General features: G+C 34.2%; 2 protein-coding genes and 1 long non-coding RNA gene across 6 annotated transcripts; 1 reads left to right on the forward strand and 2 right to left on the reverse strand.

Annotated features, from left to right (window-relative positions):
- Nucleotides 1–3037: 3037 nt before the first annotated feature.
- On the reverse strand, nt 3038–3403 carry LOC148783895 (uncharacterized). The gene is made up of 2 exons (XR_016057963.1): nt 3325–3403; nt 3038–3208 (listed from the first exon to the last, which is right to left on the reverse strand). It is a non-coding gene; the product is annotated as an uncharacterized LOC148783895 (long non-coding RNA).
- Nucleotides 3404–3739: 336 nt separating this feature from the next.
- Nucleotides 3740–25078, reverse strand: LOC18442381 (uncharacterized). The gene is made up of 16 exons (XM_088846244.1): nt 24523–25078; nt 21375–21505; nt 21169–21277; nt 20998–21077; nt 20708–20771; nt 20284–20398; nt 17622–17773; nt 16769–16871; nt 15036–15328; nt 11230–11320; nt 7766–7897; nt 6923–6957; nt 6774–6824; nt 5315–5482; nt 5103–5215; nt 3740–4094 (listed from the first exon to the last, which is right to left on the reverse strand). The coding sequence occupies exons 1-16, from the start codon at nt 24583–24585 to the stop codon at nt 3971–3973; spliced, it is 1824 nt and encodes a 607-aa protein (XP_088702370.1). The 5' UTR covers nt 24586–25078; the 3' UTR covers nt 3740–3970.
- Nucleotides 25079–35249: 10171 nt separating this feature from the next.
- Nucleotides 35250–57929, forward strand: SDG29 (SET domain group 29). 4 transcript variants are annotated; one of them, XR_016057965.1, is made up of 24 exons: nt 35250–37496; nt 38212–38267; nt 38565–38775; nt 40755–40883; nt 41024–41092; nt 41178–41246; nt 42320–42405; nt 42501–42581; nt 44138–44273; nt 46159–46267; nt 46370–46420; nt 46552–46651; nt 46833–46957; nt 47189–47334; nt 47645–47749; nt 53705–53769; nt 53849–54059; nt 54937–55023; nt 55166–55327; nt 55408–55497; nt 56687–56773; nt 57220–57294; nt 57394–57494; nt 57589–57929. XR_016057965.1 is itself a non-coding variant. In XM_020672223.2 (24 exons), the coding sequence occupies exons 1-24, from the start codon at nt 36021–36023 to the stop codon at nt 57677–57679; spliced, it is 3813 nt and encodes a 1270-aa protein (XP_020527882.2). In that variant the 5' UTR covers nt 35250–36020; the 3' UTR covers nt 57680–57929. The 4 variants fall into 4 exon arrangements, 2 of the variants coding, with proteins under 2 accessions (XP_020527882.2, XP_088726094.1); XM_020672223.2 differs by having other exon boundaries at nt 55271–55327; XM_088869968.1 differs by lacking the exon at nt 47645–47749 and having other exon boundaries at nt 55271–55327.
- Nucleotides 57930–72089: the final 14160 nt, after the last annotated feature.

Below are 72089 nucleotides of genomic sequence, written 5' to 3' on the forward strand. Positions count from 1 at the left end.
GTTCATTAGCTGGTCACCAAAGTCTGACTGATGACCCACAGTCCAAGCAGGAGTTCATTAGCTGGTTACCAAAGTCTGTGGATTTTAGGTCCTCACCTAAAGACAAGTTAAGGTCACCTAAAGACAAGTTAAGGTCACCAAGACCTTATGCGACCACAGTTCTATGCTGTATAGGAGTATCTCTCACACAAACATACGCTTCACCCTAAAAGGTGGATATCTGGCTTTCTCGAACAATCTATCGATATGCATGCCGTATGATGGATCATGGATGAGGTTTTAGCCTCTGTCTCTGTAGGCCCGCCATCATACACAAGGGTCACACAGTCCATTGGCTCATCTAGGCATAAGCTCCGACCTCATCAGAACCCTTCTCGGTTTGTTCTCTATGTCCAGATACCTTGGATTTTCCAATCGATTGGCCTAGATCATCAAACACAGTCTGGTATCAGCAAACATCAGTTACTTAGTATGGTCCATGGGCGACCACACTTCCATTGAGTTCATATTCCACTATATTATTTCATTTTACAATCACTCATAAGGTCTTTAAAGTCCACTTAAACCGAACAGCAAAGTATGCGCGCTTTGGATTGAGTAAAGGGCAAGCTTTCTAGGCTTCCCCTATAACATATACTTCCCCTTATCCAACCGTCTATTATGAATGGAGGGCTAAGAGTACCCTAATCACAATGTCACGTCTTTACACTATTTTATTTTTTATTTTATTTTCTAGAAACTATTTTAGCATCAAATTTTTTGCATCCAATCCTCTATTAAACTTGCACTAGCGAAAAATATAAATATAATATTTTCAATAATATAAAATGACCAAAATACCCTTGAAAGTTTCAAGAGTTATTTTGGTCATTGTATTTTATTGAAAAATTACTAATATTTTTATATTTGCGCCCCAACAAGAAGATATCACACATTAAATTAAATATTCATACAATTTGTATATAAAAAAACTAAAAATAAAATACTTTGAGACATCGGATCTAAGATCAAACAGTGAATGACTCTCTTGATCAAAATTGGACGGCTGGATGGTAGGGGAAACATAGATCTTCTATGTTGTAGGGAAAATATAGAAACCTTTCCCTTGAGTAAATTGTATTAGACTTCACGACTTGTGGGTTTACATTTTACACCTTTGTGACTTTATGACTTCACGTTAGGGTGGCAATGGATCGGGACCCACCTAGACCCAACCAGAAATGATGACGAATTGGGTCTGGGTCAAAATATTGGACCCGGACTAGAATAGTGTTGTTATTTAAATAATATTCAATATATAATATTTAATAATATTTTAATAAAGGTTGCAGTTTGCATACGGATGCATCCGTAGGTGTAGAGGTAAGGTGCACCTTCAAATTTTATCATGGTATATAATTTTGATGTAAAATGTTCTTAGGATCATCTCAAAATCTATTTTTATATCTAATTATAAAATTTTTAATTTTAAAATTGGTTAAAAATCAAGTAGATCTGTAAACATATGAAATCTTGAAAATGAACGGTATAGATAATATGTTGTAAAATGCACTATTTCTAAGACTTAAAATCTTTTTATTTTTCATGGTCATACATCTCGATGTCGAGATGATCAATCAAATGATTTTTCAACGTTAAAACTACCATTTCCAATGGATTTTTTAGGGGCATCGGTAGTTCTACATTATAAAGTAGCATCCTTATATAAACTTTTTCCTTTAATAAATATCCTATATATATTTTCAGTTATAATATCTAAATAATTCATTTGTGTTTGACGTAATATTTAAACATATTAAATATATGCTTTTTTATTTTTGGATCGGGTCCATTCAGGTCCGGTTGGGTCCGGGTATAGTCTAGTCCGGGTCTGGGTCCGATAACTTTCAGTCCAGTCGGGTCCAGGTCTCATAATATTTTTCGGGTCCGACCTGTTGTTACCCGTACTTCCCGTGGTTCCATCCCTGGCGTACATGGTCGTACATGGCGCTTCTGCAGGTGTGCGTACTATATGCTTGCTCCCCTGGGTAAAACATCCGACTGAGCGCACTATATGCTTGCTCCCCTGGGTAAAACATCGGACTTTTGACATTATATTTTGGGAATTACCTTAAAATCACATGACGAAAAAAACACAATTACTCTTTTTTAATTTTAAGGTGTGATGGTCCAGAAATCACATTGTATTCAATCCCAAGGTCTGAATTCATTTTCATTTGAAATTTTTGTTTTTCTAATTTTGGTGCCCATGTTTAGTAGGTTATGGCTCCAAAATCAACAATTCTAAAAGAACTCTAAGTAGGAACTTTGCCTTAGGCAGCAAAATTAATCTACTGAAACATATAATCTCATTTAACTCCCTCAAAGTTAAAAGATGAAAGCAGTTTAGAAGTACTGTGCACGAATTACTATTAACAAGGGCATTTCTGACAATTTTAATATAACTTAAGGCGGTGCGGAGTTCTTGAGAATCGTTTGGAATTTATTAATGAAAAAAGTTTACATAGAATGCAACTTTATCCTATAGGAAAAAGGCACTCATCAATAATCCATTGAAAAAGGTCGTTCTGATGTTTAATAATCCTCTGAAGTGATGATGATCTCGACCTGGTGTTTTGTGGCTCATGTCATTGTTTTTTTTCAAACTGGGCTAGAAGCCACCCTTAAAAAAAAAAAAAAAGAACAAAAAATTGACAATCTGCAAAAGAATCCGCCACAAATACAATCCAAATTCAATTTCACTCATTCATTGATCTTGAATAGACGAAAAAAAGAAAAAATAAATAAATAAACAATAACTAAAACAAACCTTTATTTGGAGACTTTCCTATTTTATCTCTCCTCTCTATTTTTTCTCTTAGCCTCACCTACCAAAGACATTCCAAAATAAACTCATGCCCACCCAATTATCCTAGCTCACTCCCTATTCTTAAGAAAAACAAACAAAAGAATAAAAATAACAAAAAATTAAAATAATCCTAATTTTATTTGCATTAAAAATTACTCTCATTGCGAGGCAAAACAACACGAAATTGTGGAGATGCTCAAGTGTAACCAATGTTTAAAACCTATATAGGTCTGCTCAAGTGTAACCAATGCTTTAAAACCTATATAGGTCACCAACTTGACCCACCCAGAAAATAGTTGATTCCGCCTACCACCTTGACCCACCCAGATAGTTGATTCAGCCCAATGAGACAATTTCCCGCTGCAGGAATTGATCCAAAAAATAATTATTTGAAAAATTACAAAGCCATAGAAAACATACAAGGGGAAGGAACCAGACGATTCCACCCATCCAGATCACAGAGTTCCCTAAAATACTTGCAGGCTCTTTTAACAACATGGGTCAAGTGCGTCATGGGTAAGTGCCAGTAGATTGAACGATCAAGGAATAATGTCAGTCAGTTCCCATCAATTCCCGTTCTACATCAACAATTTCCAACCCGGATTAGCATTTCTCCAATCAGTGTGTGCAAGATTGGAACAACTAGAAAGGTCAATTGAAATCCATCAAATGCACTCAACCTACCCTCAGAATGAAAAGTAAAATGACGCTGCCTGCTCCATTAGATCGTTTCCCCTACTCAGGTCCATCTAGACCATCTACTCCTAAGAATGAATCCTTCGGTTCTGAACTTATCCAGAAATGAAAAGAGGAAAAACATAAAGAGGTGGAACCAATGCACCATTCAATGAATTTACCACATCATAGATTTGCACGACCTCTAGGAAATCATTTTTATTAAGCCCATAGCATTATCTTCCATCAGAAACGATAAAATGGTTCTCAGTGAGGTACAAGAGATTGATGTTTACATCTCATAAAAAATGATTATTCATTGAAAAGCCTTTCCAATATGGGTGGCTCTTGAATTAAATATATATATATATCTATTAGAAGCAAGTAAAAAGTAACTCAGGTCATTAGGAAGAAAAAACCTGAGGTTTTATTGTATCATTATAATAATCAGTTGACACCATAGACCCATTTCTCGGCATTGCTGGTGTAATTGACAAGCTCCTCTGGTTTAAACCACAGGTTTATCTCATCCACAGCTGTCTCTGGCCCATCACTTCCGTGGATAATGTTCCTACAAGTCCAAATTCATAAACATGACATTCTTCACAAAAACAAACACCCCCCCTGAGAGAGAGAGAGATTTGTTATAAGTTGTAAGAGAAGCCGTCTTTGTATTAGATAGAGAGATCAAGGATGGTTTATTTGTTATAAGAGCAGCTGTCTTTGTATTTTCTTAGTGATGCTGTCGTTATTCTTCTAACATACACTTTACTGAGTATGAGAAATTCAGAAAAAATAAAAGCGTTGTTTCTTATATTTCCAAAAATACTGAGCATTTCTGATCTGTGTTTATTAGCACAGCATGATACATAATTTAAGTGGTTATTTATAAAGTGGATCATGTCTTTAGCCGTGCCACTCACCTTGTAATTAGTAAGTGTCCTGCAACCAAAATGAGTGGCATATTAAAGGAAATCACAATTTGCATCAACAACAGCTCGAACTACTTTTTCACAAATTGTAATTTCAATTGCTGATTTCTCCAATTATAATTGGAAATGGTGGTGTCACCAAACAATCTTAACGATGATAATATTGCTATTTCTACTCAGCCATCACTTATCCAAAACCATTGTTGTTTGCTTTGGGTAGTTCCCTGGTGGTATTCGAAATTGGGCATAGCATCACAAACTGTGCAATTATCGCATCCAATAAAAGCCCAATCCCGAAGTGTTGTTTTACTGGTTCCCCAAAACAACAAACGACAGTGAAATAGCTGATTTCCTGCAAACCAAATAACTAAAGGGCTAATCCAAATGCAGGCCCAACATGCATCACACTGTAGAGGCAACTATTTTGGTGACAGCCAGAATGGGCATCATGGCACATTTGGATGCCAAATTTTACCCCCGTTTAGGTGCACACATGCACCTAAGCACCTAAAGCACTGCTGCTTTGCGAGGGGCAGTAAATTCAGAAAAACCAAAAATTTATCCAAACCACAAAAGTGGTGCTTTAAGCTCAAAATTGAAAAACAAGTGATTAATAAATGAAAGCATTCAAATTCACACATCCATACCTCCCAACAACAACTGCAAGGTCGCCTCTGATTGTTCCTGGCTCAGATTTCTGCGGATCCGTAGCTCCAATAAGCTTCCTCCCATACTTTATGACTCCTTCACCTTCCCAGACCTAAAAAACAAAACCTAGTTTGATTATGACAAAGAAATCTTAGATATACACGGAAGATAAAGATAAAACTATAGCCAGGATATATATAATTTTTCTCACCATAGCAAGGACTGGACCAGAGCTAAGGAAATCACATAGGCCGTTAAAGAAGGGTCTCTCACTGAGATCATGGTAATGTTTCTGTGCAAATTCCTTTGATGGAACCACCAGTTTAATGGCCACAAGCTTGTATCCTTTTTGTTCAAACCGTGAGATGATCTCTGCAATCTGAAACACATGCAATTTCATGATTATAACATAAAAGAGCACAAAGTTTTGAAAACAAATTAAAAGCCACGAATATCCATTGGAGAGGAATCAGAAGCAAACTTACAAAGAGCTTATAGTAACTGACAACAATAGACCCTAGTCCCAACTAGTGGATCTGCGCGGTAAAACACACTCTGAAAATACACACACAGAGATTGTGTTTTGACAGGATCATTGGAACATTTTACATTTGTATCCTTGAGGAATAATTAAAATACCTCCCTATATGGGGAGGTGAAATACAGTCGGTTCAAACAGGAACTCATAAATTTAAGCCATCAGTGATACTTAACATTTTAACAGCAGAAGAAGATTTCCAGAGAAAATACCTACAGTCATAATAACCATGTTAAGCATACATCCTTGTCATTGTGGGGTGGATGGGGGATTGGATATGCCTAAATCCTATTTAAATTCCACATTAGATACCTCATATATCATTTGCCACTTCCCCATCCTATTCACCTCCATATTTGAGCAAAGCACATCTAAAGTCGTAACAAGTAATCTCTGTCTAAACATGAGTTTTAGACAAATATCTAATGATGTCAGGGTATCTGTTGACCCACAATTTCCCCAAATCTGTGTTAGGAACAGCCAACATTATACTTGAAACAGGTAAAAACACCTCAAGTTCCTAGTACAAGTATTATATCTATCATACAGATCAACAACAAACTATTTTGTTCCCACCATTATTTTATTGGGTGATTAGAGCCTACCTTCAAATAGTGTCGAGAAATGTGGTTTCAATATTGGAAATCTTTGTGATAGCCTTAAAATATATTTTCATATTTATTTATAAAGTTTAAATCTTCAAAAACAGTGTAGATCAACAGATTTATGAAAATCTTGAAAATTGACGGTCCAAAAAATGATAACGTACACTATTTCCAAAACTTGAAATCCATTTTTTTCTCATGTCCATGCATCTTGATGTCGAGATGATCGATTTGAAGGTATTAGAGTATCAAAACCACCTCTTTTAGTTAAATTTTTGAGGTAGGCTCAAATTTGATCGTTTAGAGCCTTGGCTCTATACAAACTTTTCCCTATTTTATTTACTTGAAAATGCATATTGTTTCTTTACCCGGATTTTATTCTAAGAAGCATGATGTAGAACTTTTCCCTTTATAGGTTCTCTTCGATAACTTCCATCTTTGTGAACGTGTCTCAACATGCATAATAAGCAAGCCAACTAATCATCCATATCTCAAAAAATGGGAGTTATTGAAGGAAGGTTTTTTACCAGGCCTCTTTGTACTCCATCTGGCTTAATAGCAATAAAAGTACGTTCCAGCTGCAAAAAAAAAAAAATATGACAATTCTTGCATTAGACATTAAGAAAAAGGCACAAAAAGGCAATCTGCATAGTGTGAGTACAGATAAGGAAAATACCTCGGCAGCTTGGGTTTGGTCGTGCAGCATGTAAACTAATCAGTCAGAACAAAGAGATTAGAAATAAACATCAGTTTTGAAAATTAAACAATTAAAGCTGAAATAAGGGTAAGAAGAATAGTGATAGTTATCAAAAGTAATAAGGGAAATGGGACCGATATTTAAATCGTATTCTACATTGTATTTTCTTCTTCTTTCACTGGGTAATTGCCTAGGTAAATTTAGAAACCAATACTATAAACAGCATATTAGCAGAGCTCGCACAGACCAAAGCCCTGACATGCAACAAACATAAGACAATGCACACCAACCATCATAATTTTCTGAGCACTACTTCATCATATTCTTCATCAGAATAGCTCAGTGATCCTTAAAAAAAGAGTATAATGACAGTCCAATGGCACCCCAAAATAATGCCACATGGAGTCCCCAAGCATAATACTGAGATTTACAAAAGAAAGGATCAGAAAACGAGGTGATCATCGCAAGAATACTGAGAGACCATAAAAGGATGCCACAAGTGGGAAACAGCTGTCGGGCGAAGTCTAGGCTAGCATTCATAGCTATAGAAGCAGCCCACGCCTTTTATTTCAACCCATTGTCATGTGTAAGCATCACAATTTGCTGTAGAAGAGCTTGCGAGTGCCACAATACAAAAACTAGAGCAAGGGCAGGGGCACTCTTCCTTTTATCCCACTACATCCGATCATGTCCCCCTGTAATTTTCAAGCTCAGACCTTTTACTACAAGTCATCATGTCCTTTCTTTCTTAAAGATAGACTAATCCAAGACACAGCCAACAGAGATATACATAAAAAAAAGAACTCAAAAATTATGCCGTACCAGCCATTGGAAGACACAGGGCCCCAGAAATGCATCCCCTCAAAGCATTATTAGAATATGCTTGCTCATTATGGAAAGCAAGAGAAGAAAGGCCCCTTCCCCTTATAATGGTTGTTGCTGCTGTGGCCCGTCCTATCCACCAGAAGGAACAAGAAGCCAAGAGATGGTCAGACCATCAAACTAATCAAATAAGACATTCAATCTCTCTCTCTGACACACCCATACACACAACCTCACCCACCCACCCACCCAAACACAAAGATGACAGAGAGAGGCATCATATGCCACGTATAAATGAATGTGTAGGAGAAACCCCATGAAAGGAAGAAGAATACCTAAATTGCATATTTTGACACAAGTGATTCATCATATAAAGCTTATATAAGCCAAGACACTTCAAATAGAACCAAAAAGGCCCGTAGAATAACTCAATAAAATCAGTCCAAGGAACCTAATGCAAACTTAACATATTTATGGGTTTTCATTTGAGAGTGACCATGTAAATCTAAGGCAAATTCCATCTGAATGCTGAATCAAACAAATTATCAACCACAAAAACACGGAAATGAAAAAGGAAAGCATAAATACAATAACTAGCATAGAATTCCATAAGTATAACACAAAGAACAAAATTAAGGGAAACAAACTTAAGAAAAAAGTCACAAAACGTAAATATTATTGAAGTCATTGAGAAATTGCAACACATATGCAAAGAAACCAATAACAATTTGAGAAAGCAGTTAACAAAAACCCAAGAGAAATAATTAGACAAAATGAAAGGTAACTTCGTCACAGTGAATGGAAGAAAAATGATAGTTAAACAAAATAAACTCAAATAAAGTTGAAAACGATCTTATCAGGATGAATTTGACATGTCCCTTTGAGATAGAGTGAAGGATCAGCCATGCATTAGAAAGAAAAAGGTAAGAACTGCATTCATCAAACTGCACCCTACTTCTAGGATTACATGACAAGTAACACATCTTTTGTTTAACCAGATAAGACATTCATGAGAATATGAGCAAATACATAAATGATAAAATGGGAAAGCATACCAAAACAAAGTTATGGCTTATCATACACCATAGGCCAGGGGCATCCACCATGCATTGCCTACCACGGGTTGCAGCAGATATTAATCATGCCAATGATGAGCAATTCACCCAGTATGGTTGATCTCAACTATTCATCATAGGGAACGGAAGGTGATGCCCCCATGGTGTATCAGATATCATACACCAGTGATATGTGGTATGATTCTCAGTAACCAAAAAAAACCCAGATAAAGCAAACAGAAAGATTAAACAAGGATTTCAGGTTAAAGAAGCTAAGGTGTTTAATGCTTTTTATTTATGGATGATTAATACTCTCAATGCTTAAAGCAAGCATACAAGGCAAATTAAGAATAAATGCATAGTTACCAAACCAGAAGCAGGTTAAGGAAAGACTAATTATGCGACAAATTTAAGTTAGGACTCCTTGATTATACCGAAAGAAACCAAATATCCCAGAGAATATTAGAAATCAAGCAACATGCAGTGAATTGTCCATAGAAGCATCAAAACCTATGATACAAAGACATGGATGTGTGTGTCAGCATCTTTCCCGGATTCAATTGTATTAAAAACTCAAAATTGTCCTTTTAGACATAACATACCCGTATACCATTAAACGAAGGGGGAAAGGTGAAATTTTTGGCAACATTAAGTACTTTTATAGAGAGATTTCAAGAAAAAGGTTAAGAAAAACTGTCTAGGCAAACACACGTGGTGTCCCTTGCTGTGTCAATATGTTCAGAGAACCATCAGCACGCATGTCCATGTCATATAGATCAAGCTTGACGAAATAAAACTGCACTATTATTTCATCCAATATATCTAAATGACTTTGCAAAGGCACGCATCATAATATGGGCAATTCCAGAACTGATCGCATCAAGAGAGCTCGCTCCCATCACTATCGCGATGAGAAGATATAATCTAAAAAGTAACTCCATTGGATCAAACCAAACTGTATAATCCAATACCAAACAATGTAATGTGTAGGCCCATCAGTAATCCCTCTAAAATGTGAGAGGAAATCAACAAGTTACCAAACAAGAACTTCCCACAACTGATCGATGATTCTTGAAAGGACCAGGTTTCTATGCAGCCAAGCCCGCATATGTAGAAATGCGGGCCTCTCAATAAATCTATTTTTAAGATGGATTTTAAGACTTGATCTTTAAGGACATGTAATCTATAACATGGAGATCATGAATATGAAAAAATATACAAGTTTTAAAAACTAGAAATAATAATTCTAGTAAGAAAACATTTGGATCGTTAGTTTCCATTGTTTTTAGATGGAACACCTAACCGCTTTTGTAGAAATGCAGTCCAGCATGCATGAAACAATTTTCCTTCTTGAAAAGCAAGAGCTCCAAAATATATATATATATTAGAACAATAAGAAAACAATTCTGAAGATAAATCTAAAGCCAGAAAGACCCGACAGCCAACATTTCCCCCAGCCCCAAAAAAAAAAACACAGGATCCAATATCCAACACTACCATGATCTCTTCACAAATGAATATGAACAAATTCCACCAATATGATGCAAGGGGATATGACATCAAAACTTGTTTCATCAGGTAAACACATGAAGATTTCATAGAAAAATAGGGATTAATATACAGGAAAACGCAATGAATTATACAAGATAAACCCCAAATGCAGGTGAGCAATCAGTGGAACAAAATAAAGGGCCTGAGAAACGCACAAGTTATGATTTTATATTTGCGAACATAAGGCAATGGTAACTCTAGCAGGCAGACAATACCATTTTATAATAGTATTAAAAGCTTTACAGAATAAACAAATGGCATAAGTACCGTACCGATTGACGTAAATCATAGAAATGGAGGAGGAAGGAGAGCATGAGGAAAACGTAATATGCAAGCCAAAGGAACACCAAAAAGAATCACAAATCTAGGGTTTTCACAACTAAGAACGGTGAAACGACTGGACCACTTCATAATAGGGAAAAAATAAACTGGAATATTCTGCAAAGTAAACAATCTCTCAGAAAGTTCCTTATTCAAAACAAAAACAAAAAAACAATCCCTCAGAAAGTTCCAAAGAACCCATGAGAGTTACACGTATAAATACAGGGGTTATGCAAATACCAAATAAATTCAATAACTTAAAATAAAAGCAAGTTCTCATAAATCAAGCCTTTTTTTTGCAATAAAGTAAACTACAAAGTAAGTTTCAGCACAAATGAAGGCCTTAAAATAAAATAAGAAGTATAAAAGTTGAAAACAGTAAAATGTAACTTTAAAGCAAACCATATCTAAAAGAAGTAACATGTTGTAAAAGCACAATGTAGCAGACAAGGCAGTCAAATGTAAACTTTAAAACCAAACCCTCGCCGAAAAGTAGCTAAAAGAGCACATTTTAATATAAGAAACGATCAAACTCACCAGATGAAACAAGTGAAGATCGAGACGCTGATACGACTGACTTGGCAGCCTTCGAAGCGGTTCTGAAGATCTGAGAGCTCATCTTCCAGCTCTAATGGAGAAAGTAGAACTAAGAATTAGGGTTTGATTCTCTTGCAGAGAAATCGCAGAATGAGGAGGATTTTTTTTAGGGTTTGCTATGTGGGAGTGAGGTTTGGTTTGTGCCTGAAATACGGATCTCAGCGTCTTATCGTTAGAGGATCGGTGGATCTGGCCCGCTGGTTTATTTGCACGTGCTATTCCTCTTGGACTTTTTAAGGGAATTAAAATTGGAAGAAAGGAGGCCCAACTCCCAAATTGTATTCAGATTCCAATGCACCTCCGTCCAAACAGGAGGAAAGTGAGAGAGAGAACGGGCGACTGCCTAACGAGAACATTTCGGAAAACGAATTTCCGGAGAACTTTTCTTTTTGAAAAAATTATAAGGTGAAAGTTTATATGAGGTTGCACCTATAAAATGCATCTAAAAAAATCCATTAGAAAATATTAATTTGATGTTGAAAAACTCTCTAATTGCACATCTTAACATCGAGATGCATGGAGATGAAAAAAAAAAACAAAAAAAAAATTGAATCCTAAAATTAGTGCATCTAGCATCACATTATTTGTGCCGTCCATTTTCAAGATTTTCATGTATGTACATATCTACTTGATTTAAAATATTTTTAGAGTTTGAAAATTGAGAAAATTACAAATAACCCAAGACTAGTACGAACCTTGTTTTTTCACACTTTTTTTCCCCAAAATACATTTTTCTAGCAAATACCCCTAAGTCAAAAAGTTTATTTTTTTATATGAAAATGCCATTTCCGTACACAATAAATCATTTTGGCTGGATTTTATGCGGACTGTCAAATCCGAGTAGCAATTGCTAGACTACACCATCAAATTGTCAAACCCGTGCATTTATGCCGGACCAAATTACCGGATCCCTTATTCTAGAAAAATGAGTGTAGGAACGCACTTTTCAATTGCTGAACCCCTTGTTGCAAACGCCAGAGCACATTTATGATTGTCGAACCCCTTTTTGTTCCATTGACTTATACTAGAGGACCGCCACTGTTATTTATCGGACCGACATTATACTGTCAGACCGTCCTAAGAATACGATGGAACGCCTTTTCGTGGGAAAGATGAGACAGAGTGTAGGTAAAAGTAAGGGAGGGTAGTTTAGATTTATTTTATTTCATTTTGGATTGGAGGGTATTTGCTGAAAAAATGTATTTTGGAGAAAAAAAGTGAGGAAAAAGGTTTTGGTTGGGGTTAACTTGTTTAGAAATTCTAGTATTGAGGGTTATTTATAAGTTTCCTTTGAAAATTATAACTAAAGATAAAAATAGATTCTAAGGCTATTTTTTTTACATCAAAATTACATCTTACAATAAAATTTGGAGGTGCACCTTATTTGTATTGCTTAAGATTGCAACACTATGCAAACTGCATCTAAATGAAACATTTATGTCTCAAACAATATCTAAAATTACATGACAATCTCTCTCTCTTTTTACTTTCTTAGTGGGAGTATGGTTATGTGTGGACCATATTAAGCAAATGATGTTTGTTGATATTGAATTGAGCTTGATGTGCTAGGCCAGCCAGTTAAAAAAAACTCATGTTATCTAGGAATAGGAATTAAAACTGATAGGGGTTATAACGAGTCATCTCTTTATGAGGTCGGAGTATGCTTAGAAGAGTGAGCCGAGGGATTGTGTGGCCCTTGTATGTGGCGGAGGCATTCAGAGATGGAGCCGGAACCTCATCTACGTACCATCACACAACATGCACATATGATAGACATTATCGGAAAAGCGAACCACCTTTCAGGGTGAAGCTTGTGCATATGAGAGAGATGACCCCTATACACCATAGAGTTGTGGATTGCATTAGATCTAGGTGACATTGATACGTCTCTAAGAGATAACCTGAAACCCATAGATCAGGATTACAATATATTCCCATTAATTAGACTTTTGTGGCCCACTAATGAGCTCCTGCATGGACTGTGGGTCATGAGCAACACTAGGTCGATTTGAGAAAGTAAGTGTGGACTGCAGTCTATAATAGAAGGTGGAGTGCCTCAGTATTTGTTTATTTATTCCTAGACCATATGGATCTTTTTCCTATTAAAATATTTAATCATGTTTGATTTAATGTTATATGATTTTTACAATTATTATTTGAATTTTTCTGTATCTCTAGGAAATTTATTTATGAAATTTGGATTTTTATAAATAACAAATATATTGATTTTATATTGATTTAATTATTCAAATTGGATTTTATGAATTTTTAAAAATCATAAATTATTTTAAATAATTTTAATATTGAATCGGAGGCCCAATTATGTATATGGGCCCACCATGACAATTTGGTGGGGCCCATGACCTAGGATGGCGCGTCCCACCTTATGAAACCTTTCATTTGTTGTATCCAGTTCATGTCTTGAGGGTAAAGAAAGCTTGTGTTTTAGAAAATGTGTGTTTGAAGGAAGCTTTGAAATTAAATAAGGAACGTGTGAGAAGGCTCGTGCGTGAAAATAAGAAAGCACAATATTTTTTTAGATATTTTTTATTTAAATTAATTGATGAAAAAATGGTTTGAAAAATAGGGGATAAAGGTTCTAACATGTTCCATATGATCTTGACGGTCTATCTATAGAATGAATTACTCATTTCTCTCACCCCACAAATCACCCAATATCAATGGTACGTATTCAATGTCACTAGAAGAGACAAACATATAAAACCCTAAAAAACACTAAATCCCTTCAAGTACTCTATAAATGTATGCCCTCTCCTATATCTCATACACCAAAATCTATTATCTCTCTCCCATAAGATTATAGAGGGGCACACCCCAGCATAGAAAATTTATCTCTCTCTCATCTCTGATCTCTCACATGACCTAAAGGGTTAAAGGTTTAGTAAAGATATTCTACCTCTTTCAACTAAATTATTAAGGGGTTAAGCTTTAGTTTGAGATCCAAGCTTTTTGAAAGGAGTTCTTGTTCAATTGGAGGGTTTGACTAAATTATTTTCTCATGTTTGAGATTGAAGGTTTACCATTGATCCCGCGTCATCAGAAAGTGATAACTCGATGTAGGGTGTAATAAATTCGGTTGAGGTAATATTCGACCCTCTCTTTCTTATTTCTTGTCATATTTACTTATTGTGTATTTTATTATTCCCTTACATAGTTTGTGTCTTTCTTTGGTTATTAAAAGAAAGGTCTATAGTGGCATCATTTATTTCTTTTGTTTTTTTTGAAGTTGATTTATTGTAAAATGATTACTTGTGAGCGATCTAAGTCGGCTTCTTTGCTTGCAATTGTGGTGGTTTGTGCACAATTGTGCACCCTACTATTTGTCCCACATTCTCCCAAACACGTGCGCAAGAAGTGCCACCAAATTGCCCTCCGTACAAAGTTTAGTGCACATGTGCACCACGTATACTCAACTCAACGTATGCGATTCACGAAAAAACCGTGCCGGTTTTTTGCGCGCAATTGTAGCGGCTTGTGCACCCTACTATTTGCCCCACATTCCCCCAAGCACGTGCACAAGAAGTGCCACCAAATTGCCATCCGTACGAAGTTTAGTGCACATGCACGCCGCGCGGGCTCAACTCGAAGCGTGTGATTCACACGAAAATCGTGCCAGTTTTTTGCGCACAATTATAGCAGCTTGTGAGTGATCCGAGCTGTGAAGAAAAAAAAAAAAAGGAAAAAAGTAATATATACTCGGGCTAGATCACATAAAGTCATTTCACCTTCTTCACTCCTTTGTCCGCCTTATCTTTGTTGCATTTTTCCCATAGACCAGTTGATGAATATATATTAGCCCGAAGTATATAATTATCTGAATTTTCAAGCTCAAGCTCAGAGAGATAATCAACTATTTTTTTGGGCAAGCTCAGGGTTTCATGGATTCTACAAGCCCCCAAAACAGATCCCCAAACTGCAGGATTGGGCTCCATAGGCATTCGAGATATGAATTCCATTGTCTCCTCAAATTGGTCTGAGCATGCTAAGAGATCAACCACGCAAGCATATGGCCCTACAGCTGGTTCAATGGTATAATCCAAGCTCATCATATAAAAAAACAGGCGACCTTCATCAATTAAACCTCCATTGTCTCCTCAAATTGGCCTGGCGTGCTAAGAGATCAACCATGCAAGCATATTGCCCTACAGCTAGTTCAATGCCATAATCCAATCTCATCATATCAAAAAACAGGTGACCTTCATCAATTAAATCGGCATCGGCATGCCAACAAGTTGAAAGCAAATTAGTGAATGTGCAGTGGTTTGGGCAAAGTCCCGACACACTAAAATGGTGAAAGAGGCTAAACATCATCCATGCCAAACTCATGCATGACATAACCAGCTATCATGGCATTCCAAGAAACCAAGAACCTTTAGGCAGAACATCGTTGATCCTCGTTGCTTTTTTTATTGACCCACATATTGAATACATATTTATAAGAGCATTCTAGTAAAAGCCAGAGTCTGTAAATCCATGCCTAACTATGTATTAGTGTCTTTCTCCCTTGTCTCAAAGCTGCCAGTCTTGAATAAGAGGGATAAGAGAGAGAGATATGGAAGGGAGGGAGGGAGGAAAAGAGAGAAAGGGGGGAGAGAGAGGAGAGAGAAGGTTTTGGGGACAAAAGTGAGCAAGAGAGGGTTTGGGGGAGAGAGGAAGAGAGAGAGGGCATGGGAGAGAGATGTTTGGAGTTGGAGAAACATAGGGACAATGTGAGGGGAAAAAAAGACCGAGGAAGAGAGAGAGCGCATGGGAGAGATGGTTGGAGTTAGAAAAATATAAGGACAATGAGAGAGAGGGGGGAAAGAAGAGCATAAAAGAGAAAGACTATCACTTCCTATTGGATATTGTTTAGGATATAAATATGTCATGAAATAGGTTCAAATGGATTTAGAGAGTTAGAAGTAAGTTATTTCAAAAAACAACGCTGCTAGATACATTTCTATTTTGTGAGTTTACTGGGAAATAGTACACCAAATTAAGGGCATAAGGAAATATTTCCCAAAAAAGAAATCATACAATGTATAACGAAATTATATAATGTATATAGAATTGTTATTTTATTCAAAATACTGCTTGTGTAAACATGTATTTGTTGGATTGGCCTTTACAATCAAGTACTAAACACCCAACACACTGTCAGTATCCATGTAAAATTAGATATAGAGAAATTCAAGCCAAATTGGTAAACTTTATTTCGTTCTCTCTTCTGCTCAAAATAATTTGCATTAATAAATATACACTGTAACGGAGATGAGTGCCTAAACAATACCGATAGTGTGATCTGCTTTATAAATAATAATAAAGATTATGTACATAGAAAATATGAGGGCTCCATGTACAGAGAGTATTACGCAACATTCCTTTTTGGATGAGTAGCGAAACAATTTTAATAGTTAACCCAGCAGCCCCACCTTTCTACAGCAACAGATTGATAATTTACAAAGCGCAGCACGATCTTAAACCAGGAGAAATTTCCAAGGTTTGGCTTTCTCTGTCTTCGGATCATTATGAAGCACACCAGAATTCATTTCATTTCTTATAGCAGTTGACCATGAATCCACCTGAAAAAGAAATGACAAATACAAAGTGAAAAACTAAACAACCAAAAAGAGATGCAATAGATTGGATCGCACATTTGAATTTGCTAGGAAATAATAAAAAGCAATCATTTATTCACAAAATTAGAGAAAGTATTATGGGCACAGTATGTACAGACACTCAATTAATGAAGAACCCAGTTCCCCCCGCCCATTTAGGAGCACAAGAGGCAAGTGTTTGATCAGCTCTGCTATTCATGGGCAACGGGCCATTCTCCCCACTTCCTAAAGAGCTCCCCCAACCATTTAAAGAGGAAAAAAAAAAAAACAGTATAACACTTTTTTTAGATAACCCTCTTTCTTAATAGAAAGAAATATGGGTGTCTAACCTCGACCACAGTCTATAACAGAATGCAAATGTTTGAAAGCTAAACCAGTATGCAATCAGTTTTAAAATATTTACATATATAGTGACGAATGCAAATCCTACTGCAAAACAAAAGGCCCTCTAATGAAGAAATCCCAAAAAAGCATAAGAACATATGGTACCAATCTCAAATTGCATGGGATGTTTACTTGTAGAAGCATTTAATGGGTTAAACATATTTAACCGCATGTTAACTCAATGGGAACAACACCTACATACTGCCTGGAATATTGAGTTCAAATAAAAGGATTCAAAGGCTGAAGAAATAAAAGGGTAGATGACAAGTCCAAAATAATAATGAGAAGAAATTAACTGTTTTTTTTTTTGGGGTGAAAAAAAGGTATTACCTGTGCTTTAGAATGAGTGGAAAACTCATAGCGTAGTCCATGACAAGTCAAGATATAAAATGAAAATCGTGTTGAGTCTTCTGAGATAAAATTTGGTAAGTCTCCAACTTCAACTATTTCTGTAACCAGGACAGAGTCTTGTGGACTCAAGTCTGCATAAATGTACTTGTTCAAATCACAAGTTAACAATCTATATCTAACAAAAAATATACAGTCCATGCTGCATAGATATTGCTCCAACTGTCCTAATCCATTCAAATGGAAAAAGAATTGATACTCCAACAACATCTGGCTATGGCATTAAAAAGGATTTGATGGTGGGTTGCTGGTATTCAATAGGCAGTTCAATATGGTGAATTCATAAACCATAGGAGTCACAACTGTCCAATGAAATAATGGATGTCAAGCAAGAGTGGAACCCTCCTGAATAGAATATAAGCCAAATGGTGATTCTCTCTCTCTCTCTACAACTGTCCAATGAAATAATGGATGTCGAGAAAGAGTGGAACCCTCCTGAATAGAATATAAGCCAAACGGTGATTCTCTCTCTCTCTCTTTCTCTCTCTCCCCAGGACTGTCCATATTAGTTAACAATGATGACCCTAACGGTCTAACGTTCTTCCATATTCCATAGAAAATAGTATACTTTCCCTTGGTATACAATGAAAGAGTCTAAAAAGGCTCATACTTTCTCTAGTGTAATAGAGTTCCCAATGATGCTGGCTCTTTATGTGTGTATTCTATTAGTAACATACAAACAATAACCCTCTGCACCCAAACTAAGCTTGAAACTTGACTGATTCCTTAATTTGTTAACCATTGAAACATTTGTGGATCCTTAATTTGGTAACTACCGCACCACGCTGAACCCATCAAGAAGACATCTTTATCATGTAAAATCACATGACAAAATTGTAATTACAATTTTTTTTGTTTACAATATCTATATTATCTTTGCTCAAAAAGAAAGACGGAAGAAAGAGCATTCATGCAAATAGCAAAGTCATCCTACATTCATTTATTTCCTGGTATTAGTTACCTTATCCCTCAACCAGTCATGGCCTCACAACACTTATTCTGTGATCCAATATATATATCTGATGAAAATTTATGATGGGATATAGACTCTATGGTTCATTAACCATTTGTTTGCCAGCAACCCATAGTTTGGAAACCATGTGATTTGACTTTCAAGAAAATGCATGGCTTTTGTGGTTGGGATAAAACAAAGTATATTTATGTCACTCACAAAGCAGCGGCAAAACACAGGTGCATGCACAAATAAATAGGCTAAAAAAATTGGTTTTGGCATCACCCAAAATGCCGTCCCCACCATGGCTGCAGTATCCAGAAAAGTTCTAAAGTACTGAACAAACATCTTTTCAATTCAACACAGAAATAAAATCCATAGTCATTTCTAATTGCCGAATATGAAATCGGAGATAAGTGCAATATATACATACATACATAAATAAATAAATTAATATACATATATATGGCAGTGATCTAATGCAACAGTTGTATCATAGTATAATGCAACTACACTTCAAGAAAACCATGTTTGTGGTATTTGTAAGACCCAAAATTTTGCACACACACTCTCTTCATTGCAATAATCAATCCCCAAAAAATAAAATTTCAATTTGGACCCTAGATATGGTCAAAATGAATCTCCTCCAACAACGAATCTGGACCATTAATTTGGTGAATTTCAAGATCTCAGCCTTTACACACTGAAAATCATTTTTTTTTTTTTTTAACATTGTTCATCTAATGATAATAAAGCCATCTAAAAAATTTGGAATAGAAAAAATCCTTCTAAGGCCTAGATCTAAGCATCTCACAAAAATGGACAGCCTATGTTAATTGGAATAAAAAATACTTTCTAAGCAGCGTTTTCGATTTTTTCTATTTTATGATCGTTCATTAGAATGACAAGAGTGTATATTTTAAAATTTGAATCAAAAAAATGGCTCTAACATAGTTTTTGAATATTGTTGCATTATATTACTTTACAACCATTGTATGAAATCACTGCCCATATATATATATATATATATATATATGAAAGGTGCAGTTGGCATACGGATGCATCCGTAGCTGTAGAGGTAAGGTGCACCTTCAAATTTTATCATGGTATATAATTTTGATGTAAAATATTCTTTGGATTATCTCAAAATCTATTTTTATATCTAATTATAAAATTTTAAATTTAAAAAATGGTTAAAATCAAGTAGATCTATAAACATACGAAAATCTTGAAAATGGATGGCATAGATAATATGTTGTAAAATGCACTATTTCTGAGACTTAAAATCTTTTTATTTTTCATTGTCATACATCTCAATGTCAAGATGATCAATCAAAAGGTTTTTCCAACATTAAAACTACCTTTTCCAATGGATTTTTGAGGTGCATCCGTAGTTCTACATTATAAGGTTGCATCCTGACATAACTTTTTCCTATATATATATATATATATATATCAGAAGTGCTGAATATATTCTTACCAAGATATTAAAACTAATGCTTTCTACCAAAGAAGAACACCAATATTCATTCGAAATGTAGATAGAACCGATATATATAATCCTAATGCATTCTTTATATGGATCAAGACTTCCATTTAACATACACCATGCATGGGTCAAATACCGATTACCTATTGACTGAAGATAAAAGAAAACACATGAACCATGGAGGACAACAAAACGCTGAAGCCAATCATCTACATCTGTATCATCTATGGGTGGTTCTCCTGGTAAAGCTGTCCATCTCTATGCAGGTAAATACAAAAACATGAGTGAGATTACAGTGGATGTCAAAATGGGGAAGTGCACCATATTATGGATAACTGTATTTCATTAAGGTCATCACTACCCAGCGAAATGGGCAGTGACGGAGAGAGAGTAGAACACACTACTAGGGTCAAATCCCACCCTCCCTCCAGATTACAGTGGACAGCAATGAGCCCAATGAACTACGATAAAACATAGTCCCTTGGATTATAGTGCATTTTCTCTATGAAAAAAAAGAAACCATTATCATAAGCAACGAATGACTAAAGCGAAAATAACAGTAATTACAGTTCGTATATACAAATAGCCAGCAAGATTGGAAAACCTCAAACGTTCGTCCAGGTGTTCCAGCCTGAAAAAAGACAGAAGTATATAATTGAATAGTCCCAAAAGATTACCCAAATTTTTAGAATTCTACATACATTGTACATTTAAGACAAAGAATAAGTCACTACAACTTTCTCATAGGGACACACGAGATCATGGAGCAATTAAGCATAGATGGAGTCATCAACAGAGATGTTCATGAAAATATAATAATTGTGATAACTAAACAGAAAAGATCAAATGCATCTTGCCGGGCTTTAAGATGAGCCTCTCTCTCCTCAGCACTAGCAATTTCCAACCTAAGTGATTCAACTTGCTCTGCTTGATCAACCTGCAAGATAAAGATATTATACAATATCAATATCCAGATCAGCCTCCCATTCAGATCAATGGAAATACAAACAGGGATTGAGTCAACTTACCTTATTATCATCATTGGAGCTTGATCCCCATGGGACCCTTGGAAGAATAAAGCTCAGCATAGACATGCTCCTCTTTAATTTTCTCTGTGTCCACAATGTACTAGGAAACCTATATCACAAAGGAGATTCAAGTATAGAAGGAACATTTCTTAATGACTTATAAATAGTATAGGAGTTCATACCAAGACAAAAAAATGTCTTAAAACCTCAAATAACTGCTTGGCTGAGTGTCTGGATTTGCTGTTTGGGGGTCACAAGGAGTTGACGTTGGCACCTCAAAATGATCAGGAATAACCTTCACACTTGCCAAATCAACCATTACACACCTTTTTGCTTTCTGTAAACAATAACAAATGGTTCAGGAAGAGCACTTTCTACTTGAAAACATGTTAGATTAATTTAGAATTCCTGAAACTATACAATCGCACTCTGTAAAGTTACAAATCCCAAAAAATCTCAAGAGCAGTAGAAATTATTCATGTTCAAAGGATCATCATAATCTTAGAAAGAAGGTAAAAACTTGGGATCCACTACTTCAAACCTATATACTGTACATTGTTCAGTTCTAGTTTCTAGTTTCCTTTTGCTACATTATTCAGCTAACCTAAAGCTTCTTACGGGTTCTTTGAAAAGGTTATGCTTTCCAATAAATCTTGCTTTCAAAACAAAACCATCCGAGACCAACGCTCAAGGCCCAGCAGTGCATGCAAAAGCTCAATCAAGTTCTCAAGCCATGGAAATAACAAGGGTAGAAAAAGAATGCCCCACACAGCATGATGATGCATGCAAGACCAAATACATACTCTCAGCAGCACACCAACTTCTCTGCAAAATTTTGTTTAGTTAAGAAACCCCGTTAAAAGTGTCTGACTACCAGAACCATGTTGCTAAATAATAGATACCGACATACTCTGTTTTATGAATAAAAAGGCAGCTATAAACATGCCCATCACAAATAATTTCTTTCAAAGAATTAGTTATCACAAATTAGCCGTCATGATTATCTTTAGGCCTCAATAAGTGAAAGATATTATGGAGAGGTCAAGAACACAAAAAATGACTCAGGGATATGATATAGCACATCACAGAGGAATAACAGAATTCTTACAATATCACAAAACCACATAGACGTGCATGCATGTGCACACAGAATCAAATAGAGAAGCTAAATTTTGCATTGGAATCTTTCAAGCGGAACAGATGCCAATGCCATCTCACGGCTTTGGTGCGACATAATCTCCAAACCCATAGCCTCATTTTCTTTTATTGTTTTGGGTCACTTCTATTCTCATAATATGGGATCATTGCCATTGCACCCCCACCCCCAAAAAAAAAAAAAAATCACGATACATATTTATGTAATGAGTACGATCCTCCTTAAATGCCTATAAAGTAGTTAACTGGTACCAAGTCATTCATGTCAAAATGACATGAAAATAGAAATTTAACTCCCATAAGCTTGTGAGGAACACAGCATCAAAAACCAATACAAGTATCAAAAAACACCTGACACGTGTCTAATAAGTAGAGTATAGTCTATTAAGACAATGGGCATTAGTAGATAACAGCCATTAGACTAAAGTATCAAATGACTATGAATAGGCCACAGGACTTGCTTGATCTCAAAATTGGATTCACAAATTGAATTTCACTTGTGTAGGTTCTATTATGATCTGACAAAAAACGAAGAAACAAACTAATGAATCCACATTAATAGGCTGAGTGGAAAGTTATCTCAAACACATGTTCCATACATTGGTGCATGATTAAGGTGACGATTTAGTGCTTCTTACACCATGAATGGCAACCATAGGACTGTGATATATATTGCATCTGACCTCATGCACTTGCTGCACAAAACATATTAAATCTGATAGCTATTTTATCAAGAGGAAATAGACATGCCTCTTTCACTCGTCTATGAAACTGCTTCAGCTAGGCAATAACTTATGAAACAATCAGTCAAAGCCCAAAATCAGTTCAACAAACGATTGTAAACTGAGCTCATAAAACTTGTTTAAATACCAGTTTAACGGAGAGTAGTAAAATCAGTTCAAAAACTAATGTGAACTGAGGTCTGCTAGTTTAAGTGGGAGTACTAAGAATATAATCATAATGTAATTCTTGTGTTTCGCATTCAAAGAAAGTATTTCTCATGTTTCAGTTATACTGTGTTTATGGTACAAAACAATTATTCTCTATGTTATGTCAATATACACAAAGTACGCATGGTCTTTTTTACAGTCTTTAATAAAAAGTTTATTGTGATCGATTGTACTATGATCTTGTTCATGCAGGTGCACATATAATTGGAACTATGTTAATGATAAAGATATTTACACTGGTATATATATATATATATATATATATATATATATATATATATATATATATATATATAGGGTTATGTTAGGGTGCTTACACTATGGGGTAATTTATCACTGTACTCAACAATTTTGGACACTTCAATACCTTTATTTTGTACATAGAGCATTTTTTTAATAAGTATTTTTTGTCATTAGGAGGAGTGTGATGTCATCCACATGGGGTGTGACATCACACCCCTCCTAATTACCAAAAATGTCCTTACTAAAAAAAGCTCCATATACAAAATAAGGGTATATATGTGTCCAAATTTTGTTCAGTACAATGATAAATTACTCCACAGTGTGAGCACCCTAGCACACACACACACACATACATATATATATATATATATATATATATGTGTGTGTGGAAAAAGTTTATATAAGGTTGCAACCTTAAAATGTAGAATTACATATGCGCCTCAAAAATCCATTGGAAAATGTTGATTTAATGTTGAAAAACCCTCTAATTGATCATCGAGATGTATGAATATGAAAAGAAAAACAAAATTTGAATACGAAAAATAGTGCATCTTGCAACACATTATCTAGACCATCCAGTTTCATAATTTTCATATGTTTAGAGATTTACCTGATTTAACCGTTTTTGGAGTTTAAAATTTTATAATTAGACATAAAAATAGATTTTAGGATAACCCTAATACTTATTTACACCAACATTACATATTATGATAAAATTTGGAGGTGCGCCTTAATTGGATTTTTTACAGTTGCAACCTTATAGAGACCGCACCCTATATATATATATATATATATATATATATATATATATATATATATATATATATATATATATATATATATATATATATATATATATATATATATATATATATATATATATATGCATTTATTTTTTAGTGGTGTTGAATCCAATTATTGTGTGTGTGTATATGTATATATGGGGAGTGATTTGATGCAACGGTTGTATTATAATATAATGAAACAATCTTCAAAAACCATATACCTTCAGATTTTCATTGTGCATACTACATAGGTTGGGCAACAACACAAGTACTCGGAAAACCATTGTGTAGCAAACCAATGTAATATCAACATTGTCGTCATTAACAGAATTCCTAAGAAAAAAATCACCGATTGAGCTTTAATATTAGAACAAACAATAAATAATGAAAGAATACATTCATTATGGATTTCCTAATTCTTCTTTTGTGCAGAAAATCAAACTTGAGTAAAACTCAGGAAAATTAAAAAAATAAAAAATAAAAAATATATTAATTTGTAAAATCAATGTATAAATATGTTGTATATATTTTTTAATTTTCTGATGATGATTTGAGAGTTTATTGTCCAATTCAGTTTGCCCGGACTCGGCCGAGCTCGACCAATTAATGCCAAGTTTTCCCGAGTTGCATGTAAAACTCGAGCATATTTATAAAAAAAAAAATTGTGTGATTGACATATCGATTTACATGTTTTTGGCAAAGATTATTGAGTGATCTTTGCTATAAATCCCTATTTTTATATTTTATCTTTTTTGGGATTTTTAAAAATGCCCCAACTATAAATATTTTTCTAAATCCATTTTTCAAATACTTTTTCAAGTTTATTCAGGCTCCTTAAGGTGCTTTTTTTTTGTTTTATTCTGCTTTTAGTACATTTTCCTTATTTTTTGAATTTTTTTTGTTTTTTCTTTCTATCCATTGAGGGCTTTTCTGCCCTATGCATAACTCAGACTCAACCGAGTTCTCGGCCAAGGGCCGAATACCTTGGCTGAGTCGATTTTCTGCATTGGTCCTATTTTCATATTGTCCTCTTTTTTTGGAATTTTTTTTTTGAGATCTATTGTTTATATATTTTTTTCCAACTTATTTGGATTTTTAAAGTTGTTTGTAGTTTAATTTTTGTTTACTATATTTATTTCATTTTTAACAAAAGTTTATTTTTTTTTTAATTTCTTTATACGCCCTGTACACTACATGGGTAAGTCCACTCTACTCGCCCAAGTTGCTCGGGTTGGGCAGGGCCCGAGTCGCGAGCCCGAGCCATGGCTTTTAACCTTGATTACCCATACAATAAGTAACAATAAAATAAGCAATCAAATAATCTTCCTTTATCAATTCATGAAATGAAAATATTTCAATAAACAGACTAAAAATAAAATTCCAACCATCCAGTAAAAATATTTCAATAAACAGACTACAAAGAAAATTCCAACAACAGCTTTATTTCAATGGGAGATGGGGTTTAAACAAAGCTTAATTTCAATGGGAGATCAGGTTTAAACTAGCCTTCTAATCTGCAGCTTACCCAGAACAAATTGACTTAATGATAACCAATCCAGAAGCGAAACAAATCATATTTCCAAAACCCTAGTTTCAAAGAAAATCTAAGTTTTCCACGTCTTGAGTGCCAATTATGTAGATGAAAGTCCCGCAATTGAACAATCCATTGAGATAGAAGTTCGGAAAATAACAGGAAAAGAGGAACAGAATGTATGAATACAATATATTGAACAGACAATTAAATAAGTAACAATCTTTGGTTTCCGAGGCAAAAAAAAAAAAAAGTGAAAAATAAATTAAATTATTCAATGAAAATTCAAATTAAATGTCGAAAATACAGAGGAGAAAACGTGTCAAATACACAGTGATACCTGGATCTTGAGAAGCCGAAAAGTAGTCCAATGTCTTATGGCCTGATCAATGGCATGCTCAATTGTTTCTAGTTTTATTTCAACGAATAAAGAATGGGAAAAGGACTATGGGAGACCTTTCTTTTTTATGTAAAGACCCTGGAATCCCGCTTACCTTGTGAATAAATGAGAGATACATCCAAATTTTATCATAATATGTAATTTTGGTGTAAAAGATTTTTACGATTATTTGAAAATCTATTTTTATATCTAATTATAAAGTTTTAAATTTCAAAAATGGTTAAAATCAAGTAGATCTATAAATATATGAAAATCTTGAAAATGGACGGTCTAGATAATATATTGCACGATGCACTATTTTTAGGACTTAAATTTTTTTTTTTTTCATATTCATATATCTTGATGTCGAGATGATCGTTAAACAACCTTTTGCAATGGATTATTGAGGTGCATCTTTATTTCTACATTTTAAGGTCATAATCTTATTTAAACTTTTTCCATAAAATATTAATATTAGGAAATGGTTTGATAGGGCTGTAACCCTATCAAAATACGCAAATCCTCGCCTCACAACTCATAGAAAATTGCAAGTGATCATCTCAATTTGAACATTATGGTTTTGAAAATTATTATGATCCAAGCTCTAAAAATATTGTATATTATAAATAAAATATCTAGACTGTTCATTTTACCTTAAAATAGGAGTTCATATATCCGAAAGATCTGTAATGTTTTTTGAGTTTCAAATTTTATTTTTACTGTTGGAAATTGATTTTAGAGCCAGCACAGAGATTTATGTCATTGAAAGTATTTTTCTAATGAGAATTTACGGTGACGCTTTATTTTGTTTTTATAAAGCATGGGCCTTATAGAAACCTCATCCATTAATTTTTTGTACAAGGAAATCACAATTATTATTGATCTTTCATCTTTATATGTGAAATTGCTTAGTTTTAAATGTATCATTGATTGAGTACAATGTTTAAAATAAAAATTTTCAAATATTGTGACACACTTCAATCTATCAAATTTTACATCTAATGGCTAAAAATAGCCATTGAAAAATAAATAAATCCCTTAGCCAAAAGGCTAATATTTTAGTACTTTTTAATTTGAAATTTTGGAAAATAGAGTTTTCTTGGTTTGGAAATTTGGAATCTCCTCTAGAATCACCAAATTAGAATTCTTATAAAAATATCATTACACTTTGAGTTCTTGTATGCCTATATCTAATATTATTAAAAATAATTTTATCAAGATATTCATGAGAGATAACTAATCGGTTGGTATCTTTATTTTTATTATTCTGTTTATGTTTTTTTCCACATCAGTTCTTATCAGAGTCTTAAGAACAAAGATCCATACATCATTTTGATGATTTGATCAAACATTTTGAGCAAATGGATCAACAATTCGATAGACACATAGAAGATCTTCGCAAATCAATACAACAATATCTACAAGACCGACGTAGTATATTGCAACAAGAGGAACAAGAATATGAAGAGATAGATTTTTTATACAAAAGATGATGTCGATAACCCAAACGTGCAATAAATTTTAAAAATCAATTATGAATAACAATATATGTATGATGCATTATTTGAAATTCAACTTTGTAAGTAATAAAAACAAAATAAGATTAAGCTTGATATCCTAATATTATACTTCAAATTACATACAAAGTATTTGACGAATTGGTTTATTAAATAAAAAGTACCGAGAATAATGTTGGGACTGCATCATCAACTTTTGAAAAAACCTCTTAACGATTTAAATTCAACATGATCGAGGTATCTGAAATATTTAAATTCAACATGATTGAGGTTGAACTTCTCCCAACGGAAAGAGAGTGATGCAAATAAAAACATGATATTTTTATTTTATTTTATATATATTTTAGGACGTAGAAAATATATTATTTATATTTTTAGTTTTTTTTAGGGCTATTTTTATGCTTTTTTCGTTATAGAGATTTAAGGGGTAGAATTGAAATTTTAGTTTTTTTTTTTTTTTTAAGGAAAATAGATAGAAATTAACATGGTTGATTTGATATGATATATTATACTTTTTTAAAAAGGAAAAAAAGCTAAGAGAGAGATAGAGTTTAGTTTGTTATTTTATTCCTTGCAAGATTGTAAGTTTTAGTGAATTTAAAGGGTATAATTGAAATTTTAACTTTTATTAAAAAAATATGAATACGCATAGAGATTAATGTGGCTTATATCTTTATTTTACTTTTATTTCTCATAAGTTTGTAAGTTTTAGTTATACGGATTTAAGGGGTAGAATTGAAATTTTAGCTTTTTTTTTAAAAAAAGATGAATATGGATAGAAATTAGTTTGGTTGATTTGGGTACGATATGTTAGATTTTTTAACAGATAAATGCGAGATAGAGTATAGTTTGTTATTTTTATTTTATTTGTATTACTAGCTGTTTGTAGTTAAGGGAAGATGTCCCTTCTTTGTAGAGAGAGTGATTGGAGAATAAATGAAGAATTTGATTTTGTGAAAATATATCAAGCTAGACTCTCTTGCAAACTCACATTGGGATGATATAATTTTTCAACCATTTTTATTTTATTTTTATTAGTTCGAGTGTTTTTTTTCTTACGTCAATTTCAAAATCCAATTTGATGTATGATTTGTTTGGCTATTTGAAATTTGATCAAAATAATAAGGAGCAACTTGGAATTAGATAAAAAAATATGGGTAAGATGTTTAATTGATTGATAATTTATCGTTAAAATATAATTTATGCCGTTGTAGAATAAAGGATTTAAATTTGTTAATAGCAAACTTTGATTATTTAAAGGAAAGAAGATTATATATAGCCGAGGCTTTAAACAGTCAAATTAGAGCCCATGTCAAAAATTTCACTAGAAGAGGTTGTTTTGACCTCCAAATATCTTCAAATTGATCATCTCAACATCAATACGCATGGACATAAAAAAAAATGGATTTCAAGTTTTGGAAATAGTGCATATTGTAACGCAAATTTGGACTGTTTTTAAAATTTTTATAGATCTGTTCAATATACACTATTTTTTAAGTTTAAATTTTATAATTAAAGATGAAAATATATTTTAAGGCTATCACAAAGATTTATAGTGTTGAAATTATATTTCTCGATACTATTTGAAAGTGCGCTTTTCTTTGATTGTTTAGAGCCTCGACTCTATACAAGCCGCACCTTTATTTAAATATCCTCGTATTGAATGTTGCATGAATAAAAACAAAATAAATTATATATTTTAATGAGTTTGCTTCTTCTGTTTTTCTCCAAGTAATTAAAATAAAAGCCATACAATAACAACATAAATAAAACTTTAAAAGGTGTTACATTACTTATTTTCAGATCTCTTATTTTAAAACTATCATATATTAACTCAATTTAATTGAATATCAGTATATATTTTTTAAAAAATAAAATGCAATATCAACTGTCAAGATTTTGGGAGGTGATATACTTTTATTCGTAGGACTCGCTTAAATCGTGGATGACAAAACCTTATCTTTTTGGATTCTATTCTAGATAGATTTAAGAGTTTGATCAAACTTTCAAAAATTAAGGGCCCTTACTACGGTAATGACAGAAGCAACAAAAAAAAAAAGAAGTGTGAAAAAAAATATAATTGTACATAATATATAGATGAGTGGTAAAAAATGATCGTATATTATACAATTATTTATATTTTGTACAAGAATATCACAATCACTTGTAGCCGTCACATGAAAACTAAACAGTTAAAAATGAAAAAAATAATTTTTAGACGACCAATGCAACTTTAGCACCTCCGAACAACTAATTTCACGTGCGACAACCAATATACCTTATTATGTAAAGAAAAAAATTGCATAATTTTCTAAGCAAAATTTCGATACATACAACCAGTGTTTAAAAAAACGTCGAGTCGAACCGGACTCGCCCGGGTTCGACTCGGGAATCGTCATGGACGGATCGAATCGGTGAAAAAAACGGGAATCGTCCGGTTCTAGAGAGAGCCGGATGATTTTGCACAGTGACTCGCCGATTCACTTTACGGAATCAGCGAGTCCCGTACAGTGAATCGGCGAGTCCCGTACAATTTTTATTTTATTTTATTTTTATTTTATTTTATTTTTTTATTATTTATTTATTTTATTTTTTGCTGTAATCCATGATAGATTTTTTTGTAATAATTGATGGATTTTTTTGTAATCCATGATCGAATTTTTTTTTTTTGTAATCCATGATCGAATTTTTTGTTTTTTTGTTTTTTTTTGTAACCCATGATAGAATTTTTTGTAATCCATGATCGAATTTTTTGTAATCCACGATCGAAATGTTTGTTTTTTTTTCTTGTAATCCATGATCGAATTTTTTGTTTTTTTTGTATAACCCATGATAGAATTTTTTGTAATCCATGATCGAATGTTTTGTAATCCATGATCGAAATGTTTGTTTTTTTTTTGTAATCCATGATCGAAATGTTTGGTTTTTTTTTTGTAATCCATGATCGAATTTTTTGTAACCCATGATAGAGTTTTTTGTAATCCATGATTGAATTTTTTGTAATCCATGATCGAATTGTTTTTTTCTTTTTTTGTAATCCATGATCGAATTTTTTGTTTTTTTTTGTAATCCATGATCGGATTTTATGTAATCCATGATCGAATTTTATGTAATCCATGATCGAATTTTTTGTAATCCATGATTGAATTTTTTGTAATCCATGATCGAATTGTTTTTTTCTTTTTTTATAATCCACGATGAAATTTTTTGTTTTTTTAGGCTTTTTTTTTTTTTGTAATACATGATCGAATTTTATGTAATCCATGATCAAATTTTTTGTAATCCATGATCGAATTTTTTGTAATCCATGATTGAATTTTTTTGAAAATTTGTGATTTTTTTTTTTAATCCATGATCGAATTTTTTTTTGTAATCCATGATAGAATTTTTTGAAAATTTGTGATTTTTTTTTTTAATCCATGATCGATTTTTTTGAAAATTTGTTATTTTTTATTTTTTATCCATATTATTAAAAGAGAAAATGATAGAGATGATGATTCTAAGGCCACCCTATCCCAGCCATATTATTCACATATCGAGTCCCAATAGCAACAGTGTATGGATGAGCACGACAGTTCAGGTGAGCATGAAGGATGGACAAGCTTCGGGGATTTTGGATTGGGAACACAACAAAACACTAACACTCAAGGATTTGGGAATAGTCAGACGCCTGCTAATATCGATGATTCGTTTTTAGATTGAATCAATGAATTGTTAAACGAATTCAATCAATGGCACCAGCGTGACCAAGAAGAACAATAACGTTGTCTATCATTTTATTTTTAGATCATATGTTACTAAGTTTATGGTTTATTGTCGTCCATGTATGTTGATATACTTATTCTATGATAATTCTATGTTTATCCTTCTGTGTGATGTAAATTAAATGCTGAATGGCGGTTCATGCAGGGAAAGAACATATCAATATTCGCATATTCATTCAAAAACATGTAAATTCTTAATGGAGTACCCTCATTTCTTATTGAATTCTTAAAAAACAATATTTATAATGAATTTTAATAATTTTTTCGGAATTTTTTTAAGCTTTATTCTGATCGATTCACCCGATTTTCGATCCGGATAGCCGATTCGCGGATCCAAATCAGTTTTTGGGTGCCCGAACCGGGTCACTGATTCGTTTTTTAAACTATTGCATACAGCACAAGACTGTATATTATGAAACCATTTATCTTTATTACATGAAGATCACAAGTACTCATAGTCATTAAATGTCAAAATGAATAACTTAAAGTGTTTCATGAAAATTTAAAACTTTTTAAAAAAATTTGAAGATAATTAAAGACACTCTTTCAATCATCCGAACTCCTAAATAATGACAAATATTCAATAAAATGGAAATGTCATTGAGGTCCACCACGTCTGCTTGATTTGATGGGAGCGCCAGGCCGCTTTTGTTCATTCAAGATCGTGAAAAAGCGCTTGGGAAGGGCATGGTTTTGGTGAGTCAGCCGACTCATCTATTACCGTGTGGGCCCTTATCTATCTAACGCCCTGGATGTCAAAAAGTTTTACATCCGCTAAATGTTAAATGGCCAGTGAATGGAGGAATTAAAAAATTAAATATTTGTACTTCCTAAAAAAGAAAAATTAAAAAATTAGATCATTGCCATGTTATCGAATTTAAAAATTTTGAATCAAAATACATCTTTAAGACATATTTTGTGACTGTAGATAGACCGCACGAAAATAATGAGTCGGCCAATTCACCAAACAGTGCCCTTTGGGAATGCTCAAGAATTCCACCATTGCTGGGAACAAAATTGAAGGCGGCCGCATGTAAAATGCACTAAAGGTTGGGGTTTTTTAGAAAGGAAAATTGTGTCATGCGGAACTTATTTCTACAATATACCATCTATAGGTATAAAGCATTCATATCATCTATAGGTATAAAGCATTCATTTTAAAGTGCATATCGGTGGTCCATCTAAAAACAAGTGTAATTGATGGTCCAAATATTTTTTTAATATAATTATATTTTTAATTATTATTATTTTTTATATACACAATCTCATTATATATTCTCTAGAAATTAAGATTAAATTATATTTTAAAAAAATAAGCCCGTATTTCTACATTATGCGGATTGGCCGCATAGAAACCGTGTCATGGCATTAACTCACCATTGTTTGGGTCTTCTTTAACTAACTTAAATTGACGGCAGATACAGAGGCTGTGATTCGGTTGAAAGTACGGTGGCCGTTCAACCAACTCACCAGACCCGCATAAATTGGGAATATCTCCAAATATATACGAAATTTGCACTAAAATATGTACAATTCAAGCACCTACATTGTACTTTTGCAGGAGCACACTGTAAACTTGCTCCCTCCAGCAAATGCGATATAGACTATCTTTTTCGATCTAAAGTTTTTTAGGTTTACCTTTGTATTTTGATTTCCAACATGATTTGATCATCAAAATATTGGATTGAAATTATGGAATTTTAAGCTATTATTTTTCAAACTTTATCTTGGCCAGCCTCATGCTAAATCCCAACAGGAGGGTTATGCTTTTATTGAAGTAGGGTCCTTGATAAAGCAGAATGACAAAATAGGATTTATATAGCCTACCCTACATAGTTAGGATAAAGCTCCGATGATGATGCACATTACCAAAACTATTTAAATCGTAATAATATATTTACCCGAGAGGATGGATGGGTGATATGCTCTTGTTGGAGCATATAATCTATTGGGGTTTTATTCACAATACGAACGGCTCGGATTTGAATAAGTGGGAAATCAAAGGAATGGAACCAGATAGGAGGCCAATAAAGTATGTCGCCTGTTTAGTTTCCCAACTTGTTAATTAGTGGCAGTGTATGACCTTCTTTGAAGTGATTTTGGAATTATGGAATTATAAAATAACACCATCAATGGCTTTATAAAATTCATGCAATTATGGAAGACTACTAAAACTTAACCAAATTATAGTCCATGAGCAGAGTTTGAAAACGGGTGGATCGTCCACCCCACACACTAAAAAAAACAGAAGGAAAAATAAATAAAATAACTGATTTCTTTGGCGTGGGGGTTAAAGGGGTAACATGGCCAACACTGATTTCTTCATAGAATCAATTTGGTGCCGATCGATTTTTGGTTCTAGCATTTCTGATCTGAATAGTTGGGTTTTCAAATACTGTTCATGAATAAAAAACTCATTAGGCGAGAGAGACTACTGGCTCTGTCCCATACACAAAAAGGAGAAACCTTAAGGTTGCAGTCGAGAGGGAGCAATCCGCAATGGTGGGCGAGGTGAAGGGGCAATCAATTGTAATGGCGATACCATCTGATTCAATAGATATGCAAGCACTACGGGCCAAGCACAAGCTAGTAGTTCAAGGCTGAACCATGGATTTGTCTCTAATACGTATCTCTCTCTGTTCCTCACCATTCCCGCTTCATCATTCTCACCGACTAAATTCTTTGTCCCTCCTGGTTGGGGGAAGAAGCTCCATTAAGAACCCTTCGTTGTAGTAGATAGAGAGAACAAACTAGCCACTAGTGTTAAAAACTCATCGATTTGATCGGGAATCATAGATTCAGGACGTAAATCAATCCTGGATTAACTACTTCATGGTTGGAATTGGCAGTCAGTCTAGTACAGGCCGACTAGCTTAAATTGTAGTTCTCTTAAAGTTTGTATTGATCAAATCTCACACAGGGTAATTGATCAGATCGTCAATCCGAATCAACAATCTACCAATCTAGACCAATTTCCCAAAAACCACCGGTTCCCCCAACCTATCTAGGTTTAAAAAACTCCTACCCACTATCCATGGAAGACTCACCACAAGCGTACCGGCCATAGAGAGAATCAACAGTTTCTACATTGTGAAAATTCTAGCTAAGTTGTAATAAAATTAGAAGAGAGTAGTGAGTCGTAAATAAAATTTGAAAATAGAGAAGGAAAATGATTTGACAAGTAACCGCTCATAACTCACCGAAAATTGTAATTTGAAAAGGACCCGGTTTTTATGAGTCCCCCCGCACGCACTAATTTCATGTGGGCTCTCTGAACACCCATTATTTGTATCGATATTGGATCCAAATTTGTAGTGATCCTTGATATAGACTATGATGATCATGAATACAAAAAAAAAATATAATAAAATAAAATTTTAAAACATTTTAATGAGACTAATGTCATATCCATTAGATAGGAATCATTAGTTGTGGATGTTGATCTTAAAGATAGACGTTTGTGATTATGTGGGCTAGTGAGTCCGCCGACTCCTAAAACACTTTTTCATTAAAGAATTATAAAACTTTTATCTCGATCATCTTGGTTTGAACATTCTATATGTTTTAAAACAAAGAGGATTTAAAGCTCTAAAAATATATATTGTCATAAATTATCCAAATCACTCTAAAAATAAGTGTTTATAGATCTATAAGATCTATATTATTTTTTAAGTTTTAAGTTGGAAATCGATTTTAGAGTAATGAAGATTTCTGTTGCTGAAGGTGCTTATACGAAGATTTGAGGTGATGTGTTTTCAGGTCCAAGAGAAGGGGTGCAACCGCATTAAATTCGGAAACCCGTGGCAATTTCACGAATCACCCTCGTAATTTCCACTAAATGGATTCTGATTTCTAATAAACCTTGGTCCATTGAAAAATTTGGTCTCCCCTTCAAATTGGAGCCAAAACAAAAACCAGTTCTAATATAAATTCCCTCCCGCCCCTTCCCTCCCCTTCTCTCTCACAAGCCAATTTTCCCTAATCTTTTCGCTCTCAAAATTTTATCGGAATTCTAACTTATCGATGGTTTTCCGGCAACTAAACTGATTTTCTGGTCATATCTTATCGATACATTATAAATAGGTGTATTATTCCTTTATATTATGCAATAAATTCCCCGCTTAAACTTCGTTCTGTGATCCTAATGTTTTCTATTTCGTTCTTTAATCCTCTTCAGAGTAATTTTTTCTGGCCGTTTCTGGGTTTTCCGGCGAGAATTTCTGGCCATACACGTAAAAAGTCGTAGCAAGACAAGGGGAGGAAGCTCTTCTGGATTTTTACAGGGTGGGTTGTGAAATTAGGGTTGCAGGTGCTGCGGTTGTGTGAGAATTAGGTTTTATCCCTCTCTCTTTCTCTCTCTCTCTCTCTTATTTGTAGAGTGAAGCGTGGGCCTCTATTGTTTATGTTTTTGTAAAAATACTCTCTCTCCCTCTGTCTTCTTTTGTACTTATTTTGGGGCGATTTTGAATTCAGAACAATGCAGTAGGAATTGAAAAATCTAGGATCTTGTTTATTCTCTCTCCTAGTAATGGAGGGAACCAGGGTGCTCAGGCCCAAGCGCTTGAACGATACTACATATTCAGAGGAAATTTCAGATGATTTTTCTGAAGACTTATCTGAATCTTCGAGCAAGAAGAAGAAAAAGAAGGGGAATTACCAGTCTCTTGACGTTCTTGGAGAAGCAGCGGCTTATGCCACAGGCATCGATTCTCTGGTTCACGCCAGTTACATTGCTCCTGATTCTTACTGTCCCAAATTCCAACAACCATTGCCCGAAAATGGTCTGAAATCCACTGGATTTTGGCCAAAACCCATTGGAAGCGGTATTACATCTCTTGGTACTGAGGTCTCTCCTGACCAAAATCGAAAGAATTCAGGCGAGGTTGCTCATTCTCCTGTCATTCGAAGTTCTCGTGGTCGAGTTCAGGTACTCCCTTCTCGTTTAAAAGACTCGGTTCTCGATTCATGGAAGAAGAAAACAATCAGGCCGAGCTCTAAGTGGAATGGGAAGCCTCAGGACCATGAAGAGGGCAAGTCATCGGGTACTTTAAATCAATTGGCTCCAATTGAGATTGATAGTAAGACGCCATTGAGTGGTATGGTAGGGAACAGCCAATTAGGGTTTGGTCAATGTGATATGAAGTGGAATTCTGTTTCATTGGCCTGTGTTTCTTCATATTTAGAGGATTCTAAGAAGCCCAAGGAAATGTTGGATTCAGTTCTGGAGAGGGGATTGAGTATTTACAATTCAGTTGTTTTCGAGGTACCTAGAACTGATGCTAATAGCTGTACTTTTTTGAGCAATTTTGATTCCAAGGTTGAGAGAAAACCAGGGGCTTTTCCAGGTATTGGGACTATCACCTCTAGAACGGATTTTGATGATGGGAAAGATTTTGTTTATAGAGGTAATGTATTTCCTGGTATGAGCACCCCCAATTCTAAAGCTGAAGAAAAATCTAGAGCTTGTATAAAGGCAGAAGCTGTCTCATCTCGTATTGGACAATGTGATTCTATGATCAAGGAGGAAAGCAGAATTATTGATTCATGGGGTGGAGAAGAAACTTGGCCTTCTAGTACAGCTAGGATGACTAACTTTGATTCTAAATCTTGGGGGAGAGCAAAGGATTCTGATATTCCGGGAATATGTGCCGTTGATTCCAAAAGTGAGGGGAAAACCGGTGTTTCCAATCATATGCATATTTGTGAGTCCTTCGAGGAGAGATTCATGACTTCTGTTCATAAAGGAAATGTTGCACCTGAGAAGCAGAAGATCAGGGACTCTTTGGAAAGAGGCTGTGGAAATGGTGAAAAGGGAGTTCATAGGTTAGAGGAATTTGTTGTAGGTGATATTGTTTGGGCAAAGTCTGGGAAGCGGTATCCAACTTGGCCTGCCGTTGTTATTGATCCTTTGACACAGGCTCCTGATACCGTTCTCAATTCCTGTGTACCCGATTCCCTCTGTGTCATGTTCTTCGGTCATTCAAAAATGGCAGGAAAAGAAAGGGTACGTAATTGATATTTTATGTGTTAAATTTATTAATATTTGTTGCTTGCTTGCTGCTACTACTGCTACTACATATGACATTAGTAATACTAATAGTAGTATTAGCAGTAAAGGTTGTTGTTCATTCATGTTGTTATATCAAGGAATGCTATCATTTCGCTCTCAGAACAGTTTCCTAGCAATCCCCAACTGTCAGATGCCAACAATGGGCAGTTCGGGAGTGCCTTCCTCAGCTCAAGTTCATCAGTTAAATTCATAGACTTTGAGAGGAGAAACGACATCCCCCAACTGTCCATTGTTGACATGGGAAGAATGAGGAGTGCTAGGAAACTGAAGGAAACCCTGAGGCTATCATATTGAACAAATCCATTTTATTATTGTTGTTGGTGGTGTTCTTACTATTAAACAACAACAACAACAACTACAACAACAACAAATCTTGATTATGATAATTATGGTGATACAAACATTACCACCACCTCTTACAATATAATAACGACACTATTTGGTTCTCCAAATGCCTGACAACTGACTGGCAATGGCTTAGAATAAAAAGAACAATGGTTACAGATAAAGTTTGTAGCTTTCATCCCACCACTTTGAGAGACAATATTATCACTGGTCTCTGTTTTATTTTTACTTAACCATAGCCGCTAGCCTGCTATTTGATTGTGGAGGTTGTAGTTATGGATTAATTGCGTCTACTATTGGACAGGACTATGCATGGGTGAAAGAGGGAACGGTTTTCCCGTTTATAGATAATTTGGACAGGTTAGCCATTTTCTTCTTTTTTTCTCTTTTCTTTTATCCTTTTAGTTTGTTGGGTCTGTTATTTGTGGGTTAGGACTTGAAAATCGGCCTAGATGCAGCAGTCCCAAGGACTTGAACCCTGATTGGTATGATACTCGTAGTAGTTGTACCTTCACAGTGGTCATTTGACTGTGCTATGAGTGGTTTCTTGTCAAATCTTTTGAGTGATTTATTTTCTTAAAACGGGCACATTCCATCTTATGATGTTTCTCATTAATATTTCTTGATGTCTTTTGTGGATCTTGGGCCAATTCTCAGATTCCAAGGACAGACCCAACTGCATAGGAGCACACCAAGTGAGTTCAGGATAGCAATAGAAGAAGCTTTCTTAGCAGAGCATGGGTTTGAAGAAACATTGGATAATGAGCTGAATAATAGTGGGCAACAAGTCCATTCTCTATCCGTCCCAAGAGGTGTTCAAGAAGTTACTGATTCGAATCAGGATCAAGAGGGTCACTCACAGAACCAGGCATGTTCTTTTAAACAGAATGTATTGCTTGGTTTGGAATGGAATTTAAAATATCTGTATGATGTTCATTCCCGTTTAATCACGTTTGGAATCAATTTGTATTCTCCAATGTTTTTAGACTCACCTTGGGCGTGGGACTCAGCCCAGCGGTGAGTTACTCGGGTAAATCTGAGTGGACTCTCCTGAGTTGTGCTCATTAAAAAAAAAAAAACGAAATAAGAAGGAAGATGGCATGTGGTGAAAGGGAAGGAAATCCCTGGCCACACGTCCCCCCCTCTCTCTCTCTCTCTCTCACTCTCCCCTAACCAAACCACCCACCGCATCTCTCTCTCCCCCTCCCCGCCCCCCCAACCTCAGGCATAACGTACCTTTCCACCACATCTCTCCCTTCCTGCCCCGCCTCCCAACCCACCCAAAAAAAGGATAAAAGAAAAACCCATCCATGTCTGGTTGTAATGGAGGCTATGCCCTTCTGCCCCTCCCCCACCGCGGCCATGAGAAACCCACTTCTTCTCACTATCAGAACATAACCCACCTCCTTCTTATACTTATGCTCAAACCCACCTCCCTCTTCTCAATCTTATGGCCGACCTGTAACCACTGCTTCTCATGGTTATGGTCTGGTTCCATCTACTTATGGCATTGCTATCCTTCTTCTCATTCTCCTTATTTTTCTACTGGTCATGGAAGTAGCGTGGGTTTCCCATCTGGCACTTATCCTGAGATTATTAGGAGTTTCCAATTGAAGAGGGAATGGAAGAAAGGAACTCTAGACACATGACTCGAGAAAGATTCGCCTCGGCCAGAGGCTGAGGCCGAGTAACTCGGCCGAGTCTGGGAACACTGTTTTTCTCTGTCAATGCATCAGAAATGTTGTGTGGCTTTGGATTTCAGCGAGTCCTCTGCTTGAGGAGTCTAGCCATTACCTAGGCATTACTGAGTCTAGATTCATCAGAGTTCACACCCAGAGACTTGTAAGAATTGCTTTTTCTCAAAAAAAAAAGGACTTGTAAGAATCACTTCCAGAAACTTCCAATAGGAACAAGTATCATTCTCTAAAGGAATAAAATCAAATCTGGAAAGTAAGTAATTGTTTGAGGTAATGCAGAGAAAAGTGTGGTCATGCTGAAAATTACAATTTGGGTAATAAGTCTGCTTAATAAAGAAACTTCCGCTGACAATTTTATGACAAAGTAATAATTTTTTCAATAACTATTCTATGCGCGTGGTAATCAACCCTTAAGATATAAAACAGTGTTAGAGTTTTAATATCTAGCTGTCCTTTATGCAAATTGAATGATCAACAAAAATGTTCTGATGGCTGTGGTACAACTTGGCAAACTTGGGTGGCCTAGTTATCTGTGATGTTTTCTTCATGTTTTTCATAACATTTCAACTATTTTTTATCAATAAGTCACTGGCATTTTTGGATGTATCTATGAAATTCGAACTTTTGTAGATTTTTCCCTTTTAAAATGCAATGCATTTTGAGCCTGAACCTTAGAATTAATGATTTACAAAGATGAGAAAAAAAAAAGAGATCAAGAAAAGTTTAAATTACAAGAAAAGAAGGGTGTGGAATCATAAAAAATGAAAACAAGTCAAATTATGCTAACCTGCTAGCTGTAGCCAATGACACTCATAGATAAGGCTATCCATCTCTATCCAGGTGGATCTTGGCTCAAGTTTTACCTATTTTAGAAAAACCTATTGATCTTAGCTCAAATTTTACCTATTTTTAGAAAACCTATTTCTCTTTTATTTTCTATACAGCCACATATTCTATAAAAAGTTTCGTGGTTCCTAAATGCTTCCTAATCTATGAGAGAGTCCCTCTTAGTCCTATCTTAGCAGGCTCATCTATTGTTGATTATTATGGTTCTTGGTTTTGTTTTTCCTCATTTTGCATTATATATGACAATTTAGCATTCTAAGGACACAGCAATAAAAGCTTGCTAAATGTACTTTTATCGGTGCAGGTTACATTTCATAAAAAAGTATTGGATGGACGAAATTGTGATGGCTGTAATTCGGTCCTTCCACCAAAATTAGCCAAGAGATTAAGTACTGAATCTTCAGGCCAATTATTATGTAAACGTTGCTCCAGGGTTTGTATAATTGCCTTTTTCACAGATTTACTCTGTACTTAGTTTTTGGAGTTATAATTTTTCTTTTTCTTTTTTTAAAAAACTAGGGTGGCATATGTGGTTTGGTATTAGTCAGTTCTAACATTTTATTATCTTTGCAGCTAGCAAAGTCTAAACAATATTGTGGCATATGCAAGAAAATTTGGTATCATTCAGATGGAGGGAGTTGGGTGAGGGTCTTTAGACTTTGGAATCACATCTTTTTACTTATGGCATTGTTGTTTAATCACGTGTTGCTTGGCCTTCTATGTACAGGTACAATGTGACAGATGTAAGGTATGGATTCATGCTGAGTGTGCCAAAATTAGCACCAACTGTTTAAAGGTATTTATCTCAGTGACATATAATTCCAGTCTCTTATCTACAGGAGTATAAATCAATGAATGTGTTGTGTTAACTTCTCTCTAAATACTGAAAATTTAATGGCCCCTACATTCTTGCCACTGGTTTCAACAGGTTATTTCTGGATTTTCAAAAGTTTGTAGAAGTTCACAAAACCATTGCAAATTTTGGATAAAACTTTTAAAAGGAGAATGCCACTGTTAAAATTTAAATAGTAACGACCTCCACAAAATTGGCATGTTAGAAAAGATTTTGGTTGATGCATTTACAGAACATTCAGCTGCCTATTAGAGGAAGGGAGGAATTGTAGGGAATGATAACAAGTATGTAGATGGATTTACTGATGGGGAAAAGAGCAAAAAGAGGATATGGGAGCAATGGCCATAATTGCTGTTTTTTATTCTCTATTGGTTCTACTGAGTATGTTATTCATCTCCTTTCTCTCTCAATCCTCTAATGTCGATTATCCATCGATCGGCCCGCATATGTTCTTCATCTCCATTGTCTCTTAATCATCTCGTTATGCTCTTCCCTAAATCTAGGGATCTGTCAATTGGGCCCTTCATGGTTATGTTGTCGACAATTGCAGCATTACATCCAGGTTCAGACCCACCACTGACCTAAAGAAAGAAATCTGGGTTGCTCTTTCTCATGGAAATGAATTGTCTGCAGCCTCCCTTTTTTTGTACAAATTCAAACAAAACTTTGAATTCATCCATTGACTGAGAATATTGAATCTGTTTGCCATTTGCAAAAGAGACAGGTGTTTAAGGGGGGAAGGAAGGGATTCAGTGGAGGGGAGTTTTTTTTTTCTTTTTGCTTGGGGGGGGGGGGGGGGGGGGGGGGGTTGGTGTTGGAACCTGCAACATCCTTTTTAGTGTACTTAAGGGCATAGTTGACCATTGAAGAGTTTATTGGTGAACCAATGGGATTTTTATCTTTCTTAAAATGAGTGATATTTCTGTAGAAGTTCTAAATCTGCTTACATAACCTTGGTCTTTGCCTGCTAAACATGGTGGAGCACAATTGTATATCATTTTGTTTGGTTGTCAAAGGATCTGAAAGACAAGGAGTACTTCTGCCCAGACTGCAATGGAAACTTCAATCGTGCAGCCTCTATTGGTGGGCGTCAACTTACTAGGTATTCCTTTCTTGTCAAGCTTTGCATTTTTGTCTGTTTTTTTTTTTGATGATTTACTTTGTTAGGTACTAATGCTGACATTGTTTGATGAACAGCTCTAACCCACATGTTCCCCTTGATTCTATTGAGGTTTGGTGTAATTGGGTTGAAGGGTTGTACTTCCCGGGGCTTCACAAGTAATCTTCGCTTTTCTTGTGATGTTCTTACATTGCATGCATTTAGTATATCATGAGGATGAGCAGGAAATAGATATGTTCCTGGCGATTGGTTTTCATAGATTAATATAGTTGTGATTTTGAGATTGGTACAGTTCAGTTCTCATTTTTGCGTTTGTTATATTATGTGATGAAAAAGGAGTTTTTGAAGGTTAAACTTGTGGGTGTTTTTTGTTAACTTGCGGACACCTCCAGGCAGAACCATGCCTCCTTTTGAGAGTTACATGACTCACATCTGATCTATGTGTTTTAACTATGACCAAGTGATTGCTCTCATGTGAGCCTCTTTATATGTATTACTACTGAAGTACTATAGACACAATGTACATTTACATTTGAAACTGATGCTGACAAATCAAATGTCCATCACAGGCAGATGGCCACCTCAAGTCATTCTCTTTGCGAGAATACTTGCAATATGCAGCTGTGTTGATGTGAAGCTAGTACATCTTTGTATTTTTTTTATAAGAGGACTAGCTGTGAATGAATATGATTAAAATGACAACTTCTAGGTCTTTCCTCCTTTCATAAATATACTATACAATGGAATCCTAATATATAGACATTATTTTTTAACATTGTTGTGGGAGGCATTTATCTAAATAATAAAATAGTATCTTCTGTGGTATGCAGGATAGTAAACATTGTATTTAAGTTTTATCTGAACTTCACTCAACCTCTCTCTTTTCAATGTTAGTTCTCTCTCTCTCTCTCTCTCTCTCTCTCTCTCTCTCGACTGTATCTCCCTCCTTTATCATCTGACCTCATAAGAGGGATTTGTAAAAACTTAATTGGTAAAAAGATGAAGAGCATGTTTCAGAAAAAATAAGAGCATTAGTGAGAAAATACGTTCTCTCTGTTCTCTTAAAATATGAACGCACATGCAACAAAAATCATAAATTTTCTTTTATTATTGGTACTTAAAGAAGTCTAAATTTCAATTTAGGTTCAGCTACTACATATCAAATACTAGTCAAGTTTATTGATATAGACTCTGGTATAATATATCCAGTTGCAATGGAAGGTAATTGAAGTTTTGGATATTGTATAGACAAACATGCAAACTTAAAAATGAATGTCTAAATTGCATGCAAACTTAAATGTATGTCTAAATTGCTTTAACCTAAAACTTTATCATACATATACATTTGTAATTGCAATATGGTTCCAGTTTAAATCCTTCCATGTATTTCCAAAGTACGTGTAATACCCTATACTTAAATGTTGTGTCAGAACAGAGCTTAACTTTCTGAGATCATATATATGCTTGTCTTTCTGCATTAGATGACAAAGGTCTAAGAAGTCAAATAAGAAACTGATAAAGCAAATTTCGTTTATGCTAAGTGCTTGAGAGAAGATGATTGCTGGCTCGTGCGAATTTGTTTAGTTTGATTTGTTTTATGTGATCATGTCTTCCCATCTTTCAGCTGTCCTTTTGCAATGGTTTGAGTTTAATTTTTGTTATTCTATACTTCGTTAAACTTCTCTATTCACACCTCACACCATCTCTATTACAGGGTTTTATGTGCATGCTCTTCATGTGGGGACTTTAAGATGTCACTTTGTGAATGGGAAAGGCACACAGGCTCCAAAAAGAAAAATTGGAAGGCCAGTGTCAAAGTGAAAAGATCACTGCAACCACTTGGACAATGGGTTTGTGCTTAGAGAAAATATTCTTTTTTATGTGCATGTCTGCTAGTCAATCTTCCTCGTCATTACACTGTTCATGAATGCAAACTTTCTATAACTGTGCAGTTAACTATATATTTCTTGTTTTGCAGCTTATTTTTTTTTAATATGTTTTAGTGAAAAATTACAACAGGCAAAATCCTAGAAACATAAAGAAAATGGTTTACACAAAAGAAGTGTTGTCTAGATAATGGGAATTCATTGTTATGGTGGTGAATCTTTTCCATGACGGACTGTGAATTAAGATTTCTCTTTTGATTTGTTGATCTCATTGTTTATAACAAATACTTTTCTTCCCCCTCATACAACCATGCATCTTTGCAAGTTCTTTGTGTATATCATTCTAATTATGTCAAAGAAAAATGCATTAATTTCTGCAATTCAAGAATCTATTTGCCAACTAATTCCTACAATAAAGCACAACTATACTTATATAATGTACTTGTAACCAGCTATTAAACCCTGCATATAAATCTGAGTTCTTTCAGGATCTTTTTAAATTTTTATTTTAAAGTATCTTTGTCTTTCCATCATGGAATCTTGGAACTGCATTTCATTTAGGCTATTGATGGCTGCCCCCATGCATCCATGCTACCTATACTGTAATCAAGCATTTGAAAGCGTTGTGAAACACCTGCAAATTGGGAAATGACTTCACCTACGATGATGACTCTCATTATATAGGTTAGACTGATAGTAGAAATGGTGTCACTCTTACATTCGTGCTCAAAGATATGATACTTGTGACCTAATTAGGGATTTTAGTGATACTTTTTCTCCATCTGGCACATGTAAAACTCCTGCTAATTCTAGAATTTTAAAAAACTCACACAATTGATCACTTATATGTGGAGTGCGATTGATGGGCTAACATTTGATAATTAGGTTAGGTTTCTTGAACTCATGTGCTGGAATTTCAGATGACACAAAATGTTGCATTATGCCCTAGGGTTGGATCAATGCCATGTTATCTCAAAGCCTTGGCTGATGAACATGATTTTAGATTCTGGTAGTGGCACTTAGCGGTAATGGATATTGGATGGAGTATTAGCAGCTGAGATGTGTTGGGAATGTCTAACAGGAGAACCCAAACATGCCCAATACAATACATCCTAACAATATCATTGATATAAAATGTAGAACATATAAGTAATATGTTTGGTAAAGCATGAAAGATCTCAAAATTAAACAATAATACTTCTTTGAGGGATTGACCATTTGGGCATTGGCTTGATTGGTTAGGTATAGATAGTTGCAACCTTTAATGGAAGCTTTGAATCCTGCATTGACCTATCCAAAAGAAAATATTACTTATTTAAATCATCTTAGTCATAATATATTTCCTGATGTAATCTTGGGATTTTCTAAAATTGGGAAGTTGATTGGTTAGGTATTGATAGTTGCAACCTTTCATTGAAGCTTTGAATCCTGCATTGACCTATCCAACAGAAGATATTACTTTTTTTAATCATCTTAGTCATAATAGATTTCCTGATGTGATCTTGGGATTTTCTAAAATTAGGAAGTTTACTTACTAAATATTGGATGTAGTTTAGAAATTGCTTTTGAAGCATTTGTTGGGAAGTAAAGGAACCATTAATTTGCCTCAATAGTCCCATTGGAATAGCCTAAAGCTGCTTTCAGCATGTCTATTTGGATGGCCATATTTTGGTTCTCTTTGATCGTGAGGAATGGAAAGGGATACAGAATAAAATATGTGTGAGTTACCTTGTGAAATTAGCTGGAAGATTAGGGAATGCCGGCTTCTATTTAAAATAAACATAACTGATACAATGGGTTGGGGCCTTGTTCTTATGTTCTTGACTGACTATATTTTGATATTCTGCAGTTACAACAGTTTACAGAATCAAATCCTGGTGCTTTTGGTAATAATGAATGTCACAAGATATCTCCTGTATTGTACTCGGGAAAGCTGGAGGTCTTCTGTCGCTTACAAGGTAAAGGATTATATGCCTTTTATCTGATTGTATTTTGTTTTCTAGATGTTACTTACTGATAGGTAGATGCTTTGTGCTTTTGGTGTTTTTAATAAAATTCAGAAAGAGGCTCACTCAATTTTCGGAAGCGGGATTTGCTTGCTTACTTGCAAGGTAAACAGTATCTTGTCTCTCTCTGTGTATGTTGTTCTTTTGGACATTTTTCATGAACCTGTTGGTAGGGACCAATAAAAAAGCTAAATCAGATTTTACTGATTCTGGCCTCTCTTTGCATATTACAACAGAGAAATATGATCCAGTACATGCTAATTGGACCACAGAACGGTGTGCAATATGCCGATGGGTTGAGGATTGGGACTACAATAAGATTATAATTTGTAACCGGTATGTCAATGGGAATCGGAAAAAGGATATTTCATGTCGATTAAATGCCTGCCAGATTTTTCATGGGATCATTGAAAACTGTACCAATTTAATTTATTCAATTTGAAACATAAAGTTTTCTTTCTCTGCCCTTAATAGTTCTTGATATGAGCTTCTAAGATATTGTGTATGTTATAAGCAGATGTCAAATAGCCGTTCACCAGGAATGCTATGGGGCAAGAAACATACAGGACTTCACTTCTTGGGTTTGTAGGGCATGCGAGACCCCAGAAATCGAGCGGGAATGTTGCCTTTGTCCTGTAAAAGGCAAGATTATTTCAAAATGAAACTCTTGTTAGTTCATGCCTTTGCATCATTGACAAAGTTATTCAGCGTTTCTACAAACAATCATTAAACATATAGGCTAGCCTTATTTTAAATTTCTGATAAAAAGTAATTTGAATAAGAATAGTAGATGGAAGTTTGGAAATGTGATAGATAATTGTGGAATTTTGTTTGGTTGAATAAATATTTATCGAGTGTCTGATTAATTCATAGGTGGGGCTTTGAAACCAACAAATGTCAAACCGTTATGGGTTCATGTCACGTGTGCTTGGTTTGCACATGAGGTTTCCTTTATGAGCGATGAGACTATGGAGCCAGCAGTTGGCATCTTGAAAATTCCATCCAAGACTTTCCTACAGGTTTGGAAAATTGACGGAACTGTTTATTCCCTTGAACTGTAAATTTGGGTGCTAAATAAATTTTTTTGAGCATGCGACTGTTCACACCTGTAATCTATAATTGAATGATAGTGTCAAATAATTTTTTCTTTTTCTTTTTCACTACACGTCACAAAAGTTCTTCCGGGTTTGCGTGGCTATATTTGTATCTCCGGTTTGTTACTTCTGTTGAAGCAGCAGATTTGCTTCTACTTTTTACCTAAGTATTTCACGTTATTACCTCTCAGTATCAAGTGGATACAGTTTTGCTGATAATTTAATGGAATTCTAGGTTTGTGTTATATGCAAGCAGATGCATGGTTCATGTACCCAGTGTTGCAAGTGTCAAACCAAGTACCATGCGATGTGTGCATCAAGAGCGGGCTACCAGATGGAGGTAATGTATCTGTAGCAAAAGTCCCTATTAAAAGACAGTAATGATGATTGTTACCTGGTTAGTCATAGGCTGGGACTGCTGTTATTGATATTAATATTACTATTAATATTAATGTTATAATTATTATTATTGTGTCTGTGCATTAACAATTGTTGGATTAAACTGCCATAATAATTGGATGCTACTTTTATATTCATCCTGGAAGTCTTTTTTAATATTAATAGTAATACTAATATTAAGATTACTAATAATAATAATAATAATGATATTATTATTACTATTATTACTATTATGTACAACCTAGAATATTGGGTTCTCAAATACAGTTGATTTTAATGAGTATCAATGAAATTGAAGACAGATATCAGCCAGGAGTTGTGTGTTGCGTGTTTGATTGTACTCCTTATCTAAGCGGTTTTGTTTGTGCTTTCAGGACTATTCTTTATTCCATTGTCCTCAGCAATGCTGCAAATGACATATTGAGGCATACCCTCTGTGTGCACGCTTGCACATGTGTGTGCATCCGTGTGTATGTGGAGACATATACACTATATAGTTCTTTAAAGTTTAACCCCCAATTTAAGTTTAGCTGAAGGGAGATGAGTTTGAGGTGCGGAAACAACGTCATAAAGGGTTGTTTCCGCACATATGGAGAAGCACAAGGGATAAGCTACTGCACACACACACATTCATAGACCTTAACCTTTCCTTTAACCTATCCCATGCTTGGGTCAAGGGGTTGGGTTGTGTTAGGTAGTCAGCCAATGTAGAACTTTGCCAAAACTTATCATGAATTCTGAACCTACTTGTCTGCTTATGCTATGACGTTCCCTAGAAGTGACATGCTGTATCAGAACCCGGGTATAGTGAGAAATGAGCAAGGGTTAAAAATTATCCTTAATAGAGCAGAATGACAGACCACGATTCGTATAGTCGACTCCAATTAGTTAGAAAAAGGCTTTGAAGATGATGATCTATTATATATAAAGCACCACATGGTTTGGGAACCATGTGGCCACCAAGATGTGCTTTGGGAAATGGTTCGGTGCAATAGTTATTGTTCAACTAACTTTATAAGCTTAAAGCTTATTACATAATAATATAACTTAATTAATACTAATACAACATTGTTCCCTCAAGTATGTGATCCCTCGGCTACAATTCTACCCAAAATTTTGAAACTGAAATTTCAACTTTTTTATTTTAAGAGGCTCATAAAGTCATTCAATAGTAGTTCCCTAATTTTAAGACTATAGAATGCTATTAAGTCTTTTTCCTAAGGGATAAAAATTACAATGTGCTCCTAAGGGAGCATGTAGGACAAAATTTTCAGCTTCGAACAAAAATTAGCTCAATGTGACGTACAACAATCATTAAATGCTAGAAGGTAAAATGATTAATTACAAGAAATTATTTTTTGTTTTTCCAAAATAACCAATATTTTATACCAAACGACAATATAATCATTTACCATTTTAATAAAGTGTTTCATAAATTTTTGTAAATTATTAAAAGGAGCATTCTATTGAAACAAATTTGAATTCTATAATGAAATGAATTTTACGTTCATGTTATGTCCCAATATTTGTTTTGGAAACTATAAATTTAATATCCTTGTCAAACAAAAAACTATAAATTTAATATCAAAGGTGAAATTTTTGAAATTCAAATTATATTAATAATTATTTCTTTCTACAAGCATAAACTTTAAAATTAATTTTTTAAAATTTAATTATTTAATCTAATAAAATTATAGTCACGAAATAAATTTTTTATTTGAATAATATATTTAATTAATGAGAAAATCAAATTTAAATTATAAATATTTTTAATAATAAGGAAATATTTTTTAAAATTTGCATTTAAAGGTTTTTCCAATTCTTTGTTATTATTTTTATATTAATTAAAATAGTCAAAATGACATGAAAATTGTAATTTAACTTACTTTTGAAATTGAAAATTTTACTCAAAAGACGAGAGAAATTAAAATTTATAGTTCGGCAGAATAAAAATTCTAATTTCACTTTGACAAAATATTTCTCAAATGACAAAATTGAAATTATGCATTTCAAACCAGTTTAGTCATGAAGACTTCGTTTTTCTTGAAAAAAATAACATCATTAAAGCTAGTGCTCATGTGACTAATTTTTCCCTAATTTTTTGATAAAAGGTTTTGATATTTATCTATCTATTCTATCTGTATCGATATATAATATGAGAAGCCACATACTGCATAAGCCAAGTGGTGCTCTCTAAGTATGTTAGGAGGCTCAGAGTTGTCATTTAGCAACCAAAGTACATGGAAATTTAGGTTTTTGTCTTTCATATGTTTGTGCTCTCTGGGGTATATAAAAACTTTTCTACACAATAAAATTCTAAGTTTTTCTTGAAAATACTCAGTTAGTGATCAATATTAAGCAAAATACCAAAATCGGATAAAAATTACAAATTTTATATTTAAAACTAGAATGGGCCATTATTTCTATTATATGATATTGAAAAGAATAATGTGTTAAACTATATGATTTATGAAATAATTTGTTCACAAAGACATAATATACTATAGCTCACAGGAATTCCTATAATTCTCTTAACTACTATATGACACTAAAGCCTCATATGACGACACTTCACCACCATCTATATCAATGGTGCTTTCATCGTATTTTCTTTATCACCTTTCTGATTGCATCTACTTGACTCTCTTGATTTTAATTCTCCCGTCAAAACAAAAATCAATTTATAACTTTTTTTGAACTAAAATTATAAAGTTCTATTTTTGTGTAAACTTAATTCCATTGATACGGTTTCCTAGAATTGTAGTATGCTTGGCTCTAGTGCCTTATAACCATATTTCAGGGTAGGCTATTGTGTTATATCCAAGTAGGAAAAGCCACTAACCATTGTTTTCTCTTAGCTCTATATGGAATATCAATTTGCGTGCATATCAATGTACTTATTTCTTTAAATCAACTTTATGTGTTACCATTCAAATATTGGATGGTCTCTATTCAATATTAGGTCTTAATTTTTTCCATGCACGGACACATTATTTGATTTTGTGTTTTTTTACACATGCAAACAAAAGTAAAAGTTGTATTTTACCTCTATGTACGTGCTCTCTCTTTCTCTCACTCATGACACTCTTTTAAGTTTTCAAAAAATGACTTTATTATGCTCACTCGACTTGCAACCACAAAAATAGTGCTTTTTTAGTGTTTGATTTCCTTAGGGTAGTAAATTTTTATGTAAATCAGTGGAAATGTACTAAATGAAACTCCACTTTAGATAAAAAGGATAGCTTTCTTGAGTAACCTTAGAAATATTGAATAGAGAGAGAAAATGAAAAACAAAGAGCAAAAGGAGAGAAATGATAGGAGACCCATGAGTCAACTCATTGGGTTTTAACCATTGAAGAGAGTTAAAGAAGGGAAAAACAAGAGAGAGCGAAGTATGATTTTCTAAGATAGAGGGAAAGAGTGTCCCAAATTCCCTTTATATCAATCAACTTATGACTTTACATTGAATACTTCAAATTGCATTATAAACCATTTTTGAGTATATGGAATAGTTATAATCAAAAGTATTCTTAACTTTTTACACTTTTAATGGAGCAGAAAAATTTAAACAAAGCATAAAACTGTGAGTCTTTATTTAACAATTAGTTTTATTTTTACCTATTAAAAATTCTTGTGGGTTAAAACGTGCAACACACGTTCTATTTTTTTGGTTAAATAAACATACATTCTGTTGATAGTGTAAAGTGACATTCATTCATTAAGGGCTTGTTTTATTTTTCAGGAAACTGTTGTGTCCTGGTATTGTGTTTCCTTTGAAAGTAGTTTTGATAGGATACGATTTTCTCAGCCGGTTTTTTCCCATATCTGGCAAATTGTCTGCAATAACCTGTTTGGGATGCCGATTCCCATGGAATTTGCAAACTAGAACTTTTATCATCATTCATTAGAAGTTTCGCTGATTCGATATTGATATCTATCCAATGAAGGGGTTTGTTTTACCTATCCATAGTATGACTAATAAAATACATTGAAATTTTTTCCATTTGAATTATGGGAAAAAGGCCATCATAGATTAAATGGCAGACATCATTCTTGGTTTCTTAGGAACACTCTGAAAGAAACGTGGATGAAAAGTGATCTTGTTTCCCTTTCATAAAAGATAATTTTGATGAAGCAAATTTTACATCAAGAAGGGCAAATTATTTGCTATTTGTACCACATATAGACAATGAAACACCATCATCACTCGAATGAAACTACGATTTATTCTATCTGTTAATTTCAAACTTGTAACACTCATCACTTAATGACAACGACATAGTAGCACAGGACACCTCTCAAACTGGGTGACAATATCGACTCTGTTAAAAATAAGATACTGCCATTGATCAAAACAAACAGAATTATATTATGTAGAGATATAATACATAAACTAGAGAGAAATATAAATTATATAAGTATCATATTGACAATGTTAGTCACATGTCTGACTTTAGAAAGAGAAAAAAAATTAAAGGAATGAAAACTGACAAATGTGCAAAGTTATAGCATTACTGTATCTAAATCAACAGCAACATTCAGTTTTTGAGGCATTGGCCAGTCTAGAAACCTCAATAAACTTCCATGCTCGAAAGCTCCAAACCCATGGATAATTTTTTCATCCACTTCCTCATCAACCTCAAAGTGAATTTAACAGAAACATTCATGGCAATCTCTGAATGATAAGCCAGTATGAATGGAGGCTTCTTGCCAAAAGCTCCATTTAACAAACCATGATCAAAAGAATTTTTGAAGTTTAACCTGCAATTCCCATTATTTCTTCCAATACTATAACAGTTCCTTGGAATATCAGTTGAAAAACTATGATCAGAGCCTGATAAATTTGAGGAAGTTTGATAGTTTGGGCCATTCTGCAACAAATAGTTGCAAGAGCAAAAAGAGGAGAACGGAGATGAGTTTTAGCCCTTAGTTGGGTACAGCATACAAGTGATCCAGAGCCTTCTCTGATAAAAGCTCAAGAATCATTGATGCCTAACAGATGGCTGATTTTATAATCTGTCAAAACTTGATTAAGATTGAACTAAAACAGGGAAGAAACAGGTGTTTTAAGAAATAGAGAGAGAGCTGGGGCAATGGTGGGAGAGAAATGAGGGGGCCATGAGTATACGTCCCTCACAAAATGCAGTGGAGGAAAACTCTCCCATAAAGCTGCTCTTCACCCCTTTTGGTGGAAAGCCACTTTCTCAGGATTAGTGCCACTGGCCTCGAAAGCGCTTTCCCAGTTGCTACAGTAAGCTACATTTTCCCACAAAACAAACATGGAGGAAAGCAATAGACTTCATGAAAAGAACTTTCTCATAATTTTTCCCAAAAAATAAAAGTGTGCTGAAGGACACACATTACAGAATCGAGCGGCGAAAACCATATGGTGGCAACAATCCCAACACTCCCTACTGTACCTAGAAATATCTTGATTCACCAAACTATCTGCCTTCTTGCTGACTTGACCATGGACAAAGTCAAGAACTGAAAAATTAACTGATATAGGATCTCGCATTGCATCATTATATTGCTTTTTGGCCATTATTCTGGTCCCTAGTTTGTATGCTACTCAGATGTGACATCATCCTACTGCATATGAGTTAAGTTACTTCCGTACATTGTCTTTTATGCACTTTTCAACATTGTCTTGTACTCTAGCACACTTTTTCCTTTGTATTCTATTCATAAGAAGATATTAATAAATGTTTTGTGACTTCACACTTATGCAATATACACAGTAAACACTGCATGAACATACTTCTTTATTGTACTCTTCAGGATGGCTTTTGATATCTTTGAATATAATGAGTAGTAGCATATTAATTCATCTATGGTAGGTTTGTGCTGGTCTTCTCATGTCTATTTGTATCTGACAATGTTCTTCACCTTGCAGTTGCATTGTTCCAAGAGATATGGAAGGCAGACTACAAGAATGGTCTCATATTGCGCTACACACAAGTACGACTTTTAAGTGTATAAAATTTTGCTTTATATTCCTTTTCTTTTTTATTGTGTTCAAGATCATCTTTTTCTGCAGGACACCGAACCCTGATAATTCTCTAATGATTCGGACCCCCCAAGGACTGTTCTCAATCAAGGATGAGCCCCAAAGAATGGAGACACAAAGTGATTCAAGGTTAATTGAGTCGAGCATATCTGATGTTTCAGAGGGCTCGCCAGAGCAGAGTCTGCAGTCCAATTCTTCATCTGCTGCCAAGTGCCAGCCTTATGATACTTTAATAAACATGGTATTCCAAGTTCACAAATTATTTATGATTTAAATTTTTGTTTTAGTATTAGCAGGTAGAGGCATATTTTGTTCATCAAAAGAAATAAAAATAAAAACAGCAACTACATTGTTTTCTTATTTCCTTGGAAAATAATCATTGTGCGCTTTTGCCTTGGTTTGCTATAAATCTAACCTTTCCGTTTCCTCTAGCAAAGTCTCATTTCTTCCTTGCTAATCCCCTAGCATACCGTGCGATGTACATGCCACTTTTCGATTATCTTTGTATTATCTATCAGGCTGGTGTGGTTTAAGATGATTCCAGGTTTTCTTTTTATAGCCTCCTCATGTGCCTTCCAGTTACTGTTACATTATGGGCCATTTTTGTGAACCACTATTCCCTTGCATTTTCCAGACACATTTTCCTTTGTGTGTTGTGGTCCTGAGGAGATTGCAGACAAAGAAAAATTCTTATTGTTGTCCTTTATTTAAAATTTCTAACATATTTAATCAGAATTTGCATTGTTGGTTGTTTACTTTTTTTATTGCATTTCACGTCAGCTTATTTTTTTTATGCATGTGATGTCGTCTGTGATTGTTGCAACATGGTACTCTTTTCATTATAATAGAAAAATGCTTTCAGATGAACATAGATCATAACAGTATAGTTTTGATTACTTTACTGGAACATACAGATGCAGAGGGACTAAAACCATTAGTTATAGTCCCTCTGCATATTGCCTGCCAGTGTCCCTGGCAACCATGGTTTTCCTGTTCTTCATTGTGTAACAGATTCTAGCGCCTCAAGCTCTTGTATAAATTGTGTAGCGTATTTATTATTTGATGATATTCTCATGCTGCTCATTATTTTCTCACATTTCCACTTTTCTACTTGCTAGAGAATAGAAAAGAAGGCTATTGCCCACAGATTGATGGGACTTTGTCGCCATTCTTTGGATGTAATTGAAGAAATGAACGTATTCCGGGTAATTATCTTGCTTTAGCTACATCTTATGGGTTCTCAATGTTTCGTTTATTTTCAGTTTCCTTATTGATGCTATTTTCATTGCTTTGTGTGTGTGTGTGACTGGCTGGCTCCATATTTATCCTAAATGACGATGATCCCAGGTTGGAACCTTAGCATCTTGGTTGATCTACAAATTTATTAGATGGTATGAATATAATAACTGATATATTTGATTATTCCTATTTTTCTCCTGTGTTCTTTATCAGGAAGAAAAGGATCCAAAAAGCTTTTCAACATTCAAGGAACGCCTTTCCTACCTCCAGGCAAGTTAGCTAGCCTTTGTTTGCTGCTTCTGCTTTGCCTTTAATGTGATGCTTACCTTTATCTTCTTACTGTTGGCCAGTCTGCTGAGAAGAAAAGGGTTTGCTTTGGAAGATCTGGAATACATGGATGGGGCCTTTTCGCTCGAAGAAACATTCAAGAAGGAGAGATGGTGCTCTCCAAATCCTCACCTTGGTTCTATTTGCTACATAAACTTAATCTGATTTATTTACCTGCATAGAAGAAATATTGTGTTCTATACCATTTCTTATCATTAGTTGATAGGAAACTTATTAAAATGCATATAAAATGTGCTAGTTGGTTCAACTGGAAGGCTAAAAAAGGGTACGGGATAGGCCTTAGAGAACATAGTTGGAAGTAGTGAGAAAAGATATGGGGACTTATGGCCTCACTGAGGGTATGACTCTTGATAGAACAGAATGGTGGATCGAGATTCGTGTAGGTGGCTCAAAATAGTTAGGAAAAGGATTTAATGGTGATGATGATGATGATCAAAATACCTATAAGAGATGAACTATTCTACATTTTACCCATTTGCAACTGTTCTAACCCATGACAATATGTTTTTTGATGGGTATTTTGAAATTAAATCCAAAGATATAGTATATATGTTAAATACCTCATCTCTAAGTATCTTGTTAAATTTCCCACTGATTTAAAAGTCTGATGTTTGACAAATGTTTTACTTAAATGATATTTATTTTGAGTGGATTTTTTTTTAAAACTATATATTTATTGATCATGATGCTAAAAGCATATATTGTATTTTGAAGTTTTGAATCCATAAAAACATATTTGTTTATCTCTTATGTCGGTGCTCCTTGATGGACTTTCAGTCTCATTGAATGAAACCTATAATGTCGTGGTAACTAGGAACAAGTAACAAAGTTTCTGCAGATTCAAATCTTCAAAACCTACTAAGGCTTCTAACATCAACATCAATATAAATAAAGTTGTTTAGGGCTGAAAACTATATCAGCAATATAAATAAAGTTGTAGAGGGCTGAAAACTATATCATCAAGATAAATGAAGTTGTTGAGGGCTGAAAACTATATGTATATGGGGAAACCTTACTATACATCCCCACCTATATATATTTTTCCTACATCCCTTGCCTCCCAGCTGTAGGCAAAAATATATTTGGGTGGGGATGTGTAATAATTTTTCCCTATATTGTATGTTACTGGCTAGCCTAGTGTAAAAGTGGGTTGTTAAGGTCTCAAAATCATGTAAGATTATTTGTGTGTGCATGTTTTTGTTTGTATGTATGTATGTGACTCTGGATTTATGTGTATGCCATGCATGGATGCGCTAACGTGGTGCTTAAATTGTTTTCCAGGTAGCTGAATATCGAGGGGAACAGGTTAGGCGAAGTGTAGCGGACTTACGGGAAGCCCGGTACAAATTGGAAGGGAAGGATTGCTATGTGAGTCAACTTCTCTGTATTCTCTCCTTTCCAGGCCTTCCTTTCCATAAAACATACTACAATTCAGTAGACTATGGAATGCCATAACCCATTTGCTTTCACTTACCATTCGATGGTGAGGGAGAAGTTTCATGCCTACTAAAAAGGGATATGAACACAATTTTGGGCCCTAGTCCCACCATCACTGTCCATAATTTTGTTAGACAGTGATAATATACTTCCAAGTTCAAATGTTATTGCACATGAAATTGAGAAATTGAATAGTAGGGTGTCAAAGAAGTCAGGATCGATTAAGATATTAAAATGATCTAAATTGGATAAAATATTGGGAAGCACCACAAATGCAGGATAATTATTGGGTATTTTATTTGTTAAAAGAAATTGTTTCTCTCTCTCTCTCTATTTTTTTTAATGCTGCGCTGATGGAGATTTATTTTATTGTGCAGCTTTTCAAAATAAGTGAAGAGGTAGTGATTGATGCAACAGATAAAGGAAACATAGCACGCCTAATTAACCATTCAGTAAGGGATTTTCAGGATTTGTAATCCTTGTATCAACCTCTGATTTAAATTGTTTGCATAGTGAGCCATGGTTCTTACTTTTGGCCTTTTATGCTACAGTGCATGCCCAACTGCTATGCAAGGATCATGAGTGTCAATGGGGAGGAGAGTCGCATCGTACTTATTGCAAAAACTGATGTCTCTGCCGGTGACGAACTAACGTATGCTCTCTCTCTCTCTCTCTCACACACACACACATAAATGGTGCAAACATCCTTATTTTACATCCATCTTGCATTGCTTGTATGGGAACAGGTATGACTACCAGTTTGAAGTTGACCCCAATGATAAGTGTAAAGTTCCTTGCCTCTGTAAAGCCCCAAGCTGCCGCAAATTCATGAATTAGAAGACCTTAACCCACCCATTGTTTTACAATGCATTCAGCTCTCTCGTCAATTTCTCTCGCTCTCTCTGCCTCTCTCATTTTTTCAGTGATTCTTCAAGCCAGAATAAGGTTATTTGGCAGCCATGCTGGTTTCTACCTTGTAAAAAGTTGTTTCGAGCAAGTTGGTACTACTCTTTAACAGTGCCAACCTCTCAATTATTTGTGCCACTGATTTATTCATTAAATGTCAAAGTTATATATTCAATTGTAATCACCCTCGCTCTCTCTCTCTAAATCTCTGCTATAGCTAACTTATCATGTAATTCGGGAGAAACAGTTTTGCTGCAGATGTGGAGAGTGTGTGACTTTGACATCTTTTATGTTCCTTTTGTCCTCATTTGGACTTTATCATTTGGACTTTATCATTGATCTTCAAGGTTTCCTGCTATGCCCCTGTGGAATACTGAGATTTATCCTGTCGTTTCCAACACTGCTCCTGTTTATTAATGTATTTGCTAACCTGTTTATTAATGTACTATTGCAAACCGATGCCCCCTATAACTTTACGCAGACCACATGTATCATTGCCTGATTCTAAAGCAATTAGCCAGTGAACCCCCACATTATGATATTGTAATGCTCATCAAGGTTATTGAAATATTTGGCTGCACGCTTAATCAGGGGGTTATTGACCCATATCCCGAATCAAGCGAAAAAAATTGTGATAAGTTTCCAAGTGGTGCCCAAGAAATGATTCATAATCTTATACTGTCGGTCATTCTTTGAATGGTGTGGTTTGTATTGGGTGTCTACCTTAAACAACAAGGTAAGACACCTTTAAATCCTTTCAAAACATGCAGTTTTGTTGTAAAAATCTGTTTACGATGGCCAAAATATCTTTTTTCACCCCTGATTATGAAACTTAAAGCTGGTGTAGATTAAGCAGATTCATAAGCATTTTTTTTTTTTTTTTTTAAATAGATGATCTAGATAGTGTGTTACAAAATGCTGTAGTTTTAGGACTTGAAATCTTTTTCTTATTAATGTATCACAATGTCAAGATGATCAATTATAAGACTTTACAACATTAGAGCAGCATATTCAGATGGATTTTTTAGGTGCACCTGGCTTCTACAGTATAAGATTGACAACTTACATAAAAAGGAAGTGCACCTAACTTCTACAGTACAAGATTGACAACTTACATAAACTTTTTCCTTCTTTGAAGTCAAACAAACACAAACACCAATTTGCTCAACTTTAAGCTCTTGGATCCTTTCTTCTCTGTTTTCTCCTGTGGGTAGGAAAATAATCAAGGGTGCGGTTTGTATAGAGCCTACTTTCAAATGGTGTCGTGAAATGTGGATTCAATATTGGAAATCTTTGTGATAGCTTTAAAATATATTTTATTTTTATTTATAAATTTTAAAGCTTCAAAAATAGTGTAGATCGACAGATCTATGAAAACTTGAAAATCTTGAAAACTGACGGTCCAATAATGCGTTACAAAATACACTATTTACGAAACTTGAAATTCATTTTTTTTTCATGTCCATGCATCTTGATGTCGAGATGATCAATTTGAGATATTTGGGCATCAAAACAACTTTTTCTAATGAGAGTTTTGAGGTAGGCTCAAATTTGATTGATTAGAGCCTTGGCTCTATATAAACTTTTCCCAATAATCAATTGTTCACTTGCTATTTTTTTACCAGAATTTGTTTTAAATAGAGAAAACTCTTTGTTCTTATGCTCTACTACTGCATTTGATAAATCACAAATACTGCATCTGCTCGAAAACACCCTTGTAACAGAAGGCGAGCATAATTTATGTTAAGAAAAAATAATATCGGACTCAAAAACTGCTCGATGAAAAAGAGCTTCTACTAGAAAAGTTGACCCATTTTATGTTAAAAATGAAATGCATTCAACAAAGTGAACTGCAGGTGCAAGAATAACCAAGTCTTTCCCTTTGTATTTATTATTAGGATACTCCAAACATTATTTTTTCAACCTGCTCTGTATGAGCAATTCCCAAGGGTCCCACATGAAAAGGGTGCAAACGAAACCGTTGGATCCGTGGGCAAGTGAATCAAGCACATTTGCTGACTTTTGCCTAAAATTTTCTCTCTCCTTTATATGAACTTAGGTTTTTACCATTGTTATTTTTGTTTTTCTTTGATAAACCAATATGAACGGGCTTGCTTCCATTTCCACGCGTCCCACGTCCTATATATATATATATAGTCCCAATACATGGTCTCTCTCTCAACTCTCATAATTCTATATGTTCTTTAAACATACGCGCTGTGTTCAAGGAGACTACTGGAGAAGAGAGAGAGCACAGCTCTTTGTGAGAACACACATACACACACATGCACAGCTCGTATAGGAGTGAAACACACCATGAACACGCCCAGCCCCATGAATAAAGGTTTCTCACACAGGAGCTGTGCTATCTCTCTTCTCCACTAGACCCCCACCATCCTATGTTTCAACTTGCAACTTCAAAGGTCAGTACCTCTCTCCGTGGGTGGGTTAGTGGAGTTTTTCGACAAATTACAGTGTGAAGAGCATGAAAAAATGTTGGAACATCTTTCCCTCCTTGTCAAAACAATGGATGCGTTAGATTTAAAGCCCGTCTATCGTTTTGACAAGAAAAAAAAGATGTTCCATCTCTCTCTGTCTGCGGAAGAGAGAGAGATGGCTTTTACAATAGGTGCATGTTTTCTATGAGAAAAAGAGAGAGAGAGAGGGGTACTCCTTATTAGACCTTGCCTCCTAGCAGTCAAGCACGCCCTAATTGGCAAAATGTAGTTTCCAAATAGGAAAGAAATAAGAGCATGGCATGTTCCCCATGGTCATGACAGACAACGGGTCCACGTGAATAGCGGCTTTTTATGTGGACCCACTTCCTGGCTCACCATTGATGGGAGGGTGATGACCTCGTCATGGTCATCATGTCTATGCCCTCAGGGATCCCTGTAGTATGTCTCGATGTTTTAAAACCTTGTAATTCCGACCTGGGATGCGGAATTAGTAAGGATCGAATGGTTCCAGAATGGCACCCGATTTCGCCTTGCTTCTAAATTTTTTTAGCGTATCTAATGTTAAGTGCTCTCCTTTTAAATTTCCACTCTATAAATCTCTATTTTAATTATTTTTTAATTTTTTTGGATCGCCAGTCTAATCGATTTGGAATGGGATTGGGCTGAACGATTTGCTTTACCGATCCGTTTTTTTTTTTTTTAAACAATGGTATATCTAAAGTTCCATTCTTAGGAATGTTTCAGAACTCGGTAATTCTTGATATAGAACTTCTAGAAATAAATTTATATCAATGTTTCAAAACACGATGATTCTCAATCTCGATCGCCAACAAACAAGAATCAACTAGCATCGAACCGGTTCCAAGAAAGTAAAGGTTCCGGTGGTCCTCGCTAAAAACAACCCTTTCCCCATAAATTCCCCTACATAAATCCCTGTTTAATATTTTTTATTCTTTTTATTTTTAATATTTTGTTTGATTGCCGATTCATATATACGCAATCCACTGATCCAAAACATGTGTGGTGGAAAACATTAGTTTATACTTTACATGAAGTTGCCGCCTATGAAAAGAATAAGTGTCAAACTAGTTGGAAAAGATTATTAGCAGTGCAAAACTATGGATCTAGAAAGCAGGGTTGTTAAATTGGCTTCGTTTTGGCCGAAGCCTTTGAATTTTAGGCTTAGACCAAAGCCAAACAAAGTTTGGTGTGGTCGTTTCGGTCAGATTCAACATGCTTTGTTCAGATTTAGATATGTTTCGGTTTTTTTGGCCAATGCAAAGAAATATCTATATAAAAATATTTATTTTTTTGAATGTTTTATTTTTAATTTTTTCTATTATTTTATATATAAATATCTAATTTTTTATATTAAATTGAAAAGAAAGTCCAAAGTCCTTCCAAAATCGACCAAAGCACTGAATCACTTCATTTTTATGACTCCTAAACGAATATTACAACTTGAAAAGAGGATTTTAGTAATGCATTATTTGAACGGTTTATTATCAAATTTCCATAGATCCGTCATATTTCTGGAGTTTTAAATTTTACAATAAAAAATTAAAATAAAGTTTGAAGCCATTATAGGCATTTTGCTATCGAAATAGAATCTTTAGTGGTGTTTGAGTGTGCAACCCTACTTTTTCTGTATGGCCTCCGCCTTATATAGAACCGTCGCCCAAGTGTGAAACCCCTGGGAACTTGATTTGTCAGAGTCCATATGCTAAACGACCTCGATGACGGTTAAAATTTTTCGACGTTCTTATCTGAAATCACTTTCACAAAAGAAGAAGAAGTTATTATCTGAAAGTAAGATATTATGCATACAATTGTTTTGGTACAATCTCTACATTTGTTGAAAAAAGGAAATCTAATCAAGAACATTTTTTTTTTTTTTTTGGGCAATTTTCAGCAACTTTTAGCTACTCCTAAATAAAAACAAGTGATTTTTTAGCCAATTATCTTGGATAAAATAAAAATAGATTTTCAAAAAAAAGAAAAAGAATTATATGTATGACGACCAACAAGTGTAAATGACCTATAAGTTTATCTCAAATAATTTCATAATAAACATTACCAAACAATAAAGTATTTATTATATGGATCAATTTTATTAAACAATTGATTATCAATGACAATGAGTACATTCAATGAAACCCTCCCAATATTTGTTGGACAGTATAGGATGATACTATTTACTTTTGGCACAAGATGGTCATATTAATCTTGACTATTAAATATGAAATTGGATGGCTACAATTATTCCATTGACCAAGCTCAAACTTCAAAAGACATTTTTTTCGAACTTCGTGACACATCCAAGCTCTCAAGTTTCACATTGGATGGTTGTAAGTAATTGTGTTCTTTTGTCATTCTATTTTAAAAAACTCATGGCTTCTCTCTTTTTTTTTTCTTTTTTTTTGAGTTTTCACTTAGGTTTTTATTATTGTGTAAATGTGGTCTACAAAGAGACCATGTATGTACAGAAAAAAAAAGAAGAAAAAAAAAAAGACGCTTCTACCCTCCCAAAAAAGCTCATGGGCTACCCGATCCTAAGGATATCCATGGCCTTGACATAACCCCGAGAGAAAGATCCCCAACTGTTGGGCGGAAGAAAAGATGAGCAATAATAGAGGCACTCTGGTTGATATCATCGAAATCAAGGAAATAAATTATGTCTTTGTATATGCCTTTGTCAAATTATTTTCTTTCTTCATTTACTAAAATAGAGGCACTCAGGTTGGTATCATTGAAATCAAGGAAATAAATTTTATCTTTGTATATGCAGCTGTCATATTATTTTTCTCTCATGTGTGTGGATCCCACCGCTCAAATGCCACCTGAACCCTTTTGGACTTTTATTTTATTTTATTTATTTACATTTTGTTATTTTTCAAAAAAAAAATTGTCCATATCATGTGCAAATTTTACTTGTGGAAGCAGACTTAGAATAAATGTATATCAAATTTGAGTTGTCTTAAAAGACATGTTAAATTTAAATCACTCATCTAAAACACTGCAATGTTGCTATCCTATATAAACCACACTATTTAACAATTAATGCCCTAAGAGCAATAGTTTACCTCAACTCAAAATTATCACGATCAGATTGGCCACCTAATAAAGTGAGGGGTTTAATCATTAGTCGAATCGGTTTGATTAGATTTTAAATTTTTTTTAAATATAAATAATATTTTAAATTTATGTAATGTATAAAAAAAATGTAACATATTTTGTTTGGCCAGTTGAATTGGTTGAAATTAACCAGTTGAATCGGTCAAAATCAGCCAAACACTGATTTTGAACAGTTTTTTACCGAACTCAAATTTAACGCTAGACCAAATTGGTCAAGGTACCAGTTGGCGATCCTACCAGTTGGACAATTAGTCCAATCTAGTCTTGATTTTTGTCTCAACAGTTCCAAGGGGTGAGGGGTCATTAATAATATTGTAAATACCACAATATTTTTACTTTATAGAAAAATATCATTTAAGGGCGATCCCGTTACAGAATCATTAAGAAGTCAAGATCCCAATTACTATTAAAGAGTTTATTTTTTCATTTTCATTTCACTAACTGCATCCTTAATTGCCTTTTTTTTTGGTAGATAAATTACGCTTATTTAGGGTTTATAATCCTTAAAAAAAAAAGATGCGAATAGAGGTATCCAATTCATTTGGTTAGAGCCTCTTAGATAGGTCAAATTACTAAAATGGCAATACTCATTCGACGTTCCCAACCTAGAAAGGTAATTCGGAGAATTTTTTTTGAGGAAATTATTGAGCGAAATATAAAATTAAAAGTAAACAATCTAATATTCATTGAGACATTCTCACTCTGCAATGGATTATAGAGTCTCAGATGATATTTTCCCTTATATTTTTCCTTAAAATTATGTGTTATGATGTTTATACCGTACATGAAAAAGTTTATATATATAAGGTTGCAACTTTATACTGTAGAAGGAAGGTACACCTCAAAAATCCAGTAGAAAAGAGTGTTTCAAAAGTGGAAATCCTTCCAATTAATCATCTCTACCTCAAGATGTACGAATATAGAATGGAAAATGACTGTCTATTTTCAATGTTTTCAAAGTGTTTATAAATCCACTCTCGATCTGCACTGTTTTTAGAATTTTAAATTTCATAATTCGGATTAAACATAAATTTTTAAGCCATCAGATAGCATCTCATGGTAATTTAAAGGCGCCTTACTTGTATACTATAAGGTGGCCCCTTGTACCCCCTTGTACAAACTTCACTCTAAATTATCAAAGGAAACATGTTTGCATGCTTGTTCGTATCTTGACACCTTCCCCACCTTACGATGTAAGTAAGGGATGGTTGGGGTGTGTATTTCTCCATTAATATTAAGTTTTTACTTATTCTATGTAGAGGGACGACATTCTCGAGCCATCCATGATAATATCTTATCTATGGGAAAGTGCTAGCATATTTTAGGAAACTTAGGTGCCAATAGAAGGAAAAAGTTTATATAAGGTTATAATCTTATTTATGGGAAAGTCCTAGCATATTTTCAAACACTGGTTCGAACAATACCTGATCCGGATCGCCTGCTTGCAGATCGGGTCACCAAATTTTCAAACACTGATGAAAAGGAAATAAGATTTTGAGTCCTAAAAATAGTGTAAGATTTAGTGTTTATAGATCTACTTGATTTGAACTTTTTTTGGAGTTTAAGATTTTATATTTAGATATAAAAATAGATTCTCAAGCCATCCTAAGAACTTTTGACACCAAATTCCGGGTATATGAAAGAAATTTAAAAAATATGTTTGGTAGGTTCCAATTTCCAATTTTCGAACCACACAAACACTTAGTTTTTTTTTTTTTTGCATGGTTTGAAAGTTGAACCTAGAAAAAAAATAAAAATAAAGATTTAATACCTCACATTAAAATGACTTGAGATATAGACCAATTTAAAATTTTGGGTTCATATGTAAACTTCACTAACTTAGAGACGAATTGTAAAACAAGATTCATTTGGTCGATCCTAAGTAGTTGGGTAAGGCTCGAATGATGACGACGATGTAAACAATTTAAAAGATTATTAATTACCCAAAAATACTTAAAGGATTATCAATGCCAGGTAAGTAAACTTCTCGAACTTAAAGTATCGCCACTCTCAAATGTTAAGATGGGTGGGACACAAATTAGAATTAATTGTCATGTTAAGTGTTTGGAAAGTCCACTCAGACTATATAGGACTTGAGCAGCCCTGAATTGTTGCATATAAAAGAAAATAAGAAATTTATTTTTTTAAAAAAAGGTAAAAATGTTGTATAACTTTTTTTATATATGTTTTCATATTTCTGGCAAACATTGGTGAGTATTTTATGCCACAATTTCCTGTTTTTATATGTACTTTCAATTTTTTTATTTTTTAAATTCATTTTCTCTACTTATTAATTCTTGTTTTGAATATTTAAAGTTTTTTTTAGTTTATTTACTTTTTTTATTTTTCAAAATTTTTATAATATTTTTTTAATTTTTAAGGCCTTTTTGGCTCTATGCAAGACTGGCTAGAATCCGAGTGACTCGGCTCGCCCAAGGGCCAAGTTCATTGGCCAAGTCGAGATTCAAGCCTTGGTCATGTCACGTTCTCTCCCATCACTGTCCAACAACGTTTCCATTGGACAAAGGTGGCCATCAAGAAGTCTTTGTAAGGGTGAGGCCCTAAACAATCAAATTAAGACGCATTTCAAAATTTCTATGATGTTAAAAAAATCTTCAAATTGTTCATCTCGACTTCAAGATGTATATATATAAGAAAAAATAGATTTCAAGTATTAAAAATATTGCATCTTATAATGCATTTTTTGAACTGTCGATTTTCAAGATTTTCTAATGTTTATATATATATATATATATATATATGTAGAATCGACACTATTCTTAAAGTTTTAAATTTCACAATTAGAGATAAAACTAAATTTTTAGGTCATCACAAACAGTTTCAGTATTGAAATAATATCTTTCAGCACCATTTGAAGGTGTGCCTTACTTTGATTGTTTAGTGCCTCAACCTTATACAAACCACACTTATTTATTTATTTTTTGGGACTAGTTCGACTGAAAATTCCCCAAGCACGGTTACTCTCCAATGTCTATAAAGGAAAATGCAACCCCAAATCCTTTTTTGCTATATAAGATCCTTGGTAGTTGACCCAAAATAATTGAGAAAATGCTCAAATGATGATAATATATTTATGAAAAGAAAAATATTGTACTATGCAGCACTAGGCATCTAATGTTACCTATAATGGATGGTGGAGATTAATTGTGCATCTCCATATTAGAAAATTGCGTACATACTTTACTCTCCACCACCTGTCATTGCAAACGGAGGGTGGATGCTCCCTAAGTCGTACCATGTAGCATATACGGATGGTATCTAGGGCAGTTTACTATAAAGTGAATGACAATTTTTATGCGGGCAAGTTCGCATATGTAGAAATGCGGGCTTCCTAATAAATCTATATTTCAAAAAGGGTTTTAAGACTTAATTTTTAAAGACATAGATCTCTAACATTGAGATCATAAACATTAATAAATAAAGAAATTTTAAAACCGAAAATAATAATTCTAGTAAAAAAACATTTGGATTGTTAGATTATGTTGTTTTTAGATGGAACACCTACCTGCATCCATCTTTAAGATGGATGCTTTACACGTTCTAGACCGCATATGTAGAAATGTGGTCCAGCTCGCATAAAACAAAATTTCTAAAGTGAATTAGTATATTGGTGCATGATACCATAGCTCTTCATGGTTATGTACGATGACCTAGACACCTTAACTCCTATCTCTCTTTTCTTTTCCTTCTTTTCGTGCGGCAATTGTGCCACTTTCGCACAAAGCTTGGCATTCAAATCGAGCCCCCACCCCACGAGCTTGACAGGGCCTAAATGTGGCCCTGACAGTCAAGCTCATAAGGCGGGGGCGGGCCCATGAGTTATTTCAAGCCCATGGGAGCCATTTATGACTTCGAGTTCCATGTCTCTATGAATTTCTTTTCGAGGCAGTACAATAATACAAGTGAGGAGTACAAAATCACGAGTGAAGTGGGTGTGGACGGTGTGTGCTCCCCTGTCCAAATTGCTATTTATGGTATGGTTTCGAGTTTCGACCCTCCTTTGAACCGGCAAACCTGTCATTGCACACTCTTGAAAGGTATCGAGTATGGAGTCAGATTCTGTTTTGCATGGCAGAGAGGAGTTTTTAGTTTCACCATCCTCTTCTAAGCAGAGCAAGGATATTTTAGTCATTTAGGATGCTAGGTGCATCATTGTCAAAGGAAACTACAACTTTCTTGAAGCAAGTGGGTACTTTGTTAGCGTAAGAACCGGACCAGAAAAAAATAAAAAAATAAAAATGAAAAATGTTCAAGCAAGGTGCCAAAAAAAAGGGAAAAAAGTTGAATTGGAGTCCGGTGGCGGTGTGTGGCATAGTTAGCAAGTTTCTCTTTAAAATGGTATATTTTTTTAAAGAATTTTCATTTTTTTTTTTAAATCCATTAATAACTTTGTGTTTTTTAAATGGGGTGTGGTTTTTATAAAGCAAGGGCCCTAAACAATCTAAGTAAAGTGTGACTTCAAATAGTGCTGAAAGATGTTGTTTCAGTACTTCAATTTTTATGGTGGCCTGGAAATTTATTTTTATATCTAATTATAAAATTTAAAGGTTCAGAAATAGTATAGATCATGTAGATCTATGAATGCATGAAAATCTTGAAAATTGATGGTGTAGAAAATGCATTACAAGATGCACTATTTCGGAGATTTGAAATCATTAATCCTCGTATCCATACATCTTGAAGTCGAGATGATCGATTTGAGGATATTGAAACAACCTCTTTTACTGAATTTTTGAAGTGTGCCTTCATTTGATTGTTTAGGGCCTCACCCTTATATAAATTCATTTAAAAGGATTTTTAGAAAATCTAGTTTTTAATGTGACCGATATAAATTAGTATTTTATCTTTTTTTGAAAAAGAACTTTTCAAAATAACTTCTATGTAACTTTACCTCTTCATTGATATCTTTAAATTTGGATTTAGAGATAAACACATTGAAATAGAATCTGGATTTACCAAAAGTTTCCATTAAAAATTTCACTAATATGTTCCTTTAAGAAAATGCAATTATATTCTCCAAACAATGATCCATCAAAATAACCATATGTGTTATTGGAAATATGATTTCGCATTTCCCAATTCATCCAAGGTGCCTCATGCTAGAGCTTCCCTTAGAGATGAGCTTTCAAAGTCCTCTAGTTATACTGATCAAAAGATTAAGCTACAGTCACTCAAGGATTGATGAAATGGAGGTTTTAGATAGGAATGTTTCTTATGAAAACAATTTTAATCAATGTGTAAAAAATGGATTAGTGCTATGGATCAGCCACCTACTGATGCATGTCAAGTCGCAGATCCGGATCAGTCTAGATCGGCAATCTGGGAAAATATTTTAAAACATTAAAATAATTGAAACAAAATGGGTAGGCGGAGATGCAGACTACGTATCTAGTAGCAAGGTGGTTGGTGTAGAACTGCTTTATACTTCTTCAACGCATTTAGAAGAGTTAGTAAGGTTAAAGAACTTGTCATTATATATATATATATATATATATATATATATATATATAGGAAAACACTACGTAACGTTTATAGGTAAAAATGAACAGCGATTTCATCTATCTCCATCTCTTTCTAAAGTTCATCGCACAGTCACAATTGTCCGGTAGTGTTTCATTTTTCATTTTATCGTGACCACGCAATAAAATTTGGACGGTGATGAGAATAGACGAAATTACTATTCATTTTCACCTATAAGCATTGGAAAGACTGTTCCATATATATATATATATATCTTTGTTACAAAATGTCCATTTTATTGGAAGTCAAAACAGACATTGAGTCAACTAAGAAGTAATTATTGCGACAAGTAAACATAAAAATGAGATAGATTATTCAAGGCATCAAATAAAAAATTGGAAAGATTATATATAAATATGGGCATAGAAGAGGCGAGCGTACGTTCCACCTTAACCATTGTTTAAAAAAATTTCGATTGGAACCGGACTCGCCCGGTTCGACTTGAAAATCGCCATGGACGGATCGAATAGACGAAAAAAATGGGAATCGTCCGGTTCTAGAGAGAACCGGATGATTCTGTACAGTGACTCGCGCGATTCACTGTACGGATTCGGGGCGAGTCCGTACAGTAAATCGGTGAGTCCCGTACGTTTTTTTTTTTTTTTTTTTTTTTTTTTTTTTTTTTTTTTTTTTTTTTTTTTTTTTTTTTTTTTTTTTTTTTTTTTTTTTTTTTTTTTTTTTTTTTTTTGTAACCCATGATAGAATTTTTTGTAATCCATGATCGAATTTTTTGTAATCCATGATCGAAATGTTTGTTTTTTTTTCTTGCAATCCATGATCGAATTTTTTGTTTTTTTTTTTTTTTTGTAACCCATGATAGAATTTTTTATAATCCATGATCGAATGTTTTGTAATACATGATCGAAATGTTTGGTTTTTTTTTGTAATCCATGATCGAAATGTTTGTTTTTTTTTCTGTAATCCATGATCGAATTTTTTGTGTTTTGCTTTTTTTGTAACCCATGATAGAGTTTTTTGTAATCCATGATTGAATTTTTTGTAATCCATGATCGAATTGTTTTTTTCTTTTTTTGTAATCCACGATTGAATTTTTTGTTTTTTTTTTTTTGTTTTTTTTTGTAATCCATGATCGAATTTTTTTGTAATCCATGATTGAATTTTTTGAAAATTTGTGATTTTTTTTTTTAATCCATGATCGAATTTTTTTTTGTAATCCATGATAGAATTTTTTGAAAATTTGTGATTTTTTTTTTTTAATCCATGATCGAATTTTTTTTGTAATCCATGATAGAATTTTTTGAAAATTTGTGATTTTTTTTTTTTAATCCATGATCGATTTTTTTGAAAATTTGTTATTATTATTATTTTTAATCTATATTATTCAAAGACAAAATGAGAGAGATGGTGATTCTAAGGCTACCCTATCCCAGCCATATTATTCACATATCGAGTCCCAACAACAACAGTGTAGGGATGAGCACGACAGTGCAGGTGAGCATGAAGGATGGACAATCTTCAGGGATTTTAGATTGGGAACACGATAAAACACTAACACTCAGGGATTTGGAAATAGTCAAACGCCTGCTAATATTGATGATTCATTTTTAGATCGAATCAATGAATTATTAAACGAATTCAATCAATGGCACCAGCGTGACCAAAAAGAACAATAACGTCGTCTATCATTTTATTTTTAGATCATATGTTATTAATTTTATGCTTTATTGTAATCCATATATGTTGATATACTTATTCCATGATAATTATATGTTCATCCTTTTGTGTGATGTAAATTAAATGCTGAATGACGGTTCATGCAGGGAAAGAACATATCAATATTCGCATATTCATTCAAAAACATGAAAATTATTAATGGAGTACCCTCATTTCTTATTGAATTCCTAAAAAACAATATTTATAATAAATTTTAATAATTTTCTCGAATTTTTTTTAATCTTTATTCACACCGATTCACCCGATTCCCGATCCAGATCGCCGATTGACCGATCCGGATCGATTTTTTGAAAGCCCGATCCTGATCACCGATCCGTTTTTTAAACCATTGACCTGAACAATGCAAATCACGTTGTTCTTCCTTGCGCGGACACTACTACTCTACTGCTGACCTCAACAGTGGGCCGAGAAATTTCGCTGTCAACGTTATAGGGAATATCACAGTAATCCAAAAAGCTCTCTCCCTCTCTCAAATTCCCTGTTACAGAGGGATAAGTCTCCCGTTGGCAAGATAACTAGAAAAAAACAATATGCAACCCAATTTAGCCAGTCAACCCTCTGATTTAGGCCGATTCGACTGTCTAAACAAAGTATAGATCTTTTTTTAATTTGTTTCATATTTATTATTCTTATACTTTTAAAAAAAATTCTGATCCAAGCTGTTTAGTCAAACTGGTTTTATTTAGAGCAAACCCGTCATCGATTTGATTGCTAATCCCATCCTAATAACTATGTTATAAACATTATTCATGAACCATTTATTTTAGTTCTTTAGGCATTATCATATTTTTTGGAGGGATATATTATCATTAATTATCAGAAAGCTACGTAATCCTGGCCCTAACACAGGGTGAGTTAGAATGTATTTCAGATCCTGCATCTCCGGATTTCTAGAAGTTGGATGGTTCGAACTTTTCCTTGACCATTAGAAAATTTCGTCCTTGTCCTTGACAAACACTAAGATTTGCCCCTACACGAAAATATTTCGTAACTCAATAGGTAGGGGCATCCACCGAATTGGTTGTTAAACTTTTAAAATGAGCAAAACTGACAACAAAGGGCAAAAAAAAAAAAAGGCAAAGTGAAAAATCAATAAAAAAAAATATTTTGTAAAAATCTTCAAAAGATTACCATTAAAGTTGACACATATCTTTAAAAAAACTATTATATGGATATGAGACTTGACTTTTCTATAGATCCATACCAAATTTAATGATTCTTTAAAATCTTACACACATGGATAGGAAAAGATCTAATTCTTTGAAGTCCTACACACATGGGTGATTTTTTGGGATTCTACGTAATAATAATAATAATAATAGTCTCAAGTCCCTTCTTTTCTAATGATTTTTTTAATAAAAAAAATTCACGTAAAATTACAACCTTACTTCTTGAAGTAGGGCTGCAATTCCATCTTTTATTCATTCATTCATTCCTTCTTTCTACACCGTTTATTTTATTCAGATGAAGTAGCTTTGATATTATCTTAAAAGATGTGCGGCATTTTTATA

Source organism: Amborella trichopoda, chromosome 1 (assembly GCF_054954075.1).
Source record: "Amborella trichopoda isolate Santa Cruz 75 chromosome 1, AtrichopodaSantaCruz75HAP2 v2.0, whole genome shotgun sequence".
In the NCBI taxonomy this organism is placed as follows: Eukaryota; Viridiplantae; Streptophyta; class Magnoliopsida; order Amborellales; family Amborellaceae; genus Amborella; species Amborella trichopoda.

Excerpts from the sequence above, each read along its gene's own strand:
- LOC18442381 (XM_088846244.1), bottom strand. The coding sequence starts at position 24,585 with ATGGTTTTCCGAGTACTTGTGTTGTTGCCCAACCTATGTAGTATGCAC. Across the intron at positions 20,399-20,707 it reads GCTATTTGTATATACGAACT|AGATGGACAGCTTTACCAGG; the intron begins GTAATTACTGTT and ends TTACCTGCATAG. Across the intron at positions 4,095-5,102 it reads CTTGCAGTTGTTGTTGGGAG|GAACATTATCCACGGAAGTG; the intron begins GTATGGATGTGT and ends TTGGACTTGTAG.
- SDG29 (XM_020672223.2), top strand. The coding sequence starts at position 36,021 with ATGGAGGGAACCAGGGTGCTCAGGCCCAAGCGCTTGAACGATACTACA. Across the intron at positions 53,770-53,848 it reads TCATATTGCGCTACACACAA|GACACCGAACCCTGATAATT; the intron begins GTACGACTTTTA and ends CTTTTTCTGCAG. Across the intron at positions 55,328-55,407 it reads AACGCCTTTCCTACCTCCAG|TCTGCTGAGAAGAAAAGGGT; the intron begins GCAAGTTAGCTA and ends ACTGTTGGCCAG.